The 60,948-nt window shown below is 46.7% G+C and overlaps 2 protein-coding genes and 1 long non-coding RNA gene across 6 annotated transcripts; 2 read left to right on the plus strand and 1 right to left on the minus strand.

Moving 5' to 3' along the window:
- Positions 1 to 7,428: 7,428 nt before the first annotated feature.
- On the plus strand, positions 7,429 to 37,385 carry LOC145541408 (uncharacterized). 2 transcript variants are annotated; one of them, XR_014078985.1, is made up of 2 exons: positions 7,429 to 7,558; positions 36,294 to 37,385. It is a non-coding gene; the product is annotated as an uncharacterized LOC145541408 (long non-coding RNA). The 2 variants fall into 2 exon arrangements; XR_014078984.1 differs by lacking the exon at positions 36,294 to 37,385 and adding an exon at positions 9,044 to 9,914.
- A 3,700-nt stretch (positions 37,386 to 41,085) lies between these two features.
- On the plus strand, positions 41,086 to 44,633 carry DLX2 (distal-less homeobox 2). Of its 2 annotated transcripts, XM_081577789.1 has the most exons (4): positions 41,140 to 41,892; positions 42,402 to 42,586; positions 43,120 to 43,274; positions 43,329 to 44,633. In XM_081577789.1, exons 1-4 carry the CDS (start codon positions 41,499 to 41,501, stop codon positions 43,528 to 43,530), a joined length of 936 nt encoding a protein of 311 aa, XP_081433915.1. In that variant the 5' UTR covers positions 41,140 to 41,498; the 3' UTR covers positions 43,531 to 44,633. The 2 variants fall into 2 exon arrangements, with proteins under 2 accessions (XP_081433914.1, XP_081433915.1); XM_081577788.1 differs by having other exon boundaries at positions 41,086 to 41,892; positions 43,120 to 44,633.
- Positions 44,634 to 55,662: 11,029 nt separating this feature from the next.
- On the minus strand, positions 55,663 to 58,954 carry DLX1 (distal-less homeobox 1). Of its 2 annotated transcripts, XM_081584870.1 has the most exons (3): positions 58,298 to 58,954; positions 57,442 to 57,641; positions 55,663 to 56,300 (listed from the first exon to the last, which is right to left on the minus strand). In XM_081584870.1, the coding sequence occupies exons 1-3, from the start codon at positions 58,608 to 58,610 to the stop codon at positions 56,046 to 56,048; spliced, it is 768 nt and encodes a 255-aa protein (XP_081440996.1). In that variant the 5' UTR covers positions 58,611 to 58,954; the 3' UTR covers positions 55,663 to 56,045. The 2 variants fall into 2 exon arrangements, with proteins under 2 accessions (XP_081440996.1, XP_081440998.1); XM_081584872.1 differs by lacking the exon at positions 57,442 to 57,641 and having other exon boundaries at positions 56,224 to 56,300; positions 58,298 to 58,610.
- Positions 58,955 to 60,948: the final 1,994 nt, after the last annotated feature.

Raw genomic sequence — 60,948 nt, forward strand, 5'->3', positions numbered from 1 at the left:
AGTGGTGAGAAACAGACTGACCAACCATGGGGAATTACATCTGATATAAGCATTTCCAAACCAGATGTAAATTAATTATCTATGATCAACCATAACCCAGGAATGTGTGCTGACATCTGCAAATAGATAAAGGACACAAAGGAGCCCACTCAGGAGGCTGGAGAAGACAAGTACCCAGTAATCCTGTGAAATTAGTATGATCCCCTTCCATGTAGCCACAAGTCATTACTCTCTTGCAAATTTCTCAGACATACCAATCCACTCAACAATGGGCCTCCTTCCTGGTTAACTGCTGGGAGGGCAGTAGGTAGGGAAGCAATAGGATCAGATTCTGGCTATAACTCAACTCTGGAGGAAGCTTGTTCCCTCTGAAAAATAGCTGATGGCATCTCAGCTACTGCTGCATCTATCATCCATAGGCAAGGCCTGGCCCAACTCTGAGCCACAGGCCCTCTAGCTACACCAGGCTCCCCACAGACAGGAGAGGCCAAGGAGTACTGCTTTGTAAAGCACCTTAAAACCTGATGATGAAGGGATGAGTTACACATCCATACTACAGAAAACTGCAATTGTTGAAATGAAGCTTTGTCTATGCCAACAAAGGAAGATGTCCAAGATAGGGCACTAGGTGGAGAATGCAAGCTGCAGTGCATCTATACAGAATTATTCCATTTGTTTCTATAAAACATTAAAAACTACATATATTCTTGCAAGTACATGGTAAGTTTCTGGAATGATACAAAAGAAATTATTCTATTTCTGGAAGTATGCAAGGTAGAGGGAACTTCTCTTTTATTTTATATCCTTTTTGCTGCTTGACCCGCGAACTTCCAGATGTTCAAGCTGGATTTAGAAAAGGCAGAGGAACCAGAGATCAAATTGCCAACATCTGTGGGATCATCGAAAAAGCAACAGAGTTCCAGAAAAACATCTACTTCTGCTTTATTGACTACACCAAAGCCTTTGACTGTGTGGATCACAACAAACTGTGGAAAATTCTGAAAGAGATGGGAATAGCAGGCCACATTACCTGCCTCCTGAGAAATCTGTATGCATGTCAAGAAGCAACAGTTAGAACTGGACATGGAACAACAGACTGGTTCCAAATCAGGAAAGGAGTACGTCAAGGCTGTATAATATCACCCTGCTTATTTAACGTCTATGCAGAACACATCATGCGAAATGCTGGGCTGGATGAAGCACAAGTTGGAAGCAAGATTGCCAGGAGAAATATCAGTAACCTCAGGTAGGCAGATGACACCACCCTTATGGCGGAAAGTGAAGAAGAACTAAAGAGCCTCTTGATGAAAGTGAAAGAGGAGAGTGAAAAAGTTGGCTTAAAACTCAACATTCAGAAAACTAAGATCATGGCATCCGGTCCCACTACTTCATGGCAAACAAACAGGGAAACAATGGAAACAGTGAGAAACTTTATTTTCTTGGGCTCCAAAATCACTGCAGATGGTAACTGCAGCCATGAAATTAAAAGACGCTTGCTCCTTGGAAGAAAAGCTATGACAAACATAGACAGCATTATCGAAAAGCAGAGACATTACTTTGCCAACCAAGTTCCATCTACTCAAAGCTATGGTTTTTCTAGTAGTCATGTATGGATGTGAAAGTTGGGACTATAAAGAAAACTGAGCACTGAAGAACTGATGCTTTTGAACTGTGGTGTTGGAGAAGACTCTTGAGAGTCCCTTGGACTGCAAGCAGATCCAACCAGTCCATCCCAAAGGAAATCAGTCCTGAATATTCATTGGAAGGACTGATGCTGAAGCTGAAACTCCAATACTTTGGCCACCTAATGCAAAGAACTGACTCATTGGAAAAGACCCTGATGCTGGGCAAGATTAAAGGCAAGAGGAGAAGGGGATGACAGAGGATGAGATGGTTGGGTGGCATCACCGACTCAATGGACGTGAATTTGAGCAAGCTCCGAGAGTTGGTGATGGACAGGGAAGCCTGGCATGCTGCAGTCCATGGAGTCACAAAGAGTTGGACATGACCGAGTGACTGAACTGAACTAAACTGAATAATTTAGGAAATAGTTTGAAAATGTTTTCTAAATGATATGATAAAAGAGGCCAAGAAAAACTATTATAAATATGATGTCTCTAGGATAACTGAAGTTTGAAAAAATCATCTTCTTACTTTTATTTGTCTAGCCTGATATACATTTCTGTATTAATACCACAGCTTTGCTAGGCTTACTATGGTGCTGCTTCCCTTCAATGGAGCTTAAGCTTTATAGTGAAATCAAATGAAATGTGAGTGTATGTACAAATCGTATTTTCAGAGAGAGATATAAACATGTCTAAACACTGAGCAAATCAATACCTAACACACTCCCACTTCATGCAAAGGCTTCTGTAGTATTGGTTTGGCCTGCTGAGCACCTCTTTGCATTTGGAACTGAACTATCCTCACCTGACTCCATGGGATCCTGGTAGAGTTGTCTATCATGGTGCCACAATCCCCATCCCACCTCAAAGAGATAGGCTCACGGCTCTGGCTGGCCCATCACAGTACCCCATTCTCCTAACTACAATTACTTGTCCAGCGATAGGCAAGTGTCCTAACCTGGAACAGTTAGAATCTTCTCTAAGATTTGACATGTGGGCACTAGAAGAGAAATGTTGTCTCTCTTACTGTAGGATCTTAAGCTTAAGATCACAAAGGCTTGAATAAAGTCAGGCAGAGATAAACAGAGTTGAAAAAAGGAGAGTGAAGGACAGAGCTGATGGCATCATCTTAAGTTCCAGATTCAGTCACATTTCAAATCACAATTACTTCCCTTGGCCTTCCCATTCATAAGGATCAATAAATTCCTCCTTGTGGCTTAAGGTGGATTCTGTTGGTTTTCTCCCTTGCAACTTAAAGGGTCCTAACTAATTAATATCTCCATTTCCTCACTGGAGTTTTAACAAACCACTCCAAGATTGTGACTATCAGCCAAACTCAAGATTCAAAATCATAGTCTATATTCTAATATTTGAATGTCATTGTTAGGGAGGATATCCTATTTGTTCTTCAGGAAAAGGAGGTACAAGGAACTTGCTATATGGAATTTCCCCAAGGGCATATAATTTATCAGAAGCCAAGTCCAGAGCAAAAATAATTTCCCTAACCTTTCCTTAAAAAAAACAAAAAAACTTTATTCAAAAGCAAAGGAGAGAACTGTCTGCACAATCTACAAAGGGTAGGGAAAGAGAGATTCAGTCTTGATGATGTCTTAGTTCAGGAACAGTAAGGACTAAAACTAACCAACCTCAGTTCTCCAAGACTTTCAGAATGCTCATCTAAAGCATTATTTTACAGTATAAATGAAAGCCCTACTGATGAGGGTTTACAGTAAGTTCTGCTTTCTCAATGAGAAGCAAAATAAAAGCCTGATGAGTAACTGAAGCAAAACTGCAGCATTAAATTGGTTAAACTCTCTAAACCAATGGAAAATGATTGACAAGAAAGGAAATTCACAAAGGAACTTTTTCAGTGCAAATGGTAGAGCAGAAGGAGAAGGTGAGAAGACTGTACATGGAGCTGAGATTTCGAGGGAAGTCAGGCATATGGCTCAGCCAGGATTCTACAGAAATATGCTGTATTCAGAAATTCTGTAATCAAAGCCAGTAAAAGCCAGTTTACACACACAAAAAACTGCACTGAAGAAAGAAAGTACAATTCAGATAATAAACAATAGAAACTCCAATGTGAATCCTGCACCACCTCACGCAGCTAAGGAATACGGGACTCACATAACATCTCTGAACCCCAACTTCCTCACCTGTAAATGAAGGGACTGGACCAGATGGTCTCTGACATGTTTTCTAGATGCGCAAGTAATAACACTTATAGTTTCTCACTCTGAGCTTCAGAGATGCTATACAGTTTAAAAAGGAAATTTCAATTTTTACTGTCAGGCAAGCACTGAAATATGAAAACCATAAGGAAAGAGTAGACTTGCTTCTCTCTTTATGTGCAAAAAGTATGGATACTTCCCAAAAAGATATTAAAGGAAAGCACAGGATCTGTAGGTGTCCTGGCACATTATAGCCAGAGATTAACTCAGTTCAGTTCAGTTCAGTCGCTCAGTCACATCCGACTCTTTGCAACCCCATGAACCGCAGCACGCCAGGCCTCCCTGTCCATCACCAACTGCCAGAGTCCACCCAAACCCATGTCCATTGAGTCGGTGATGCCATCCAACCATCTTATCCTCTGTCGTCCCCTTCTCCTCCTGCCCTCAATCTTTCCCAGGGCATCGGGGTCTTTTCAAATGAGTCAGCTCTTTGCATCAGATGGCCAAGTATCACATGCAAAAAGGTAGTTAGGGATAGGAAGGCTCCATCCCAAAACTAAATCCATATTCTCCGTTCTTTGCAGTACATTTTACACTTATAGAATTGGCTAAGTGAAAAGAAAAGAGAGATGCATATTATCACAACTTGCTCAAAAGAGTGAAAAATTAGAAACTACCTAATATCCTTCCCCAGTAGTCCAGTTGGTCAAGAATCCACCTGCAATGCAGGAGACCCTAGTTCGATTCCTGGGTTGGGAAAAATCCCCTGTAGAAGGGATAGGCTACCCACTCTAGTATTCTTGGGCTTCCCTGAGGGATCAGACAGTATAGAATCCACCTGTAATGAGGCAGACCTGGGTTCGATCCCTGGGGTAGGAAGATCCCCTGGAACAGGGCATAGCAACCCACTTCAGTATTCTTGCCTGGAGAATTCCATGACAGAGGAGACTGGCGGGCTACAATCCATGGGGTTGCAAAGAGTCAGACACAACTAAGCAACTAAGCACAACACAGCAGAGGACTGGTTAAACACATTATCTTTAAGTTACAGTCACTCAGATCTTTTTTAAAAAATAACATTTTCTACCTGTTTTCAAAGATTAGGTTCATTGTAGGGAATATGGAAATGTACAATGATATCAGGAAGAAACTAAAGTCATTGATAATTCTACTACTTAGAGATAAACAATGATAAGTGTGTGTATACACACACATATATATAATTCATACCCTTTATATTTTGTAACCTATTTTAAAAAATATAGCAGTATTCTATGGGAATTTTCTCAGGGTATTAAGTATTCTTCTAAACATGATTTTAAATTATTGAATTACTTTTTATTGTGAAAGTAAGATAATGTGTTTAGGGCTTCCCTGGCAGCTGGTAGCTCAGACAGTAAAGAATCCACCTGCAATGCAGAAGACCCAGGTTCAATTCCTGATTCAGACTTATTTGACTTCAAATTATATATTTACCTTATGAAAAAAATAACATTCTTTCCCTTCTGTTCTAGTACCCAGGAAGCTGTTCATGTATCTGGATCTCTTTGGAGAGGCTGCAAGACTAAAACTGTAGACTGAGAATATGTACATGCAATATTTGGGTCAGGAAGGTCTTTTTAAACAAAACAGAAAACCCAGAAGCTAAGTAAGAGACTAATAAATTTGACTCTGTAAGTATGAAAATTTATGAAACATAAATACTGTAAATGAAGTCAAAAGGATGAATAGATATGAGCCAAAAGGCTAATTTATTTAGTATATAAAAAGAATTTTCAATCCATAAGAAAAAGTCCAACAATTCAACAGAAAGCAGGCAAAGGAAAAAAAGATGTGCTCACAGAATTCAAATTGCTTTATTCATGTGAAAAAGAATAGACCTCACTCAAAATTTAAAGAACACAAATTAAAACAACGACATGCTACTTTTTAGTCTTTGACACTGGCAAATAGTATTTTAAAGGTCAATAAACCTATTGCTAACAAAGCGAAGGATGGGGAGTAGCCACTGAGAACTTTATGACTTGGTGTTACCTTTAATTGCAAAGAAAGAAAGTGAAAGTCACTCATTTCGACCCTAGGGACCGTAGCACGCCAGGCTCTTCTGTCCATGGAATTCTCCAGGCAAGATCAATGGAGTGGGTTGTCATTCCCTTCTCCAAGGGATCTTCCTAACCCAGGGATTGAACCCAGGTCTCTCGCCTTGCAGGCAGATTCTTTACCATCTGAGCCACCAGAGAAGGCCGGAAAGATATAGAAAATTCAAAATGAAAATATTCTTCATCAAGACAGCTCCTCTTCTAGGAATTTATCCTGTAGACACAGTTACACACATGGTTCAAGCATATACACACAGATGTGCACTGAATTGTTTGTAACAGCAAAAGACTGAAAACAACCTCGATATCCTTCAGTCAAAGACTGATTGAATAATTACAACTTGCTGCATACCAGAACACCGGGCAGCCATTCTAAAACAATGTCCCGGATCCACCTATGCTGAAGTGAGGCCATCGCCAAGATGTGTTTTAAAGGGAGAAGAGAAGCCCTGCACAGGTATTGTGTACAGAAGATGCTTAACGGGAGATATCCGTATACTTTTGTTCTGGAATAAATCAAAAGAAAGTACTAAAAACGGCTGCCTCTGAGAAGGGGGCTTGGGGCCATATAAAGGGGGGAAGTTTTCCGTGCTGCTTGCATTTTCTACCATATGTATTTATTATTTTTCCATTTTAAAAACTAGCTAATTGGGGATTCCCCGGCGGTCCAGTGGTTAAGATGCCATACTATCACTGCCAAAGGCCGGGGTTCAATCCCTGATGGGGGATTTAAGATTCCACAAGCTGCATGGCATGGCCAAAGGTAGGGGTGGGGGTGGGGGTGGGGGTGGGGGTGGGGGTGGGGGTGGGGGTGGGGGTGGGGGTGGGGGTGGGGGTGGGGGTGGGGAACGAAAAGAATACGTATCAAAGAGAGGAAGGGAGAAACAGATACTAAAAAAAAAAAAATTATTAGCTAATCGCTTTCAATAAACATTAAATTAATATTTCAGCAATGTGGGAGATTCCATGGTGTTTTGAGCTCTTGCGTCAGGAGAACGGAGACTTCATATCCCAGTCCAGCAATGAGCACTCATGGAAAGTCAAACACAGACAATTTTTTAAATAAAATTAAAAATTAAAGCGACACAACGAAAGAACAGGAGTAGCTCTTTCCACCAGCGAACAGCAGTGCGAACCAGTGCAGCGGAGCCCGAGGACCACCCGCTGCCCTAACCGCGATCGAAGCCTCTCCCCTATCCCCCAGCCCTCTTTCCTTGGGGACCACTCTTTCGTGCCATCCTAGGGGGCGACAACAAATCGAGGCGCCGACTCCGGGAAGACGGTGGACAGCGGGGACGGCCGGAACTCACAGCCTACCAGAGGGTGGCGCAGGGCAGCTCCGCGGGAGGGCGAGGTGCAGCCCCTGGGATATACTGTCAAATACAAACTTTGCCGGAATTTGGAAACCTCTGCGTCCGCCGCCGCCCCCGGAGGCCCGCGGCCGGGCAGCAGCTGCACCGCGACCCGGAGTCTCCCCCGGCGCGCGAGGCTGAAGCCGGCCGCTCCCGAGCGCCCCTGCCCGGCCCGGGTGCGCATCCGTAGGGCCACAGTGCGACCCAGCGGGCCGCCGGGGAAACTGCGCCCGACGGTCGCCCAGGCAACCGGTGGGGCAAGGACCCGGAGAGTCACCGCCTCCCGCCAGTAACAGTCTCAAGAAAAGGTGATGTGGAAGAATAGTCTCTTTCCTACTTTGTAAACGGAGGGAGGCGATGTGTTTGCCAAGACACTTGCTAAATTCACAGGTCGTTCTTACTGCATTCAGCCTCTGGGTGAAAATCGACTTGCCGGAAAGTTCTGGTTTGAGATGCCTGTGGTATTTTATTCAGAATTCTAGACAACTGGTCATTTATGAAATCCAAGGAAGGAACTATTCATTTTTATCTGAAGACTGACCCTTATGGTCTAGTAAAATCTATGGATAGTAGAACTGATTATATGCTGCTGCTGCTGCTAAGTCGCTTCAGTCGTATCCGACTCTGTGCGACCCCATAGACGGCAGCCCACCAGGCTCTGCTGTCCCTGGGATTCTCCAGGCAAGAATACTGGAGTGGGTTGCCATTTCCTTCTCCAGTGCATGAAAGGGAAAAGTGAAAGTGAAGTCGCTCAGTCGTGTCTGACTCTTAGCGCAGGCTCGACCAAAATGCCACCTCCTTCTTGAAATCCGCCCCTGGGTAAGTAGAAGTGTCCCCTTGTTCACTGTCATGGCCTGTGTGAGGGTCTCTCCTCTGAGAATCACATCTGCACATCATCCTGATTACTGGAGCTACAAGCTCCCTGAGGCTGAGACCATGTCTTCCTCACTGTTAGGAGTAGGGGGAAAGACAAGCCATGCAGACGTTCGGAACAGGAAAGAAAGCAGAAGAAAGAAGCTATGTCACAACAGCAATTTTGTGTCACTTGAATAGTTTATCAAACACCACATTGCTATCCTTGGTTCAGTAGGCCAGCATTCCTCAAAGGTTGCCCCTTGCATATTAGTTTCAGGCCATATTAATGTCATAAAATTTGAGTATCAGGTAATCCTGAATATAGAGCAATCTCACATTTTGCAAGGGAAAAATCTCTCAAAAAAACAAGGTTAAGGTTTTGGGGGCCTTTTGGCCAACTTGAAAATATAAGTATTTCAGCAACAGGTAAGAGAGTTAAATCTCTGTATAGGATTGACTTCATCCCTTTAGTTACATTTTAAAGTTTAATTAACATGTGAAATAGCAGGTTGATATTCCAATATTGCTTTTTTCCTCTTGCTTTTTATGACTCAATTTTATTTAAACTCTCACCTGAGTTTTTCAATATCTCAGTCATCCCAAGAGGCCCTTCTTAAAGCATCTAACACAGTTGGTTTTGTTTGCATGCAGTATTCTTTAAATTCGTGTGTAGTGCTGTTACTGGACATTTTAATCCTAAACCATAATTATATAAATTCAGGTTTTTTTTTCAAATTTGTGTTATAGATTTAGATTTATCTCTTTGACATAATCCCTAACTATATTGCTTTTTAATCATTGCTTTTTACATGCATACCAAATGCTTGCATAGGGAGGTCATACCCTGTATCAGTAAGGGTCTAGCCTCAGAGAACAGAATCTGTTCTGACTAGTTTAAGCAAGAGGAGATTTGTAACAGAGTATCATATAATTTCCAGAATCACTGGAGTGGGGAGTTTGGCAAGAAACAGACTCTAGGCTGAGCTTCCAAAAATAATTCCAAAGCCACACCAGAGGACCAGCCAGAGAACAAGAAGCCACAAGCCAAATCTGGCTCCGCTGCTGCGGCACTCACCGATTTTGTGCCATTCTGCTACGGTCAGAATGCTGCTGGCGGAGGTGAGAGCCTGCTGTTGCATATCACCTCTGCTGACCATCCACAAACCAAAGTGAATGCCTTGTTCCGAAGTCAAGTTTCATGCACGTGAATCTCCTTTTTGGAACCTAAAGTACATCAAAAATGCTCACTGCAGTATCTAAGAAAACTTCTAAGAAGTTTCCAGTTTCTTCAATATAAGAAGACAGATCAGAATAAAATTAGAAAAGATGATGAGCAAGCTAGTCCATAGCATCTGCTTCATACTCTCAAGAATAATTACCAATTTTGTCTTATATTTATTTGCTCCCTTCTTTTTTTAAAAAACTAATTCCATCAGACAACCTTTACCAGCAACTAAAACTAACACTGATTAAAGTTGTCTTAGGATCAAGTTTTCCTCACACAGTATTTTAGTTCTTCAAAAGTGAATGATTGAGAAACTGGCTTGAAATATGAGATCTTGAAAGCCCTTGAATATAAGGAAACTCCATCTTATGTATCTTAAATATCCATCTCCATCTTATATATCCATGAAGGATAATTTGGGAGAAGAAAACCTCACTTCATATTTGGGCATAGACAGTAGTTGTTCCATGAAAAGTTTTTTTTTTTAAAAAAAGAGTTTTATGGGCAAATGGACTACAGGCATACCTCAGAGACATTGTGGGTTTGGTTCCAGACCACCTCAATAAAGCAAATACTGCAATAAATCAAGTCATGTGACTTTTTGGCTTCCCATTGCATATAAAAGTTTTATTTACACTGTGTGCATACTAAGTCACTTCAGTCATGTCCGACTCCTTGTGACCCTATGGACTGTAGCCCACCAGGCTCCTCTGTCCATGGAATTTTCCAGGCAAGAATACTGGAGTGGATCTCCTACTCCAGGAGATCGTCCTGACCCAGGGATTGAACCCGCTTCTCTTAAGTCTCCTGCATCGGCAGGCAGGCAGATTCTTTACCACTAGCGCCACCTGGGAAACCCTGCAATCTATTAAGTGTGCAACAGCATTATGTCTTTAAAAATGTACACACCTTAATTTTTTAAAACTTTATTGCTAAAAAATGTTAACCATCATTTGACAACCCAGGGTTGCCACAAACTTTCAACTTGTTATTTTTTTTAAAGGCAATATCTGCAAAGCACAATAAAATGAAATGTGCCTATGGTTTCTGAGGACTGCCATAACAAATTGCCCCAACTGGGCAGCTTAAAACGACAGAAATATATTCGCACGGAGTTCTGAAGGTCAGGAGTCTGAAATCAAGCTGTCAGCAGGGCTGCTCTTCCTCTGGAGGTTCTAAGGGCAAATCCTTCTGGCCTCCAGTTTCTGGTGGCCGTCAGCATTCTCAGTTCTCCTGGTTCACAGCCACATCCCTCCAAACTCTGCCTCAGTTTTCACATTGTCTCTCTTCTGTACCTGTCTTCTCTTCTGTATGTCTCAAATTCCCCTCTGTTTTTCTTTTATATGGACATATCATTGGATTTAGGACCCACTCCTATAATTCAGAGTGATCTGTTCTTGAGATCCTTAATTTAGTTACAATTGTAAAGGCTCTTTTTCCAAATGAAGTAACATTCACCCTTTCCAGGGATTAATGTGGATGTATCTTTTAAGGGGGCATCATTTGACCCACTATAGTAGATAAATTTAGGAAAGGCTGAACTAAACAAATTAAGCCAATTTTTTTGCTGCAGGATTTTGCAAAGCCTTTAACTCTTTTATGTGCACTGTGAACCTTCTAGAGAGAGACCCACCACACAATGATTCTCAAATGTATTTGAGCATGGAATCCTATTCGCAGAAGTGATGTTCCACAGAACACACTCTAGTGTAGGCTTATAATTTACCTGCTGGGCAAGTTCTTAGAAAGAGTATCAATAAGTATCAGAGAAGCCAAAAATAAGTGACTAAACAGAGGAAGGCTCTCAAGGATTTGGCAAGAGTAACGATTCTAAACTATGACCACACATCACTACTAAAGATCTTCCCAGATTTACAGCCATAAAATGAAATCAAGATTTATCCCCAGTTATTAGACTGCTCCCCACCAGATTCTATTTTGGTCCAGGATGAAGTGCACACTCTCAATCCTTTGCAACCAAATCCTCCATCAATCTTCTTGCCCTATATTAATCCTTGCTCTAGCCAAACTTATCTACACACTGAATTTCCTACTGCCACATTTTTGCCAGGAAACATACCTTCCCTAGTGCCTCACCTGGACACTTCTTTGAGCAAACTCCAAGAGATAATGAAGGACAGAGGAGCCTAGTGTGCCGCAGTCCATGGGGTCACCAAGAGTTGCACGCAACCCTAGCGACTGAACAACAATGCCTCACCTATTATTAGCCTACATTCATTTCTAGTGATGCCTCCTAGAAAAAGCCTCCCTCATCACCCCAGAAAGCAGGGCTCCCTCTCTCTGTCCTGTATCTGGCACAGGACATTTGTCAAGTACCTGGTTTTAGAGTTCTTTGCGTGAAAGCATCATCTCTCACTGGCCAGCACTGGTGAACAAGGATCATAATTCATATCTCTTCCTATCCTCTAAGTGTCCCGGAACTGTGCTTTTCATAGTATAGATGCTCAAAAGAAACATGTTGATTGACTAAAATAATCAAATTCATTTTCTTAGGAACTATGTATGTAGATGTAAAAGTACTGTCCAAATTCCCCAGGCCCACCCCATCTCCAAGAAGAGAGTAGACTGGGGAGCAGAAGCTTGCCCAGGAAAAAGGCTCTTTAGTGTTGAGAGAGTTACCCAATCATCAGCAATGGATGACAGAACCACATGCTGCTGGCATTGAGTACCTAAGTTAGACAGAGTCCTGGGTTCTCTAAATGATTTAAAGCAAAACAACGTATCCAAAAGAATTGAAAGCAGGACTTTCCTGGTGGTCCAGTGGTTAAGAGTCCACCTTGCAGTGCACAAGACACTGGTCGAAGAAATAAGATCCCACATGCCGCCAAACAGCTAAGCCTGTGCACCGCAACTACTGAAGCCTGCATGCCCTGGAGCCCAAGTGCCACAACTAAGACCCAAAACAGCCTAATAGAGATTAACCAGGACCTGTCAAAAGGTTACAGGAGGTTACAGGAGGCAGCATGAAAGAGTTCTTGCTACCCAAACTTGGGACAACCTGAGCAGCAAGTGGAAAAATAGAGTAATGATAATAAGGGGCTATAACACAATGAAATGTTTGTGAAAAATAATAATAACCACCCATGCTCCATAGTGATACTCAAAATAGAGAAGGAGAAACAGATTTTCCTTATAGAAAGAATGATAGGATTAGAAAATGACTAGTTTGCAACCTGTGATGTAACTATCAACTCAGGCAACGGATGCAAAAAATGCAGGGAGACAGTATGCTCACATGGACTCAAAGTACGACTGCACGAAGACTTACTAACTATAAAGGGGGGAAATGCAGACATATGGGGGAACATTTCACTAACTGGTGGATCCCTAACTGAATGACTATACTTAGCAGCATGTTATATGCCTCCCAGTGAGATACAAAAAGAGACACACAATCACACGTATGTAACACTTTTGCCAAAAATGTTTCCCTAAAAGTGATCAAGAGAAAACAATCAGACCAATGCCAACCATGAGACATTCTACAAGGCAACTGGCTTCGTCTCTTCAAAAAACCAGTGTCATCAAAAAGGGAGTGGGCAGTTATTCTGTATGAAATGAGACTGAAGACATAACAATTAAACATAATTCATGAATCTTGATTATTAATAGATCCCAGATTGAAAAAATTAGTCATAGAAAGACATTTGAGGGAATTCTCTGGCGGTCTAGTCCAGATTCAGTCCCTGGTCAGGGAGCTAAGATCCTGCCAGCCTTGCAGCGCAGCCAAAAATGTTTTTAAATGATTAAAAAATTATAAAGTCATTTAGGGAGAAACTGAATACAAATTATGCATCAGAATTATTGCTAATTTTCTCAGGTATGATTGTGGTATTTTGTTTATGTAAGGGAAACAGCATTATTCTCAAGAAATGCATGCTAAAGTGATACAATATTTCCAACTTTCAAATATTAACAACTGGTAAATCTAGGTGAATAATGTACAGATGTTAATTTGATTATCTTTTCACCTTTCCTATAGATTTGAGATTTTTCAACTAAAATGTTGAGGGCAGAGACTTGAACATGGCCTCAATGTGTGTGTGTGTGTGTGTGTGTGTGTGTGTGTTTAATTCCTTCATGATCCTGAACGGTAAAGCATTCCCCATGTCTTTGTAAATTATCTTTTGTTTCAAAGGCCTTCTACTCCAACCCTCTTGACGCACTTGAAGCTGAACACACACCTGTTTCAAGCAAAGCACGGTTCCCTCTGCCCAGAAGAGTGCCAATGCTCCCTCTGCACAGCTGTCATCACTGGGAGCATTTTTCTGCTTCAGAACCTCACGTGTTTGTCATTTTCTCATGGATGTGTGCAGCTTTAGGAATCTGTCATTGTCTCTCTGTGACTTAAAGATGAATCATTCTCCCAGTCTCTACAAGAAAAGATACAATAAGACTTCCCTATTGCCCCGAAGCAAGAAGGGGCCATGACCACAGTCCTCTGTTCAGATCACTAGTGGATTCCAACAAGTGGTTTCCAGAGTTTATAATGGGTTCCGAGGTATACTGGGAACACCACTGGGCTAAAAATTGGGAATCTCCCTGAGAAAGTCATTTCACCTCTCAGGGCTTCCATTTCTTCATTAGTTTAAGGGGGGTGATTGGAATGAATATTTTTAAAGTTCTCTTCAAGCTCTCACAGCTTATCATTCACGTCTCTGCTTCCTGGAATAGACATATCAATCACCTTGGCCCAGAAGGCAAAGCTAGGGCTAAGTCTCCTCCTTGCTCTTGGCTGCTGTCATGGTGAAGGAGCACCCTCAGTTCTTCTGCAAACAGAAACGTTTTCACTGCAACATGATTTACAATAACCAGGACATGGAAGCAACCTAAATGTCATCAACAGAGGAATGGATAAAGACAATGTGGTATACATATACAATAGAATATTACTCAGCCATAAAAAAGAACGAAATAATGCCATTTGTAGCAATATGGACAGACCTAGAGATTGTCGTATTGAGTAAGTAAGACAAAGACAAATATCATATAATATCACTTATATGTGGAAACTAAAAAAAAGCTACAAATGAAGTTATCTACAAACCAGAAATAGAATTATAGACATAGAAAACAAACTTATGGTTACTAGGGGGTAAAGGGAGAGAGGTCATAAATTGGGAGACTGGGATTGACATATACACACTACTATAAATAAAATAGATAACTAATAAAGACCTACTTACAGTTCAGGGAACTCTACTCAATATTCTGGAATGACCTATATGGGAAAAGAGTAAAAAAGAGTGGATATATGTATATATATAATTGATCCACTCTGTTGTACACCTGAAGCTAACACAACAATGTAAATAAACTATACACCAATAAAGGAAAAAAAAAACTAACTTACCTCCACACCTGGCCTATATTTACTTTCCTTCTGGAAACAAATGTGTGAGATGGCAACTTGTGAAGCCTCAGAAAGAAATTAATTCCATATGGACTTAGCATGCTATATAAAGAGAGCATCAAAGGAGGACACTCTGTGTGGAATATGGTAATCTGCTTCCTTTATTCTCTAAAGCTGGATATTGTCTGTTAGCGATAGGCCCCCTTGGAAACTTCTGACAGAGCCAAAGGATAGAAGATGATGGAAGATCTGGGCAGACACTGCAAAGGAAATCAGTAAACTTTCATCCAGGGTGTGACCAGGGCAGATGAAGAAGATGAAAAGTGTAAGAGATTGGAGAAGAAATGAAGAAGAAAATACGTTTAAAAAAAAAAGATACTGGAGACTGATTCTTTTTCCACATTCAGTTCACTACCCTATACTTCAATGGTGTTTTCTACCCTGTTCATTTTTACAATAAATAATGATGAGAAAATATTTAAACAGCACCCTTCCCTGGTTAACCATCCAAGTCAAGCGGCAGTCCACAAAACTGTGATAGTTTCCAGATTGGAGAAGCCACCACATTATTATGATTAGCTAGTAGAGTTCAGATATGGCTACCGTGAAACCCAGAGATGGACCGCCCTACGTCTCAAGGATGCAGGCCAAATCAGCCTCTCCTATCTTTCATGTGACATATGCAAGAATCCTTTTTTTTTTTTTTTGGTGCCACTCTGTGAGGCTTGCAGGATCTTAGTTCCCCAACAAGGGATTGAACCTGTAAGTCCCAACCACTGGACCACCAAGGAATTCCTGAAAGAATACATTTAAACAAAACAAAAGAGAAAAGATTTCCTTTTAAAAGAAAGAATCCGGTACTCAGGGAGCTCTGAATACCACAACTGAGAGCTGAGTGATTTATGGTGCCCTGTGTGTATATATCCTTAGTTAAATAAGATTTATCATCTGTCGATTATTTAACAAATTTGCTATAGTCAGTGTATTTGTAGTAAAAAAAAAAAAAAGTTTGGGGTACTTCAGAGATCTAACAGAGGAGTGTCAGGGAGATCTCTCACAGAAGTCAGAGAAAGGCCATGTCTCTTGATCTTTACTCCAAGATGAATTTATGTAAATAATTTGTTTATTCTTTTATCAATATCTCTTTCCTTCAAACATAAATTCCATAAAGATATCTGTGTTTTTCACCACTGAATCCCCAACCCATAGCATATATTGAAAAGCATTAAGGAAGATAGAAATGTACCACTTGTAATAAGAGGGAAAATGTGATATGGTTCTCTATTCACATTTTTACTCTCAGGAGATTTTTGTTTGTTTGTTTCTTTTATATAGATCCCAGAACACATTTCTCAGTAAGCTTATTCCTGGGTATTGTGTGAGTTTTGTTTTTAAAAACTCAATCTCTCTCTTTCTCTCATTATATTTTAAAGCCCATCCATGCTGGCATGTGAAAAAACTTTTGATTTGAGTAAATCTATTGTGCTTGCAGCCAGCACACTAAATTTTCTTATTAAACCCATTAGTTGGGGGTTCCTTTTGTTTGATTCTCTAAGTAGACCAGGTATAAAATCATATCATTTGCAAATAATGAAATTTTGTCTTTTCCTTTCCAACAATCTACGTCTTGTTTCTGTTTCATCTTTAATTGCACTAGTGACAAACTGGGAAAGACATCAAATGATAATGGTAATGATGGCTGTTCCTGTAATCTATTCATGGTTCTAATGAGAAGGCCTCTGGTGTTTCCTCATTCTGATTTTCACATCTGGAGCCTAGCAACCTCTCATGTGCTCACTTCCTTTCATTTTATTCTTATTACAGACCACTTAAAATAATCCTAATGTAATAATATAAGTCTTAATAACACCAGGGTAGTTAGCTCTCAAAGAAGTTTCCTTTCTGTTCCTAAACCACAATGTGAAAGCATCCCTTTGCCTCTGTTGAATACACACACACACACACCCCAGATGTAGCACACCCAAGCTACGCCCCTCCTGGGATTGAGAGGCTGTGGAGGGTGGTGGGACAACTCTCAGGCCTCAAGGGCTCCAGCACATCCACAGCACTTGTGGCTAAGAAAGTTCCTGCAGCTCTAAGAACATCAAAAGCTGGCACCCTTGTCATAAACACATGTATTCCCATGGTGAGTCCTGACAGCAGCATACGAATAAGCAGATAGTAACTGTGTGTATGTCCTAATAACCACAAAACATGAACAACATATTGAAACGATATAAAAAGAATTACTCTGCTCCTGCCCCAGACAATGACTCTGGTGGACTCTGGCTCTTTCCTTGGTCTACCCACCCACCCATGCTTGAGCCAATTCTTTTGTTCCATCCCCTCTACCTAACTGAAAGCAGGCTGAAACTGTAAACTACCATGGAGCTCATGGAGAGACTCTGCCCTTCTCTGGCCTCAGACCTTCACCTCCTGCACACCTCCCCTCCTTTTCAGAACCAAGCTCGGCCACTAGCTGCCTCCAGGTGATGAAGACCATGGTCACGAATACAGGGCAACACACCATCAGGTGCAATGGTACCAGGACCCAAATGTATAGACCTGATGCACCACCTTGGCAAGGAGGTCTTCTCCAGGGAACCCCATCCTCCCCAGCCCGCTGTCCAAGCTTTACTGCTGTCAGAGCAGCCAAGGGGAAGCTTGGTGTCATCTCCACTCTCCTAGGCATTCAAGACTATTCCCAAGACTTCTCTTGGGTTTTCCCAACCATGGCAGCAGGAGCATCATGATGGGGAGGAGACCCGGGAGGCAGATGACAACAGCAGTTACATTTCCCCATCAGCCAGCCTTTGGCACTGGCTACCGTCACCAACACTCTCAAGTTATGTTCAAAGAACTCAGAATCTTCCTTCTCCCATTTTATCCTCTTGCAGAGCTACAGGGACCCTGGTCTAGTAGAAGAGACAAGAATATATATGTGTGTCCATGCTGCTGTTCATGGATTGGGGCGGCGGTGGGGACTGCCTTTGTCCCCACCCCCAGCTTCTTCCCTCCACCTCTCACCCCCTCGAGAAGTGAAGTGAAGTGAAAGTCGCTCAGTCATGTCTGACGCTTTGTGATCCCATGGACTATAAAGTCTTAGAATTCTCCAGGCCAGGATACTGGAGTGGGGAGCCTTTCCCTTCTCCAGGGGATCTTCCCAACCCAGGGATCGAACCCAGGTCTCCCGCATTGCAGGGGGATTCTTTACCAACTTAGCTGTGAGGGAAACCCCTCTGCCCCCCGCATCGAGAAGTCTGCAGCAAATGTGCTGACCTGAGCTATATCCATGAACCAACCCTAATCCCAACTTTTCTAATGCTTGTCCCCAATGCTATATTTCATTCATTCATTCATTCATGTTTAGCTTCATTCCAGTCACCAGCCCTGACCAGCGCCCACCCCTAAGGCCCAGTGTAGCAATCCAAGCCCTGGTATTATACTGATAATTCATCATTGCTAATGCTTACAAGCTAACGCTTGTAAACAAGTACATGTATACACACACACACACACACACACACACGTGTATATAACCTTTACAGCAAACCACTGAAGTAGGTACTATTATTACTCCCATTTTACAGATGACAAAACTGAGACTCCACGGGATTAGATGATTTGCCCAAGGTCGCACAGCTTGTAAATAGCAGAGCTGAGATTTGCACCCAAGGTCTTTAGTCCTAACCTCTGATCTCACACCAACACTGGAAATTTTACCCCAATCCAGCCACAGCCCCACCGTCAGACTCTCCAACTCTGATGGCAGTCTGTGCTCCTTGATAATGCAGCTGAGCCCACACCTAACGTCAGGAGGAAGAGTCTGCCCACCTACCCCATCAGGTGCTCACCTGACACAACCCTACCCCTCCCACAGACAACAGAACCCAAGTCAGTGAGAGGTCAGTGCTGAGCCAGGCCAAGGGGGTCCTAGGAAGCTCATGGAAGTCCTAGGGAGCTTCCCAGCTGCTGACTAAAATGAGCTCCAGACACTCAGGATGCAGCCACGGCACCACAGGCCTACCTTATCAAAACCATTTCTGTGAGATCCAAGCAGTGGGCAGCGGAAGAAGGCAGCTGTGGGAAGAACAGAAGGCCTGAGGGTGAGAGAATCCACAGAAAAGAGGCCTGGACAGAGACCTTCACCTCCCTTGCAAGAAACAGCCATGGAAACTGCCTACTGCCATTCTAGCAGAACCCTGGGTGTTGACTTCTCTGAGCTGTGTGCCAGCAACTCCAGGCTGCTATTATGCAGCTTTCCGGACCAAGCTGCACTCTCCCACTTGATGTAACTTTCCCAACAAACACGCCTAGGTTTACTCTCAAATTGATTCAGCATCTCTCAGCTCCATCTGTCCCAAGTCCCCCATCCCCATGCTTCTAGCACTTCTTAAGGCATCCATCACTGTGGATTATTATTTACAGTCAGATGTACAATTTGTTCAGAATTTACAGGCAAACTCATTTAGTTCTTACATTCATGAGTCACTTAGTGTTTTGAGATAGGCATCATGCCCGTTTTACCAATGGGGAAACTAAACCCTAAACTCAATTGCCCCAGGGCAGGCAATTGACATAACACTTTACGAGGGTCAGTATAAGACAAATAATTACATATTGCTTTTACTGAGATTAAGATAGTATCTTTTACTGAGAACGAGATAACTTTGTTTTAGGAAATGCTGGGCAGGAAAAACAAAAATGACCCACTGGTTTCTCTGGCCTTTGAGTCACCAGTTTAACATTCTGAGTTAACTAACTCAAATCAGCCTGCCTATGGGGACCCTTGCTCTTAACGCCTAGGCTATCCCAGCTCTGTTATTCCCTTTGTTCCTACTCATTCCACCAGTGCTAAACAGAGTTGTGTAAGAAAGGAAGAAAAGAACCAGTACTGAAGAATTCCCAGTACAACACAGAGGGAAGTTCCCACCAACCTGCACCACAATACCAATAACTCAGATACAAGACAGAACCCATAATATTAAATTTATGCACGGTGTAGGGAAAGAACTCTACTGAACTCTTTAAATCCCAACATAGAACATTTCCAAAGAGAAGCAAAATTTGTTCCAAAACTAAGAGGGAAAAAAAAGATGCCATAAGAGTCATCTTGCGTCTATTTCATTATCTCGTTAAGACAATACTTTCCAGTCACAGTGAGTGAACAGGTCGAGGGGGTGGGGGGAATATAACAGCAAAGAGCATATGAAACACAATCTAGATAACTTGGTTCTAAGCTGGGGGGATCATGGTGTCTTTAGTGGCCGTCAAAGGTCTTGGCACATCTTGGAAGCTCCTTCAAAAATGTGTGTGTGTGTGTGTGTGTGTTTGGAAAGAAGCTTCATAGCTATCATCAAGAGGCCCACTTATTGGGGAAAAAACCACTAAGAACTACTAACTTGGGCTTCCCAGGTAGCGCTAGTGATAAAGAACCCACCCGCAGGAGACCTAAGAGATGCAGGTTCAATCCCTGGGTGGGAAGATCCCCGGTAGGGAGGCATGGCAACCCACTCCAGTATTCTTGCCTGGAGAATCCCAGGGACAGAGGAGCCTGGTGAGCTACAGTCCATAGAGACACAAAGAGTCGGACATGACTGAGGTGACTTAGTACGCACACACACTACTAACTTATAGTAAAAATTATATTTTCTATAATCCAGCAGTATTTTCTAAAACCCAATTGCCCCTCCCTCCTGAAGCAGTGACCTCTCCCTCAGTGGCATCTTAGAGGAGCTGGGGGCACCAGGAATTCAGTGACACCAGGTTTGGCAGCCACCTTATCAGCCTTTCCTATCATTCCTGTGCCCTGCCTTAGTCTCCCCTGCAATGAAGCCCATAGCACCCTAATTAAGCCAAACTGGGAACGTTCAAAAGTGCTAAACAGGATATAGCATGGAGAGTAAACACCCAGTCCCCAGGAGAACACAGCTCAAGTCGCCTGCAGAATGGCTCAGGGAAGCCTGGATGACTGCAATCAGTCAAGGAAGCAGATGAGGTTTTGGAAGGTTAGGGAGGAAGAGCATATTACATGGGCTGGGCTTGCAGGTGTAACAAGCACAGATCAGAGGCAGGAACAGATTAAAGCAACAGAGAGGCTAGGAAGGAACAGATGGTCTGGTCCAGGGCCAGGGAGGAAATGAAAGGCAAGATGAAGGCCATATCATTAAGCATCACTGAGAGATGAAGCTTGAACTTTTGCATGGAAGATGTCAGAGACTGGGCAGATTTCAATGGGGAAATAGACTACGTGACTATGTTCTACAGAGGAAAAGATAGAGAAGTGGGGTCTAAATGAATAGAAGACAGAAGAAAGATACCACTGCAGAGAAGAGAAATAGGCCAGTACATGGAGTGTCAGGTATTAATTTTGAGGGCACATGGTAGATGAATGGACAAGTCAGCAAGAGGCATATAGGGCCAGATGCAGGTGTGGATAAGTGGGGAGCCTCAGGTCAAAGGAAATGGAGGGGTCCTCCCCTTCCTTTCCTTACCACAGACTTCTGCAGGTGACAGGCCTCCCACCACATGCCTGTAGCCTGCCTGCATGGAGGTCTGCCCTCAGCTCTAGAAACTGGCTATTAATGTAGAATTATTGTAAGTGCTTGTGATGGTCTCAACGTCCATCTCTGCCTATACCTCATCAGAGCAACCTTTTTCCCAATTGAGTAACAAGGATTAAAGAAAAATATAAATTACAGCACAAGAAAGTCAGAAAATAACCAATAGTCTCCAAGTCATTCCAGAACAAGTCTTATACCCTGAACCTGGTATGCATTCTTTTCCTTGATTTGTTGTTATTGTAGGAAATGGTGAAATTCTCAACATCCTAACGACTATTAGAAAATGACTGGTTAAATAAATTAGAATTTATTTATAGTCTGGAATACCATGTACTACTTTAAAGAATAAACTGCATCCAGATCCAGATGTACTCACATGAAAAACAGCCAAGATTCCTTTTTGGATTGAAAAAAAAAAAAAGTTGGAGATCATATGTATAATATGATCCCACCCAATAAAGAAAATTATACAAATAAATATATATTGTATGAATGGGCTTGATATTCATTCATTCAGGAAATATTTATTGAGCGTCTTCTGTGTACCAGGCACTACACAAAAATCTCTGCCTATATAGAACTTACATTCCAGTGGGGAAGATGGATAAAAAATTAGAAAAAAAGCAAAAGGTATTTGTACAAAGGGCTAAGGAATTAAAAAAATCAGGGAAGGGGGATAGAAGTGTCTCGTCTAGACCACTAGGAAGCAGATTTGAGTAAAACATGGAGGGAAGTGAGGGAGATTGTCAGGCCGCTGTCCCGAGGAGGAGCCTGGGAATTAACCAGAAGCAGAAGCTCTGAGGCAGGAGCATGCCTGGAGGGTTCCAGCCTCTGGGGAAGGAGGGACTGAGCAAGCAGGAGCACAGTCAGGGGCAACAGGGCCTTGTAGACATTGTGAGGACACTGCTTTCACCCTTAGTGAGATGGGGTGTGTATGTTAGTCACTAAGTCATGTTCGACTCTTTGCAACCCCATGGACTGTAGCTCACAAGTCTCCTCTGTCCATGGATTTCTCCAGGCAAGAATACCAGAGTGGGTTGCCATTTTCTTCTCCAGAGGATCTTCCCAACCCAGGGATTAAACCTGGGTCTCCTGCATTGCAGGTGGATTCTTCACCACTGAAAAGCATATTAGGAAAAAGAAATTAATATCGGTTAAGTGAGAAATGGGATTAGTAAGAGGTGTGGAAAAAATCTTTTTAATCTTCACACTATACATTTTTATACAGGTTTTAAATTTTTTTGAGTTTCTATGCCTCTTGTTATTAATTTTTAAACCAGTTCAAACTCAACATTTCTACTTTTAATGGTAAAAATCATCATTCTAATAAATATATAAATTCAATTAATTTGCTACTTTTGTAATGGTCTGTGTTTTCTTTTTTTTGTTGTTCATTTATTTTATTTGGTTGCACTGAGTCTTGGTTACAGCATGTGGGCTCTAGTTTCCTGACCAGGGATCGAACCCAGGCCCCCTCCATTGGAAGCACAGAGTCTTAGCCACTGGACCACCTGGAAAATTCCTGGTCTGTGTTTTCTTAAATTACATATTTGTCTACCTGGCATCCATTCATCATAGAGCCGATTATGTTAATATCCTCTTATTTTCTGTATTCTTGATACTCTGGGGTCCTTGTAGACCCAGAGATAGACTGTCCCTTCCAGGCTTGACTAATTCCTAAAGGTAATAAAAACTTGCCAAGGAACACACCTTTCATATGCAAACCAATCAATCTCCCATCTATACCCACAATGATCTCTTTATCTAACTCTCACACAACCTATTTCCCCCACCCTAAATCAAATTGAGGGCCAGTTACCAAGCAAGAGGGACAGCCCCTGTGTCCCAAGGCCCATTGCATTTATTCAAGCTGCTGCTGCTGCTAAGTCGCTTCAGTTGCGTCCGATTCTGTGCAACCCCATAGACGGCAGCTCACCAGGCTCCCCCATCTAAACCATTCACTCTGTCCTACCTTGCCTTTCACCAAGAAAGGCTCTTAATGATTCCTCCCCTCCTCTCTCCTGCCCATCCTTTCCCCCGGGGCCTTATCTGATGCAATGTAAAATCTTCATTCAACAGCACTGACATCTCCATGCCAAATCGCAAACCCCTGTAAATTAAATCCTGGGAATAATTTTAGAACAGGTAGCTAGGTTTCTTTAAAAATTCCGAGGATTTCCAAGAGAGGAAGAGGGACCATTGTGTTTTGTTTTTCATTTTAATTGCTGAATTAACTTTATCCAGCTCACTCAAACTTCAGCTTATGACCTTGAAAAGCAGAAAAGATCACTGAAAACCATGAAGTGACAAAACTACAAATGGGACTTAGCTGAGCAGACTGTACCCTAGTTAAAAACAAAAACATAAAATCACCTCTTCCTCCTGCCACTCTCAATAATTGCTATAGGAAAGGAGGCCTTGGAAATAGACAGCTGAACGGTGCAGGTGGTGTTGAATTTGAGGAGGTTTGTAGGTGAGGCCAGGATAGGGGGCTTCAGTTAGACCTGAAGAGGGGTGGATCACGGAAGAGCATCTGTTTCAGCCCTCAGACTTCCCTAGAACAAGCATTGAGGTGTCTAAAGGTGTCAGAGTAGAGTTTTTATATAAAAGAAAGATTTGACACAGAAGCCATTAGAGACCTAAGAGAATCTCAAAGTCAAACCAAATGTAAGTCAGAGAAGGTGCCTGAATGGGTGTTTAGAAGTCTAAGTCAGAGAAGTTGTGTGCATGAGTGTTTAGAAGTGTTTGTTGACTCTGATCAGCCTTTGAAAGGACAACCATAAAATGCAAATTATAGGTTTGCACTAGGGCAGGGGTCTGTAAATTCTTGGAAATGGTCAGATAGTAAACATTTGCAAGCCCTACTGTATTTGTCCCATCACCCCAACTCTGCCATTAAGCACAAAAGCAGCCACAGACTATATAAATGAATGAGTGTGACTGGGTCCAAAAAACTTCACTGATGGGCACTGAAATCTGGATTTTACACAATTTTCTCATGTCAAAAAATAGCATTCATCTTTTGATTTTTTTCCAACCATTTGAAAGTGTAAAAACCATTCTTAATTTCCAGGCTATAGTTGACTGACACTGTCCTTAGGGAATGAAGTTTAGAAGGCTAAAAAGATCTTAGGAGGAAAAAAAAAATGCTGGGCTTTGGTTCTTTTTCTGAGGATATTTGTTGGTGTGGGAAATCTTGCAAAACTCCTTAGCAAGGAACTCCTACTTCCATTGTGAATCTGTCTTGGTGTATTCAATCCTTGCTCGCCCTCTGACTCACTGGACAGGGTCCTAATCCCCTCTTCTCTGGTTGCTGTGGGCTCCTCTGTGTGTGGGGCCAATGTTAAGTTCCTGAGCTAAAGGAAATATCAGGATGGACTTATTTATGAGCCATAAGAGCATTTCTTGGATTTGGGACCTAGAAAAGGCATCAAAATAACCTGATCCAGCTCACATTTTATAGCTAAAAAACAGAGGCTTGGAGAAGGCAAATGGCTTGCCCAAGATCACCCAGCTCTCTGGAAACAGGCCTGGGACTAGAATTCACGCTTCCTAATTTATGAAAAAATTGTGAAGCTCTCTCAGGAAAAAATTATGAAGCTTGTTAAGGAATTGAAGCTGGGGGGGGTGCGGGGGATAAGTAATGTGTGGAGAGATTATAAGCACTTTTTTAAAGACATACAATATCATTAAAATGCCATCACCACATCTACAGAATATTTTTGTATTTCCAGTTCCAAACTTGGGGCAAGGAGGAAGAAATCGTGGAGCTCCAGGAGAGAGAAGTTGAGAAATACTTTTGCAAGGGCTGCTCAAATACACACCTTTACTAAGCATTCTCTACACATTACTACTACTAATAATAACATCTTCCATACATCAGTATTATAGAGCAGTTCTCAGAGTGTGGTCCAGAAACCTATGGGGGTCCCTAGACACTTTCAGAGGCTCCATGAGGTCAAAATTGTTTTCACAATGAAATGAAAACTTTATTTGCCTGTTTCACTGTCAACTCTCAAAAATGTACCGCAGGGACTTCCCTAGCAGTCCAGTGGTTAAGACCATGCTTCCAAATGCAGGGGCCCCGGTTTACCCCCTGGTCAGGGAACTAAGATCCTGTATGCCAAGTGACCTGGCCACATAGACACACAAAAAAATGTACAGCAAAATTTTCAGAGGCAACTCAGTGTGTAAAATTGTAACAGATGGAATACCAAACTAGATATAAAAATCTAACTGGTTTCTATCAAGCAAAACGTTAAAGAGATTTACAAAGAAAACAATATCATACTTGCTAAATTTTTTTGTTTTAGAAAACATTGTCACTTTTCTCACAAGTGTATTATGTGTTAAAATCTAATGGATTCACTATTATTTTTAAAATGAATCAACAAACAAGTATTTTAATTGCTCAGTTTTAATTTCTAATACAATAGATATCAATAAACAAACAAGTAACTTTTATTTGATTATAGCTCCTCAATAGTAAAGTAGTTCTCACCACAAAATTTGAGAACTCACTGACTTACAATTTTTTAGCTATTTTTCTCTCTCACACACACACACATACAAAAATTAATTTGAAAGTGTTAGTGAATTTTTGGCTTCCCAGGTGGCGCAGTGGTAAAGAATCCACCTGCTAGTACAGGAGATGCAAGAGAGTCAGGTTGGATCCCTGGGTCAGGAAGATCCCCTGGAGTAGGAAATGGCAACCTGCTCCAATATTCTTGCCTGGGAAATCTCATGGATGGGGAGCATGTCGGGCTTCAGTCCGTGGGGTCGCAAAGAGTTGGACTCGACTGAGTGCACATTCACTACTGCTGAATTTTCAGTAGCCTTTTATCATTATGCACTTTCTTAAAAGATACTAAAATTATAACTACTATTATATGGTTTAAAATGGTGCTTATCACCACAGAAATAAAATTCACATCACCACAGGAATAAAATTATAAATATCTAAGACAGAAAAACTCTACTGGGCAAATGATGCAGTTTAATCAATAAATCAATGGCAAGAAAAGAAAGAGGGTGAGGAAACAGGTAATAAGAAGATCTGGAAACCAAATGCAATGTGCCTACCTCATAAGGGAAGGGAAGGGAAGTCACTCAGTCATGTCCGACTCTTTGCGACCCCGTGGACTGTAGCCTACCAGGCTCCTCTGTCCATGGGATTCTCCAGGCAAGAATACTGGAGTGGTTTGCCATTTCCTTCTCCAGGGGATCTTCCCGACCCAGGGATAGAACCCAGGTCTCCCACATTGGAGGCAGACGCTTTAACCTCTGAGCCACCAGGGAAGTCCCTAATGCTAACAAACCAATCATATAACAAAGCACTCATGAGACAATGGAGGAAACTCGGATCCTCAGAAGATATTCAATGATATTAAAGAATAGTTAGTTTTATTTGTGTAATAGTGTATTGTGGTTGTGTTTTTTTAAACAATCCTTAGCTTTTAGGGATACATGCTGAATATTTATGGATAAAATAATTTGATATGTTGGATTTCCTTCCAAACAATCCAGTGGGAAGGGAAGCGAGAGATTTATAAACAAGATTGGCCATAAATTGGTAATTATCAAATCTTGGAGGTGGATACATGAGATACCATTCCTTATACATTTGTGTATGTTTAGAAAAGTCTACAATAAAAAAAAATTAATAGGTAGTCATGTTAAAAAAAAAAAAAGTGAGAAACTACTTCCCTAACTCATTCTTGATTTCAGTCAGTTCAGTTCAGTCGCTCAGTCGTGTCCAACTCTTTGCAACCCCCTGGACTGCAGCACGCCAGGCTTTCCTGTCCATCACCAACTCTCAGAGCTTGCTCAAACTCATGTCCATTGAGTCGGTGATGCCATCCAACCATCTCATCCTCTGTTCTTGATTTAGCCATTTGCAAATCAACAAGCCATATAATTGGGGGCAGGGAACTTCAACCTGGCCCTGCCTTGTAACCAGAACATCAGATGGTTAAGAAAACTCAGAGCAAGGAGCATATTGCAGGAGGGACTGCAACTCTACAGAAAGTCGCTGTAAAAAAAAAAAAGCTGCCTTCAAAGGGACTCTTGCTTTGGATGGAACACAGGGAACACAGGACCTGTGAAAAGAACACTTAGATCTTGTCCTACCTACTCCAAGATCCCCACCTGGGTATCTGCCAGTGTCCTAATCTGCAAGTATACTAGTCTCCCCTGAAGAGTCACCATGTTAGCAGGGGTATCCAGAAATGCCTGGAACAGGAACTATCATGCAAGTGGACCACTTTCCTCAAGCCTGAGTTCACTTACACTGACCTCTTAGAGCAGACATTTTTAATGACAAAATTTAACAGATGCATGCTAAAGAATAACTTATTTTATCTTTTATTTTTCTATATTGACAGTATTATTTTAAAAGCATATCGCACAAATGCTTATCACAACAACTTTGAAAAACAATTTAGAATTATTTACTGAAGTATAAGATATACATATCCTATGATCCCTCTATTCCATTCCATGGTACATATCCAACAGAAATGCACATATATTTGCACCAGGAGACAAATACATGAAATTCTTAACAGCAATGAAGTCAATCCAATGCCATTAGTAATAGAATGGATAAATTATTATATATTAAACAGACTGGAATATTGTACAGCAGTGAACATGAGCAAACAACAGCTACACCTACAACATGGATGAATCTTATAAAGTTGAGCAAAAAAGACATATACAAAAGAAAACTTTCCATAGTATAAATAAAAAATAGCAATTTAATCTCTTGGTAAAGACTAAGTACAGAATAGAAAAAAAGCCAAACTGGGGCACTTAATCCAGCACAGAGTCTAGTCTCTGGAAGATGAAACTGGGGGGACAAGAAGTTGGGTGGGTCACTTAAACCCAAAAAGACCAAGACTTTTCTTGGATGGATACTGGGAAAACAAAGCCTCACAAGCCTCACAGAGAGGCTAATTAGCTGTGGCTTTATGTTACCTAGCCAGGTTCACATCTGATATGGGCAGGCTAGGTAGCCAAGTCAGTGTCTCTTTTTTTATTTTATTTATTTATTTGGCCATGCCACACAGCATGTAGGATCTCAGCTCCTGACTAGGGATCAAACCCATGCCGCCTGCATTGGAAATGCACTCTTAACCACTGGACTGCCAGGGAAGTCCAAGTCAGTGTTTCTTAGTATTAGTCCATCTAAATATAGAGTTCAAAAACAGGCAAAATTTTAAAAAGCAAGGAAGTGGTTACCATAAAAGTCAGGCTAATGGTTACCTGGAGAGACGAGGAAGGTTGAGAGAGAGGTGATCCGGATGCGAAACATAGGAAGTAGTTCAGGCAGCAACAGCAATGTTCTAATTTTTTTAATCTGGGTGGCGTTTTGTGTTTTTTCCTAATTGTATTTACTTTATAATTTTCTATCGTACTTTGTGTTTTATGCACCTTTATGTGTGTTATCTTTCACAATTAATAAAGGTTTAGAATAAATAAATCAACCTCACTTTATATAACTATAAAAGTCCCTCTGGAATCACTAGATTTTAACAAGTGTATTAATACACATTGATTTTTGGATGAAGGTATGCAAAGTGGAAGGCAACTATTTCTGACTTGATAAATTCCCATATGTTAAGTTCTCATGCCTGTTGATTTAAATATAGATAAGCTGTAGAATAAAAGCTGTAAACACAAAAGTATGTTTAACATGGCTTCCCAGGTGGCTCAGAGGTAAAGAATCAGCCTGCCAATGCAGGAGAGAAGAGTTCAATCCCTAGGTTGGGAGGATCCCCTGGAGGAGGAAATGGCAACTGACTCCAGTATTCTTGCCAGGAAAATCCCATGGACAGAGGAGCCCCACAAGCTACAATCCATGGGGTCACAAAGAGTAGGACACAACCAAGTGACTAAGCGTGCACACACACACGTTGAACACACTATTCCAAAACATGACATTTGACTTCCAAACAATCCCAAGAACATTCTAAGAACAACTTGGAAAAGTATTATAACTAATACAACAATTTAATTTGAACCTTCTCCATTTTACTAACCCTTATACCAACTGAGCTAAGATTTCCAGGCCATGAAAAGTAATTTGAAAAAACTGACACATTTTCAGAACACAGGAAAACCCCTGCTCTGGAGATCAGCTCTACAAGTTGGTTCAAGCAAATTTCAATATGCAAATACATGCTTTTAAATTAAGCTTCATTAAAATGCACTTACTAGTTTAAGTGGAGGCTGATTTTGTAACCACATTTGGAATTTAGATTCTTACTACTTTAAAACAAATGCTATGTAAACATGAAAATTAGATAAATGATTCTTTGCCCTCATTCTACAACACTTTTCACTTGAAATGTTTGATGTACTTTAAGATACAAATCCTCAACATATCCCAGGAAATGGAGTCCCTAGACTTTGGAAATAAACTTAAACCAAGTCACAAGCAGACTGCCCTGAGGTCATGGAGACCATTGGTGCAGGGTTTGCTTGAAGCTACTGAGTTTGGGGGCAGGTTATGACACAGCAATAGGTAACTGATAGAGATACCTCAAACTTATTATGTTTAAAACTAAACTCAGAGCTGATCATTATGCAATGTGATAGAAGTGCTAATGATCACTACAATGGCAATCACATTGCAATATTAATATTTAATGTATCAGATAAACATGTTGTATACCTTAAATTTATACAGTGTTTTATGTCAAATATATTTCAATTTTCAAAAATGAGCATGACTATAGTCCAATAAAACTGTATCTAAAAAAACAACTAAACTCATAGTGTTCTCCTCAATTTAAGCTTCTTCCAATATTCTGTCTTGATAAACAGTAACACCATCCATCCAGTTATTCATGCCAAAGACCTGGGAGTCAGCCTTGATGCTTCCCTCATCTTTGACCTCACCAAATTCCATTAATTCTACTTCCTAAATATTTCTGGAATTCACTCATTTCTAACATTTTCTCTCTGTCCACTTAGTTTAGCAGCTAAACTACAGGGGAAAAAAATACTTGATTGGTCTCCTCACATCCATTCTTGTCCCTTCTATATCCATTCTCCAGACAATAAAGTGTTCTTTAAAAAAGAAAGAGAAAACAAGAAAAACTCTGCAACAGAGCCTATTAAGAGGATGATAAGACAAGCTACAGGGTGGGAGAAAATACCAGCCAACAACATATCCAACAAAGACTGGAATACATAAAGTTTCAAAACTCAGTAATAAATACGCAAATAATCCGTTGGGCAAAAGACATGAAGAAACATTTCACTGAAAAAAAAGATATGCATTTGGCAAATAAGCACATGAAAAGATGCCCAACATCATTATCTGTTAGAGGAATGGGAATTAAAGCCACATGAGATACCATCACACAGCTATCAGAATTGCTAAAATAGAAAACAGTGGCACCACCAAATGGTCATGAGTATGTGGAGAAACTAGATTCATACAGTGCTGGTGAGAATATGAAATGGTATAGCCACTCTGTTCAACAATTCGGCAGTGTATTAATTTGTAGAGCCACCATAACCAAGAACCAGAGATTGGTTATGCATTCCAGTCTTTGTTGGATATGTTACTTGCAGATATTTTCTCCAACCCTGTAGCTTCTCTTATCATCCTCTTAATAGGCTCTGTTGCAGAGTTTTTCTTGTCTTCTCTTCTTTTTTAAAGAACACTCTAAACAACAGGCATTTGTTTTCTTATAATTCCAGAGGCTAGGAATCACATATCAAAGTGTCAGTAGCGTCAGCTGCTTCTTTTTTCATTCCAGGTTTATTGAGATATATTTCACATATAACATTGTGTAAGTGTAAGATATACAGTTTCATTTGATACACTTGCATATTGCAAAATGATTATCATTCTGCTTTTGCTAACATCTCCAACACAGGGTTGATTTCTTCTGAGGCCTCTCCCCTTGGCTTACAGAGGGCTGTCTTCTCCCTGTGTCTTCACATGCTCTTCGCCCTGTGTGTGTGTCTGTGTCCTAACCTCTTCTTTTTACAAAGACACAGTCATATTGGATTAGTACTCCTGATCGTATATATCAGAGAAACAAAGACCTTGTTAACACAAAAACATATACACACATATTCATAGCAGCTTCATTCATAATAACCAAATCTGAAAACAATCAGGTGTCTTACAGGGGGTGAAAGGTTAAACTAGTAGTACACCAGTTTACTAAACAAGTTTTTAAAATTATAAAATATTGATACATACAATCTGGATGAATCTCCAGAGAATTATGCTGATGAAAAAAGACAAACCCAAAGGTTTCATATGATTCCATTTATATAACATTATTGAAATGACAAAAATTATAGGAATGGAGAACAGATTAGTCATTGTGAGGGGTCAAGAAGCAGGTGGGAGTGGTTGTGATTTATACTATAACTTTGTAAGACATTGCCATTGGAAGAAAAGTGGGTAAAGAGTACAAAAGATGTCTATTATTTCTTACAACTGCATGGGAATCTATAATTAAATCAAAATAAGATTAATTTTTTAAATCCTTTGAACCTTTAGCTTTCCCATTGCTCCTAGGTCAAAAATCTATTAGGTCTTATATGATCGAGCTCCTTCCTACCTTGCCAGCTTCATCTTCCACACTCTTCTCAGGCTCCGTGGTCCAATCCAACTGACCTTCTTCCATGTCTGCAAATATCCCTTTCAGACTCTGAAATTTGCACATGTTATTCTTTCTTCCTATAATATTCTTCTCAACTTTTTACCTCGCTAACTCTAATTTACCCTTCAAGTCTCTGATGTGTCACTTTTTTCATTCAGTCACTCACTAGGTGATGGGATCCTGCATATAAGATACAGATGGTCCAAACCAACAGAGTTTACAGCATTTGGCCATCTGGGTCCAGGGTACTTTTGGTGTTTATTTTCCCCTATCATCCCAAGACTTAAGTAAAATCTTGTTTAAACATCTCAGGATTCCCCCAGCTATGCTTTAAATTAGGATAAGAAGACCAGATGGTCAGAGTATCAAAAGTGTAATGGAAAAAAAGAGTGTTATCGAATCCTCCATATAGTGAGACATGCCCAAGGAGAAACTATTAGGGTACAAGAGTCAGGGCTTGGGTCTTCCCTGGTGGTCCAGTAGTTAGGACTCTGCAGGGTTAGGACTCTGGGTTTCACCCCTGGTCAGAGAACTAAGATCCTACATGCCCCGCAACTGGCGCTGCAAAGTTCAGCTGCCACTTCCTTTACAAGATGTGAAGAGTCTGGGGGCTTACTGATGTTATGGGTAAATGATTACATTTTGTTTTGTTTAAAAAAAAAAAAGCAAACAGCACTTTCCTCATAGTAAAACATACAATTTGTTGGTTCTATTACTAATTGGGCTGATGCAGATGAAGACACTATGTTAAATGATCTCTGGGTGTCATAAAAGTCTTAGGTGTGGCAGCAATCCATGTGACTCCTTAGTGGTCAAACTTTTCTGGAAGAAATAAATTTTGCTCAGTTCTGGATGGAATCAAAGCATATTATCCATCTAAAACTTGACTATGTAGTTTGACATAGGCAAGGAGAATACTGCTGAGAACCAGACAATAAGCAAAAGTACTATCTTGAAATGGTCTAAAACGACATCTCAAAGTCCTTTCACTTAGGTTTGTATATACTCTCCTTAAAGGAAAGCCTTTAGGGCCCTTTTAGTGGGAGGTTTCCTGCCATGCTTCTTTTTTTTTAATTAATTTATATATTTTTAATTGGAGGATAATTACTTTACAATATGCGGTGGGTTTTGCCATACATCAACATGAATGTGTTTCCTATTTTAAGTTATTTCACTATCAGCACCTCTTGCCTTTGTACTGCCTTTATTTTGGCCCATCCCATTAGCTTAGACCCCCTTCACAGATCACCGCCTTGCGGTGAAGGGACTTGCATAACTCAATGAAGCTATGAGCCATGTCGCTATGTAGCCATGTTGTGTTGTTGTATATGACCCAAGACAGATGGGTCACAGCAAAGGGTTCTGACAAAATGTGATCCACTGGAGGAGGAAATGGTAAACCACCCCAGTATACTTGCTGTGAGGCCTCAGGAACTGTATAAAAGGACAAAAAGATATGACACTGAAAGATGAGTCCCCCAGGTCTGAAGGTGTCCAATATGCTACTGGGGAAGAGCAGAGGAGAACTACTAATAGCCTCAGAAGAATGAAGCGGCTGGGCCAAAGTGGAAACGAAGGTCAGTTGTAGATGTGTCTGGTGATGAAAGTAAAATGTGATGCTGCAAAGAACAGTATTGCATAAGAACCTGGAATATTAGGTCCATGAATCAAAGTAAATTGGATGTGGTCAAGCATGAGATGGCAAGAATAAACATCGACATCTTAGGAATCAGTGAACTAAATGGACCAGAATGGGTGAATTTAATTCAGATGACCATTATATCTACTACTGTGGGCAAGAATCCCATAGATGAAATGGAATAGCCCTCATAATCAACAAAAGAGTCCAAAAGGCAGTACTTTGCACACCCTCAAAAATGACAGAATGATCTCAGTTCATTTCCAAGGCAAGCCATTCATCACAGTAATCCAAGTCTATATCCCTACTATCTATGCCAAAGAAGCTGAAGTTGATCAGTTCTACAAAAACCTAGGAGACCTCCTAGAACTAACACCAAAAAAAAAAAAAAAAAGTTCTATTTATCATTGGGTATTGGAATGCAAAAGTAGGATGTCAAGAGATACCTGGAGTAATAGGCAAATTTGGCCTTGGAGACAAAATGAAGAAGGGCAAAGGCTAACTGAATTCTGCCAAGAGAATGCAATACTGTGGATCCAAAATAGACTGCAATAGGAAGTGGGCTTATTGCCTCATGACAACTCCTAAGAGTAATGAGCATGTGCCAAAAGCAAGACTGACAATGACATAAAGAGGAGGGCAACACATAGCAGGGTGACAAAACTCCTGCAACCTGTCACCTTTAAAAAGAAACACATATGATTTAGACTTAGACTTGCCATAACCTCAACAATGATCATCTTAAGATTTAAGTTCCTGATGAGAACAATGAGCTGTGCTGACCTATTTCTATTCATGGACTGAATGCACCAAGGAATCAAATGGTTTGAGTTCTACACTTGGCTCCTAATTCAATCTCTAGCTTTCACAGATAAAATATATTCTGGGTGGTTTTTTTTTTTTCTTTTTGTAACTTGCTGACAGTCATCATATTCTGACTCCAAGGTCATATTAGTTACAGTAGTTTAGGCTGCTATAAATATATTTTTTAAATCCCCAAAATCAGTAGCTTAAAATATGAGAAGCTTATTTCTTGGTCAGGTAAGCATTCAAGGCAAGTATTAAAGATTCCTTAGGAGAGATTCCTCTGAGTGATTACCCTAGGGCCATGTCATCTGCATGGTTGACTCTGGGTCCAACCAGCGGAAGAGAGGCAGGGCGGAGTCTCAACTCTGTCTTCAATGTCGCATCCTAGGAGTGGCACGAGTGACTCTCCCTCTGTTTAATCGATTGCCTAGAATTGAATTACATCTTTAATCTAACTGTAAGGGTCACGTGGAAATGGTGGTCTAGCTGTGCTCCCAAAAAAAAATCAGATTTGGGGAGACAGCACTTGGTCTATTCCACAATTTTCCATCACTATCCCAAATGATGAGGTTTTATCCTGATTAAACACTAAATTGAGGCACGGTGTAGTTAAGTAATTTTCCCAAGGTCACACAACTAGCAAATGGCCAAGTTAGAAATTGAGCCCAGGGGACTTCCCTAGTGGTCCAGTGGCTGAGATTCTGAGGTCCCAATGCAGGGGACCTGAATCCAATACCTGGTCAAGGAACTAGATCCCATATGCCACAGCTAAGACCCAGAGCAGCCAAATAAATAAAAAAATTTTTAAAAAGAAAGAAAGATAGGTCAAGGATATGGTCTTTAAAAAAAAAAGAAAGAAAGAAACGGAGCCCAGAGTCTATACGTTAAACCACTCCAATATATTTCAATACTGTTTGATTCTCTTACAAATTACTTTGCAATTTTTTAAATAACAATGTTTCCTCTTATTTCAAAAGGATGCAAGGAGCTAGGCATAGCTATAGAGGGTTTATTGTCAACAAACTGCAGGGCTCCTCTTCGTCCCCCTCTTCAGTTTCAAAGAGGTGTAGAAGCAGCCTGGGTATGCCACTCACGGAAAGTACTTAAGGCTCTGCAGAGTGGGGCTCTGTCCAGGGGACTGAATAAGGGTAGTGCAATGCCACATGGGTTAGGAACAGCCTTCAGAGCCTTTCCTAAATTCGGTGCTGCAGGCAGCCCTGCGCTCCCCACATCCTAGCTCCTGACCTCTTTTTAAGACACATGGGCCATGCACTGCGGATCGGGAGGCGGATGCCTACATCCTCAGACTGCTCTGGTCCACTGGAGTCAGCAGGCCTCCTCTGCTCTCAGCCCTCTGCCTGGAGAAGGCGTCCTTATGCACTGGAGAAGAAAACGGGGTAACACCCTTGCCTTGGCCTCTTAGAACCTGCAGTGCCTAGACCAGAGAATGCCCAGTTCTTCAGATGCATGGGCAGCAGACAAGAAAATGTGTTATTCCCAGGCAATAATCCTAGGAGGAAGGTATTGGTTTTTTTGTTTGTTTGCTTGTTTTTGTTTTTTATTTAAGCATAGCTGACTTACAATATTATGTCAGTTTCAGGTTTACAACAAATGATTCAGCATTTTTATAGATTATACTCCCTGTATACTTGGAGAAGGAAATGGCAACCCACTCCAATATTCTTGCCTGGAGAATCTTAGGGACAGCGGAGCCTGGTGGACTGCCGTCTATAGGGTCGCACAGAGTCGGACATGACTGAAGCGACTTAGCAGCAGCAGCCCTATATACTTATTATAAACTATTGGCTATATTCCCTGTGCTATACATTACATCCCTGTAACTTATTTTATACCTTTTAATCCTCTTCACCTGTTTTTGCCCCTCCCCCTCGGAAGGTATTATTATTATTATTATTATTATTATTATTATTACTTGCATTCTACAGATGCAAACAGTGAAGCACAGAAAAAAGAAGTCCTTGCTCCAAGGTCACACAGTAACAGCAGCGGTTCAGCCCAACACAGTCTGGCTCCAGAGCCAAGGAGTCTGCAAGCACATCCTCTTTGCATCCGCTGAAAGTGCAAAGTGAAGGTCCCAGTGTTCTGAGCTGGGGATCGTAGTTGGGGGTGGGGTGGGGATGAGGGGGTAACTTACTCCATCAGCGCGCATGGCCCGCCTGCCGGGCTTGAGATCTGAAGCTTGTAGCCGCGGAAGGAGGACGCGTGCCTCTCGCCCACTGACACCTTGCCCGCCTTGCCGAGTGTCCGGCCCTGGCAGCGCCTCCGAGCCCGGGGAACCCTTCGCCCCACTGTGAGCGCCCTGGTCGGGTCAGGAAACCCCGCTTTCTCTCTCTTTGCTTTAACCGCCGAATAGACAATAAAGCGACAGGGGCTTGGATCTGGCTCAGGAAGACCTAGAAGGTAGTCCGGGAAATTGGTCTGAAAGTTCTAGAAAGAAGCACGCTTAACTGAGCACCCAGCGCCAGGACGCAGGTTGCGGCTGTGAAGAAGCGTCCGCTCGCCAGGCCCTTCGGGTTTACCCACTAGAGCAGGGGGCTCCGGTGCGCAAACTCGGCGGGGACAGAACACGGGGCGAGGAGCTGGGGTTCGCAGGCGAGGTGGAAGGGGGCACCCGCCTTCCCCTCGCGCCCCCTATAGGGACCCTCGAGTGTGTTCCAGGGGTCCCCCTAGTCCGCTGGGGCCCCTCCGGGCAGGGCCGGCGCAGGCTAGTCTCCCGGAGAAGCTCCGTCCAGTCCACCCCTGGCGCCGCTGCCCCGGAGCCCCTGCCCGGGACCTCCAGGCCTGAAACTCGGCCTCGGGTGACAGCGGCCTTGCCTTTGTGGCCCGGACCTGCAGTTCGACTCCCGACGCCGCTACGTTTCCTGAAGCGCCAAAAAAAAAAAAAGTCAGTCTCTAAGCCTTGGTTTCCGCGATGTGGATAATTGTGTCCCGACCACATAAGATGGTTCCCAGGGCTCAGTCCTTGGCAGAAATCCTGGCGATCCCGAAACGCTCAAGAAATAAATGCTGGCCATCACTATTAGTCATGGCAATACGTACTTTTTCCACGAGACTGTAAGGTACTGGGGGACAGGCACTCCCAACAGCTGGCAAGGTACCCGGCATGGTAAGCGGTCAGCGGGACTGGCTGGCTGAGACACTCGAGCTCGTGGGGAAGGCGGGGGGTGGGGGGCGGAGAGGTGAGGCGAGGGGCCACCAAAGGTGCGGAAACGCCCGGGTCTGTGAGTGCAGACTGGAGAGGTGAGGTGAGGGTGCGGCTGGGGGCTGCCAGGGCAGCACAGGGCAGACGACCCGAAGGCCATCTACTCTTTGCACGGACCCTGGGCCCCACGCGAAGTCCCCGAAGAATTTTCCAGAAGGTTTTTTTCCTTCCAGTCAGAGTGTGTCTACTATGTCCTCTCCTCGAGTCTATGCAAGGGAGACGAAAAATGTGTGGGATTCAAGAACACTGATCCCTGCTAGCCTGCAGACCAGAGGGGCTGGGAGGGGCTGGCCACACCACGAGTCCCTCAAGGCCTCTTTAGGGGCTGGGGACGGGGATGGGGGTGGGGTGGAACCAGGTTGAGGACACTAGTGAAGCGAAAAGACTGAGCGAGAGTTGTGCCCCAGATGATGCAACGTCCAGTGGGGAAAGGATAAGAGCACGGCCAGGCTGGTCCTGGAAAGATGGAGATGAGAGGTTCCCATAAACCAAACCCTCTCCCGAGGTCTGTGACTTCTAGAAAGAATTCCCAAGAGACCTGAAATTGCAGGACCCTAGAGGTAACACTTTGGGAACAAAAACACGAAAGAATGCCTCTCGGACCAATGGCCCGGAAATCCGTGTCCCTGGGACCCTCGACGGCAGAGTGGGGACAGAAGGCAGTCTAGCAGCAGCGCGTGTGACCCCGAGCGAGGTAGGTGAATGAGAAAGAGACTGTCCTGGCTGCGCACGAACAGCCCTCGGGCGCCCACCCTCTGCCGGCAGGGGGCATCCTCTCCCCCAGGGCACCCCTCGGCGTTGGCTTTCTGTGTAATGGAGGACGCCCAGTGTTCCCGCAGACACGATGCGGACGCCCTGGCCTCCTGACCCAGGCCAGGAACTGAAAGCTAGGCGCAACAGACCTATTCAAAAAGCCGCTCGCTGTCTTCCGGAGATCGGCAGCTGTTCAACGGAGGCTTACAGTAAATACCCTGCGGTTTACACTATGGCAACAGAGAAAGGAGGTGTACTTAACTCAAAGGAAGTCGTTTCTACGCTGGAGCCTCAGTGTTCCTGTGTACAATGGGAACGATGATTACGTCCTTGTTTGCAAGGGTTGTCACAAGGCTCCCAAGTAAGGAGACGGTGAGACTCCGTGACCAGATAAAGTACCGTGGGGACACCCTGATGGGCCTGGAATCCAAAGCAGGAAGGTCTCAGCGATGATGTGGAACATACAAGACCAGAGCAGAGACACTGATCCCCCTCCTTCCCCCATCCTTCTATAGAAAACGGGAAGGAGGATGCCTTGAGGTGGAGGAGGAATTTTGGCCGCAAGAAGACATGTCTAATTACCCCAAACTCGGTCTGAGCCCAGCCAAACTCCTCTCCAATCATTATGGAGAGAGGCATGCCCCTACTCTGAACTGCTGAAGAGAGTGTCAGTTCTCTCCAGTACCGCCTCCCTGACTTTAGACCAAAGGGAGGAAATCATTTGGATATTGTGATGCAGGGATCAGATAATTTAGGTAAACCCAGATTTGTGCCTGGATTATCAGAATTAACATCTCAGGTCTTTACTTGATTCTCCAAATGCAGTTTTAAATTCTGCGTCACTCTCCCTCTCTCTCTTTGCTCATTGCCTCTGGTCTTTTCTCCCCCACACACAAGTCCCTTGTTTTCCAGTTAAAGGGGAACTGGGGTCATATTTCCTTCCAGGAAGATGCCATTTTCCAGATCTCAGCTGACCTAAACTTCATGCTATTACTGCAGGTTCTCACGGTTAATAAAATTCAACACACTTACCACCATGAAAAAGTCTGGTGGGAAACAAAGGAACAGAGAGAGTCAAGACTATGGAGGAATCTTTTATGTTTCATTTTCAATAGGAAAACAAGTTTCTACCTTAGGTCAAAACAACTACCATTGTGATGACAGAAAGATTCCTCATGTGGTGTGAAGACACCAAAAAGCAATCTTCATTACTTATCAAGAAGTTAAGTTTGTGACTGGAGCCCCAAAGCAGCAAGCTGTGCCCCAGTGGTGAGCCCCACCTCCCAAGGCTTTCTAAACCTGCTCACTCTTCTCCATCTAGGGGCTTTTTGTAACCAAAAGGACGGCTGGGAATTAAATCCAGGCAGATCTGAAGGCGGATTACCTTCCTCACTATTCCGTGGAGAGTGAGCTCTGTGGATGCTGGAGTTTTAATTACACACTTGCTTTTTCTGAGGAAGAAAACCAAAGATATTTTTCAAAGTATCAACTTGTTTTCCATTAGGCAGTTGTTGTAACAAGTTCTTTCAGCGACCTGTTATGTCTTTAGGACGGGGTGCTTCAGATGGCACGCACTAGCACAATTTTGTGGCTTTTAATTACTATTTTGTTCTTTTGGGGGGTTTCAGAGGCTGGCGCCTCGGCGTCATTAGACTGTCTACGGGCTCCACCGCAATCACGAACACCTCCACCAGGTGGCGCCACAAGGCAGGAACTGCGGAGTCAAGTACAGGCGAATGTCCCTCAACACCGGGCCATGGCTTCCAACCAGGAGGAAACACATACAGAAGTCGCTACCAGATTTAAAAGAAAAATAAATTGCAGCGATAGGGTCAAATAGGATCCTGAGATGAAAATAACTTTAAAAAGTCGTAAGTACATGAGATAAAACTTTTCTATTTGCTTCTGTAAGTTTACCAAGATTTGTAATATCAAGACAACTCTCTCACCAAAGTATTATCCCATTTCTTTTTTCGTAAAAATATGGAATTTGGAGTTAGAATGAACTTGAAAAGCCATGTGATCAGTCTGGTCTAGCTTTCCAACCTAGAGAGGAAATCACCGGGATCATGTTTTGGTTGTCAATTAGCCATCAAATACACGTAATTACTCAGAGTCTCGCTGTGTCAGAAAAGTATAAAGGGAAAATGGTTTCAAATATATCATTAGCAATAATATCTTTGAATTTATATAGCTTTTCTCTCAAGGAACAAAGAAAATAGTTTAAATATTAACAAATTAATTGTCTTAATATCCCTCTGGGTTGGTTAGGAAGCAGGTATTATGGTTAATTTAAATCAGTTGGCTACGTCAAGTGTCTAGGGGCTGACAACCGTAAATGTCAGACCCTTCGAGGTAAAGCGGAGCTGGAACTGGCCGAGGTCTCGGGATCGCTTTATTTCGATTAATATTTAATGCTGACCTCAGACATGAAAGTAGGAATCACTGGCATTGATCGATACTTGTACACAGAATGGGATGGAAGACCCCATTTCTTCCTCCTCAGAGGCGAAATGTCGTCTCCGTCTTCACGCCTTCTGTTCTCCTACCATCCAACGGCCACCTAGACTCCCCACCGTCCCCCGCCCTCCAGCCTCTCAGCTCACGTTAGGCAGCAGCCTGTCTGCACCCGCGACCACAGCAGCCGTAGCGCCCGCCCTGTGACACCGCCCCCCAACCCCCCACCCCGGTCCGGCGTTCCAGGGCGCCAGAAGCCTTGCGGCCGGGAGCCTCGGATTGGCCGTTGCTAGGTGACGTCGCCTGAGCTCACGTGATGAGTGTTAAATGCCCACCCTGCAGGAGCCCGCCCCACAGACAATCGTAAAGCCGCTCGGGGCTGCTCACCTGCTCCCACCTCCTCCCGGAGCCCAGGCCAGGCCCAGCCACCCCTGCCCCCTCCTCTCCCCGCCCCTCGCCCGAGACCGCGCTGGGCAAGGAGCCGAGCAGCCCGAGAGGCGGAGAGAGGATGCGGCCGGCGGCAGCTGTCCCGAGCAGTGCACGGTGATCGCCTCCCCCGGAGGAGGAGTTGCCTAGACCGTTGCTACATTTCTTGTTTTCCTCCCCCCTCCCCCTCTGTAATTACATTGGCTGCTGGAGGGGACAGGGAGAGACGGAGGAGGCGCCTCGCTACCCCCCTCGCGCCCGCCACCCCTGCTCTTTCCCGTCCCGGGCCAGGATGACTGGAGTCTTTGACAGTCTGGTGGCTGATATGCACTCGACCCAGATCACGGCCTCCAGCACGTACCACCAGCACCAGCAGCCCCCGAGCGGCGGCGGCGCTGGCCCCGGCGGCAGCAACGGCGGCAGCCTCCACAAGCCTCAGGAGTCGCCCACTCTCCCGGTGTCCACAGCTACCGACAGCAGCTACTACACCAACCAGCAACACCCGGCGGGCGGCGGCGGCGGCGGCGGCTCGCCCTACGCGCACATGGGCTCCTACCAGTACCACGCCAGCGGCCTCAACAACGTCCCGTATTCAGCCAAGAGCGGCTACGATCTGGGCTACACCGCCGCCTACACCTCTTACGCGCCCTACGGGACCAGTTCGTCCCCGGCCAACAACGAACCTGGTATGCTTAAAGTTGGCATCACGGGTGCCAAATCGGTCTAGTTACGGGGTGGGGGGGAGGGGGTGGTGGATAAAAATGTTTGGGGCGAGATCCATTTGGAGCCCTGGCCTTTCACATTGCTTGCTCCCTGCTCGCCTCGCGCCCTTTACCCTCCTAAATCTTCAATCGGCCGAGGGTCACCGGATACGTCCCTCGGGTGGTGGGACCTCAGGTGGTGGCACCAGGCGGCCTCATCAGCCGAGGTGCACGCCTCACGGTAGCCTTATTTCCCTACCGCCTGCTGCTCCTCTCTCCAAGGTTTGCGCCGGTCTTCCTCTTCCCGGGAGGGGCCAGCTCCCGGGTTCGTTGGCGGCGTGGGTCGGCGCGTTGCAAAGTTGCGCCAGAGCGCAGAGCAGCGTCTCCAATAACCCGCCTCCCGGCTTAGGCCAAGTTCCACTTTACCCTCCCTGCGGGCGGGTACTCTTGAGCTCCCACGGTTGCATGTTTCTCACGATTCCATTTCATTGCAGAGAAGGAAGACCTCGAACCTGAAATCCGGATAGTAAACGGGAAGCCAAAGAAAGTCCGGAAACCTCGAACCATCTACTCCAGTTTCCAGCTGGCGGCTCTTCAGCGGCGTTTCCAAAAGACTCAATATCTGGCACTTCCCGAGCGAGCTGAGTTGGCGGCGTCCCTAGGCCTCACCCAGACTCAGGTGAGGGTTCCCGGCCTGGGAGAGATGAGGAGGGAACTGCCCTGGGATGGCTGGGAAGCAGGCAGGTTGAGGACTATGGTTTTTGGTGGTTTTTTAAAGTAATTTTAAGGATTTCGAGGCCGCGCCTTGGACGGCCTAACCTTTTACGCCCGAAGCTGAAATCCCCCAGGTGATGTGATGGAAGGGAAGTGCCATTGTGGGCAGAAGTCCCGTGCCAAGTTGTCCTGCACACTGCTGATTAAGCGGGTACAACAATTGGCTCTCCTGACCCCCTCCGCTGTCACTATCACTCTCCGTGCACACACATCGGCTGTTTCGGTTTGTTGTTATTGTTGTTTTGAGAATACCGCTCCTAGGAACCGACAGAGCCTCCGAGGCCGCAGCACGTGATCCGGTTACCTGCCCAGGCTGACAACTCACCCTACCCCCACCCCCACCCCGCTCCCCTTAGCGGCGGTCTTCCTAAGTTTCCTCCCTTCCCCTATCCCAGGCCGAGTTTCCTCCACTAATGCTCAGGTCCCTTTTCCACAAAGGTCAAAATCTGGTTCCAGAACCGTCGATCCAAGTTCAAGAAGATGTGGAAAAGCGGTGAGATCCCTTCGGAGCAGCACCCGGGGGCCAGCGCCTCGCCACCTTGTGCTTCGCCGCCGGCCTCGGCGCCGGCCTCCTGGGACTTCGGCGCGCCGCAGCGGATCGGGGGCGGCGGCGGCGGCCCGGGCAGCGGCGGCAGCGGGGCGGGCAGCTCCGGCTCCAGCCCGAGCAGCGCGGCCTCGGCGTTCCTGGGCAACTACCCGTGGTACCATCAGGCCTCCGGCTCCGCTTCGCACCTGCAGGCCGCCGCGCCGCTGCTGCACCCGACGCAAACCCCGCAGCCGCACCACCACCATCATCACCACCACGGTGGCGGCGGGGGCGCCCCGGTGAGCGCCGGGACTATCTTCTAACCCCCGGAGACCGCGCCAGAGACTGAGTGCAGAGACCAGTTATCCTCAGTGCTCGTCCCCAGAGCCAGAGGGTCCTTCCGTCCGGCCCGAGGATGCCACCCGCCCCTCGCGGATGTGGCGGCCCGAGATGGCCTGCCCCCAGGCCCTGCTACCCTCGGGGACTGGAAGGCGTGTTCTCGCGCCCCGGGCTCCTCTCCGAGAAACCCGGCATCCGCGGGAGAAACCTTGCCACGGCGGCCTTGCCGACCTGAGCCCCGCCTCAGACTAGCTTCCCCTCCCCTCCCCGCCCGACGAGGCAGCCCGGCGCCGTTTTCGCCGCGGGCCGCGAGCTGAGTCCCGGAGAGGGACGCCTCCCCCGCCCAAGAGGCTGCCCTGGCCCTCTGAGGCTCCTTTCTCCTCGCCCGCCCCCAGGCTCAGCTCCTGTCCTCTGGGGTTATTGACCTCCCGGGTCCTGCCTGCCTGCCCAACACCCCCCCACGCCCCCTTGACCCCGACGGCCCGCCGCTTTTTTTTCTGCCAGGCTGTTGCCAGCACTTGGAGCCCGCGTCCCTCCCCCGACTTAGCTCTCCTCCCAGGAACGCTCCCCTCCCTCCCTTAGCTCTCTCCTCATCCTTCACCAGTGGAGTTTTTTTATTTTTATTTTTTTAAAAGTTTAGGTGCCTTTGCGGATGACCTCATTTTGATGTTGGGGAAAAACGATTTTTTAATATGTGGACACTGCAAAAAAAATGTGTTTAAATTATCTTTTTTAAAACCTATTCAGGATTATTAGCCTGGACTTGGACATAGCGTTTGTAAATAAACGTGTCTGCAGATTTTCCCACTGATTTATTTGTATAAACATACTCATCTTTTCAGACATTTTTTGTAAACCCCCACTTGTGAAAACTGCGGTTAAGCAGTGACCTCAGCACCCCTCCGTTTTCTTTTTCCCTTGAAAGATTTTCTCAGTTTAAGCTACTGATTTGGATTTATCTTATCCTAAAGTCTTTGTTCTTGAAATGAAAGGTATTTTGGGGTTATTTATTATGAAAACAACATGCTCTTAATGTTGATTTTACAATATGAAGAGATTATTTAAATAAATTATTGTTTTCATTGGATGTGTGCACTTTTTCCTTGGTGTCACAACCTGGAAGCTCGAGCTGCTGCCCAGGGGGGAACTGGGTCGGTCAAGAGTGACAGTGGCATTTACATCTATCCGAGGCTGCGAGTTGCGGTGAGGTGCGGCGAGGCGAGGACAGGCGCACTCAGCGCAGGGCCGCCGCGAGGGTTCCCGCTCTGCCCGCATGCGAGTCCCGGCTCGAGGTTCGCCCGTTCTCGGCGCGGTGAGTCACTCAGCGCCGGGTGGCTCCAGCCTCCACCCGCCCGGCCCCTCCGGCGCCGGCGCCAGCGCCACAGCCCCGCGTCTGGGCGGTCTCAGCCGCCCCCGCGCCCGCGGTGCTGGCCGGGCAGTACACTCAGGCCGCCGCCGCGGGGAACCTGCGGAAGCCGGGTCAGACCCCTACTTCGGACCCTCCCCTCCGTTTGCCCTGCAGCTCTTCTGGGGCTGACCGAGTGGAGAATTCAGTGAGTCACCCAGGCTCTCAGGAGACTGGGAATGCGGGGCCACCACGGGCACACAGGGCTGCGCTAGCACACACGCAGCACACGCAATCACACACTGTGACTCTCACAAGCACATCCATACTATCACATACGAATCACACTGGCACAAATTCATGCACGTTCCCACGGAGACCGATGCAAATTGCTGTGGAATCGGCATTATCCACAGATGCTCCACCTCAGCATCTCGGAGGTGAAAGGTCCAAACGTGATTCAGCTCTGCTTTCCACCTTGGGTCCCAAACAGCTAGTGTCCAGCTTTGGAACTGACCCTAATTTCTGGCATTCCCTTCAAAGGCCAGGGGTAGGTGTGTAATGCAGACCTAAAAGTCTGCAGAACTAAAAGTTTGTTTTGTTTTTCCTTGAAAGCACTACACTTGGAAACTTCTTGACTTCAATCGCTGGGTGACTTTAGGCTACCCGCTTAAACTTTCTGTGCTGCAGTTTGCAGGTCTATAAGATGGAATAGATAATAATAGCTATGTCAGAGTTGTGAGCATTTAACCAGGCAATGATGTAACACAGTGTGTGGCACATGGTCAATGCTCAATAAAATTTTGCTTAGCAGTATAGTAGTATATGGGCTTCCCAGGTGGCATCAGTGGTAAAGAATCCACCTGCCAATGCAGGAGAGGTAAGAGGTGAGTTCAATCCCTGGGTCGGGAAGATCCCCTGGAGGAGGGCATGGCAACCCACTCCAGTATTCTTGCCTGTAGAATCCCATGGAGAGAGGAGCCTGGCAGGCTATAGTCCATAGGGTTGCATAGAGTCGGACACGACTGAAACGACTTAGCACAGCACAGCATAGTTTTACCCCAATGCCTCCAAATACTGAGGTTTTACTTTTGCCTGCAATTATGAGGTCCAGAGTTTTACCCACAGTCCTTTCCAACTTCACCTTGTGTGGGAGAACAGCATTCTAGGGCTGCTAGAGCTCTGGCCCCTTCCTATATGAGAACCTGAACTTTAGCCATCCCTTCTGAAGTGGTCAGTGTCTACTGGGGAGGAGGCTGGGGGCAAGTCAGACAGCCCTTGCCAGATTCAGGCCTCCTCTCTGCTAGGCCATCTTTGTTGTGTGTCCTCAACTAATCTCTGCCAAAAAACAGACGTGGAACAAGGGTGACCTTCTAGGCATCCCTGAGAAGAATCTTGACTTTTCTGACCAGATTGATTTGAGGCCTGCATCGAATCTGATTTACAACAGAGCATGGTCCACGGACCTGGGGCTCTGGGGAAGGCGGGGAGGCTACTCAGTCAAGTGTCCGTTTGCATTCCTGCATTGTTTTTCCGGGCTGGGAAGGCCTGCGATGAAGCTCATTGACCCCACGATTCTGACTTCCCTAAGCAGTCGGCGCCTAGCAGACCCCATTCCTGCTACCCTTCCTCCCCCCGCCCCCCACCGCCACATTCTGTGGTTTTCTTTGAGTGCCAGTAGCTGGTGCCAGCCTTCTTTCTGCGGTTGACTATGCCCTCCCCTCCTTTGCGCGCACTCCCCTCCCCCTCCTGAAACCAGCGAGGAGAGACGGGGCAGTAAATTGGCTGGTGTCGAGGATCTGCAGCAGACAAGATGATTAAGAGGCCTACGCCGGAGCGCCCGGGGCAGGGAATGTCAGCCCAAGTTGGAATCACGCAACAGGCCTTGGCATGAGCGAGCCTGGGAGCCGGGAGGGCGGGCGGCCCCAGCTTCGGGGTGGGCCGCGGCTCCGCAGACTCGCCGGAGTCACCGAACCTGGCACCCGGCGGCGGCGGGGTCGGGCCGGGCCACGGCGTGCCTTTCCCCGGGAAGCCCTTGAAGCAGAGAGCAGAAGGGTGCAGGGGCCAGAGGAAGGGGGCGTTTCCGCAGACCAGGAGAAGGGCAAAGAGAAGGGAAAGCAAAGGATGAACCGGGGTCCCAGAAGTAAGGGGGCAGGGAGGAGGAGGGGTGAGCGGAGGGAGAAACGAAGCCGGGTTGGGGGGAGGCGGGAGCCAGCTCCAGCCCCGCCGGGGGCGACGCGCTGGCGAGGCCTTCTCCCACTCTCGCGGCCAGCCGGGAGACGCGGAGCCCTGTGATCAGCCCGCCGCCGCAGACAGGCTCCCCCCCGCGTCGGACTGCGCTCTCCAAAGCGCGAATGAAAAATGGAAATGGGAAGCGGCGATCCCGGCTCCCTACACTGGGAAAGCAGCCCCGCTCGAAACACACATAAATCTTCATTGTAAGCCCTTTCCATTTGCTCTCGTGAAATATCAGGCCAGAGACAGGATATGACAAGCGCTGGAAAGCAGGGGGAGGAAAGTCGAAGAGTGAGGGGTGCCCGACGCCCTCCGCTACACACACACACTCGGCAGGGTCGCTCGGAACTCCGGCAGAGCACGGACACTGAGTTCCAACTCCCACTGTAGGCACTCCGGGCGCTCCTGAGTCCCCTGCTCCTCGCAACCCCCCACCACCTCCGCCAACCGCCCCCCCCCCAAACCGGGCCCTGCACGCGCCCTGCGCGGGCCACCCCGCCCTGGGTGCTTCTAGGGTGTAGATACACACCCCACCCGCTGCCCCAAATTCCCGCCGCTCCCAGGCTGGTGTTGGGGGGGAGGGAGGGAGAGAAAGGGAACGGATCCCAGGCCTAATCAGCGCGGCTGCAATGTGGGATCGTTTAGGAGGCTTCCCCTCCGCCTTCTTTCAGGATTACTTGTGAAAATTGTGAATATCCGTCCTGTGTAAGGATTTCCGAGACTTGTGGGGCGAGTTTGGGGGGGAAGTATCAGGTTTGGCGGGGGCGGAGAGAGTGCTGGAAGATCGGAGTTTTGTTTACAAACAGTTCTTTGGTAGAAGGGGGGCAGGCGGAAAAGAGGGGGTAAAGAGAGGAGTTAGGAAGTGGTCCGATGGTTTCCCCACTGTTAAAAGGTCCCGGGAAGGAGAATGATGTCCAGGAGCAGAAAGCCCCCTCACGGAGACGTCCTCATTGACGTCCTTCTGTGAAACCCAGAAGCAACTCAGCTCTCCCCAAAACACCCCCTTCCCACGCACTCAATGAAAAGTTTCAAAGGCCAGGTCTTTTCCCATTAGGGGACAGCGACCACCAGTGCCTTGAACCTGTTTGGGGTCAGAGACCTCTTCAAGCATGAAACCACAGATTCTCTCTTCCTCCTTAAATAGTGGTCCCTTTTCATTTGACTTTGGCGTCCCCGTAAGCCGGTGGGTAGGATGCGATCCTGCAGTCTTTTTTTTCTTAAATAAACTCCTCATTGCAGTCCCTAACCAGGGGTCGAACCCGGCACCCTGCATTGGAAGCCGGGAGCCTTAGCCACTGGACCACCAAGGAAGCCCGATGCTGCGGTCTTGATTACTCGGGCCCCTGGCCGGGTCTGACCAGGATCGCCCGAGACTGTGGCTCTCACAGGGTCGATACCCAAAACCGTCCCAGGAAAGCCTCCTTCCCCTTCTGGTATCTGCCTCCCCCGCCCCCACACAAGCCTAACCAGCTGGCCAGCCTCCCATTCGCCCCCCGCAAACTCAACTGCGCGGGCGGATGCAGAGGCCCCACAACCCTCCCAGGCCCCCCTGCCGGGAGTTCCCCTGGAGGGGACGGGTTTGGCAGTGATTGCCACATTACAAGATGTTACATTCCACCCCGGGGCCTGGGCCCGGGCGGGGCGGGGAAGAAGCTGTGTTTCTCGAAAAGAAAGGAGCAGGCAGGCCGGTCTCAGAGGAGCAGCCACTCTGCCTGCACGTGAGAACGCAGGCAGAATCTCTCAATAGACCTTTCTTTCCCCGGCCGCCTCAGCTCCTTTCCGTCCTCCGGGTCGGGCCAGACCGCCAACACTGCAGCATCTTAGCCATGGGAGGCCTGCGCAGCGCTCCCTGGAGTCTCCGCAGGCCTTTTTATTGGAGGGGGTGGAGTTGGGGGGGAATCCTCAGGAGTCCCGGTGCCACCGTCTGCGTCCCGGGTCGGGTTCCGCCAGCGTTGAGAGCTGGAGAGCGGAAACAGGGGGTTGAAGGCTGGGCGCGGAGCCCGAGAAGGTGGAGAAAGGCTCCCCGTGGCGGGCTAGGGCTGCGGGCCAAAGGGTTAAAACTCCCGGGAAGAAGAAAAGGCGAGGGAGAGGGCGGGATTGAAGTCGGAGCGCGCCAGCGTGATCGCAGCGGGCCGACTGGGGCCCGCACGGAACAAACATGGCGGGCTTTGCCTACTCGTGCTCCTACACTCCTTTTCTCGTCCAGGAGGCTCAGATACCCTAGACATGAAACCGTCGCTCACAGAACAATGGCGACTTCTGGCCCTGGAACCCGACGGAGTCCGGGCTGCTCCTTGCGGCGTCCGGGTTCCCGGGTGGCCTCTCTCCGGCCGGGAGCCGCCGCAACCCCCGCCCCCGCCCCGCCCCGTCTCCCGGCGGCACTGCCCTTGGCTTCTTAAAGTCGCAGGCTGTCTCAGTGCCCGAGAGGAGCGCCACCCGAACGAGAATGGGTGTTGGGGTGGGGGTTGGGGGGTCTATCTCTCCGCGGTGGAGATCAAAGGAACGCCGAGGAGGTCGCTGGGCGGGCCCCAAGGATCCTCAGATCCTTCCCTTGCCCCGTCCCAGAGCTTCCAAAACAGGCTCGTGCCCGCCGGCACCGGGCGGCACTCTGTCCTTGTGTGATGATCGCCTCACATCAGTTCCTCAGCCAGCTACCCCCGCACCCCACCTCCCGCCCCCTGGACTCGGCCTGCAAAGTTCCAGGGCCCTACCTGGCTGCGCTCTGGAGGGGGTTTGCAAGAATTTGGGAAAGGGACGTAAGGAAGGAAGAGAGAACTGGAAAGAAAAAGAAAAAAAAAATGTTAGGAGGAGGTGGGCATCCGGCTCAGGCACTTTCTTGCCCAGTTACCGCATGTAGGGTCGGGGGGCCCGGCCTCTCGGGCATCTCAGCTAGGGCCAGCAGGCACGCGGGAAAAGGGATTCTCCTCCCGACACGTTCAGGAGGAAACAGTGAAAATTTGCCTTGGGTGGCCAATTTTCTCATTTGCCCCTATTAAAAGAAAAAGCCCAAGAAATTCAATTAAAGCCACCCTGGCCAAGGCGCTATTTGAGGCATGAATGTTTCCTCTAAAGCTACAGCAATCATGTGGCATTAGACACTTCCGGAATCCTATAGCCAACCTGAAAAATCCCAGACCCCCTTTTTCCCTAATTTTTGCTCTGATCTGTAATTTTATCCACATTTGCACTAGTTTGAGCATTCTGGCTCTCCCATCTGAAAGCCTGCAATTACTATATAATTCTTCGCAATTTCAGATGTCCTAATATGGACTGTAATTTTTGCGCAAGACAATTTCCTGCTATTTCAAGCATCAACATTGTCAAAGTTGTATGTACATAATAAATGGGAATATCAATGCATAGTTTTTAGCATAACATCTTGACTCCTCGATAATTATATCCGTTCGGAGCCTACGCAGAATTAGCCTGAATTGCATGGTAACTGCTGCTGCTTTAAAATTTTTAAAAATTACTCATAATTTTCCCAAAGATTACCAAGATCTCGAGTGCACAATGTCATCAGCGTAATGAAGAGTAAACATTTATGCTAATAATCTGCAATTTTTTTCATCAGCTATAAAGACAGAGGCTATATAGCCGAAATTTTCAGTCCTATTCTGCAAGCGCAGCGCTGCAAAAAGCCTCCGGCGCTCGCAGGCTCCTGGTCCTGGGGACCTCTTTCCAATCTTTACCTCAGGATAGGAGGATGGGGCTGGGGGTTTCTTTTTGGTTTTCTGGTTTTGGTTTGCTCTGCTTTGGTCGGTTTTGTATTTCCTATTTTTGTTTTTTGTTGTTGTTTTTTTTTTCTTTTTTGCCTTTTCTTTCCTGTCATTCTCCCAGCCAAAAGCCGTCTTCGACCCTTTTGATTTGATGTAGCAAAGATTGTGTCCAGATTGTCTGAAATTGACACTGAAGAAGGTAAGGGTGGAAACCGGTTTCATTTTTCAGAGGGTTGGAAGGCTGAGCTGCACCCGCCGCAGCGGCTCCCACTCCGGGAGTAGGAGGGTGGGGGAGTGATTATGTATGCACCAGCTAATTCTTCCATCAAAACTTCTTGTCAGCTATGTCAGGATTATTTTTTTTCCTTTTTATAAAAACACTTGATGTTTCAGGAAGTGTTAATCCCTGAAGGTTGGGGAATGAGGGCGGGGGTAAGGAAAGAAGTGGGTGGGGGTGACAGTTTCTTGAGCCTGGGTAAAGTACCCTTTAGAACCGTTTGCCAGCCAACACGGAATTGGGGTTTGTTGTGGAGCTGGGACGGAAGGAGGGTTTCTTTGAGGGAGAGCCCCATACTCTCTGCATTTGATAGGGATTTCTATGGCCATGAGGGATGAGGAGCAGAAAAGTTCGCTTTAGCCTCTGATTTAGGGATGTTTAACCCAGGCAGTGAGATGACAAAAGCTGGAGAATTTTGAAATCTTTTCTTTTTTAAAGATACAGAATGCAAGTCATGGGTAGCAAGATAAAAATGTATAACTAGGGGCCCACTTTTTCTTGGGATCGCGTATCTCGGGTTTTACATCCAGCTCCTAGACCTACCTTTCCTTAGGTGACAGAAATTGATGATTTCTTCAAGAGGAGAGATTTGGTTATTTTCTACATCAAATGACTCTTAGGAATAAACTCATACTTCTGTGCATGCAGGTGGGGGAAACTCTAAAACTTTTTTGTGGCTCTTAAAACTAGTGCAGAATAGGGAAAGCTGGAGCGCCATCTGACCCAGCCTTCTGCAGAGCTCTAAAAGAAACAAAGAAAGAAAAATAAAACATAATAAGCAATGAAGGAAAGTTGTGAATTATAAACATATTTCCAATTTTGTATTTAAAAATATTGCCTAGATTTAGGAGACTGCTTCTTCCACAATTAGACCACAACTTGCGGGACCACAAAGTCCTAGGCTTATGAAACCCAAGACCAGTGAGGAGGGGGCTGGGGATTGCTGCTTCTGCCCCTCCACCCCTACCCTTACCCCTTTTAGAGTGAGCATGTGAGAGAAGATATTAAAGAGGTATCTGTTGTTTGGCAATTTTGCTAAGTCTGTCTTCATTACTTCGATGCTGTGCATTTGCTAATTTGGAGGCCCGGCCATTGACAAGCTTGTTCCATACACCTGCAAGCAATTTGCCGGCTCGGTACCGGAGAATTGCAGAGATGGCAGCTCGCACCTATTTGATTTTTTTTTTTTTTCCTTTTCTCAATGCACAGCAAATTTGGCTTTCAGTGCGTTATCTCTTTTGTTAATGCAAAAAGATTCCCTGGGCGAAAAAATTGCTCATAATTACCAGAGAGATGGGGAAACTGCATTAGAATAAATAAACCTGAAATTACTGTAATTATGTTGTGTTTGATGGGCCCGGCTTGTAATCAAGAAGAGAATACAGTGAAATGATGCTGACCCTCTTGGGTTTGCAGCTGTACGCGCACTTTGGGGTCTTTTTTTGCAGAAAAGAGTCATTTTGATAATCATTAAGCTGTGTGTAACCTATTTCAGAAGTGTTTTAAAATGAGGTTCACATTTTTTGAACAAGGGGAAAAAAATCCCAAAATTGCATTTTGCCATTACAGACTCATACATAAGGAAAGGTTGTGTTTTCTAAGTGACAATTGTTAAGACATAATATTCAAAATCAGTATTTAATCAGTATAATGAGGTATTGTTTAAATATAACCACCTTTAGATTATTCATAGTTTAATTAATGTACTCATTATGAAAATCTTTGAATCAGATATTTGATGAACTACTTGTCAGTAACAAGGCAGCATTAATTAGGCCTATATTGAGATTAACATTTTTTAAAAGTACAACCGCTTATAATTATAATAGAGCCTAACTAAAGACCGCCTTCGTTGAGCTAAAACTAATAATTTCTCTATTTGAACTGTTAGCAAGAGATTATTAAATTAGTATAAGCTAATATCTCAAAGTATTAAAATCCGCTTGACCAAACAGATTTTGTCTGTGGCTTCAGGCGTTTGGCCCTGTCTGTCGTCTGAGGTACCAGAGTTGGATGCATGGAGGAAATCTGCCAAAACCTCCCCTCTAGCAAAGTCACATCTTGCAAGGGAAACCAAATCTAGGAAGGTCCCTGCCTCCCCGTGCGATCCCACCCAGGGAAACCAGTTCTCTCTCCTTAGCTTCTGCCATCGACTGCCCAGCCAGCATCCAGGTCTCCGAGGTCCCATCGCCCCCACTAGTGCTCCAGGTTCTGGGGGCCTGTAGAAGAGGAAAAGCTCCAATCTCAGGCCCTGAAGGAGCCTCGAGGTAATGGGCTCCATCCTCTACTACCTTTCTGCTCCCTCCATCACTACCACCCCCCCCAACTTCCCAGCCCTCTCCTAAAGGGTGTCAGAAAAGCCTGGCGCATCTGATCTTTCACCAGCACCAATTGAAAAATGGGTGCTTGTCACAACACAGATCACTGCCTTCCTCTCTCTGCTCCCCACAGCGCGCTGCAAAGGGCCCCCCAAAGGCGGAGGGCCAGCCCCCATGGGAAGCAATGTCGAAAGGCAAGTTTGAGGGAAGCGGGAATCGTTCAAAGCAGCCCGTCGGGGCCCGCAGCTTTCCCCGAGCTCTTTCAGCTCACTCTGGGGTCTGGGGCTGAGGTTGGTCTGAGGCCCAGGAGGATGATGCCAGACTGATATTAGCGGCTCAGAGCCCACCTTCTTCTGGAGTGAACTGATCAAAATGGTCCACTGGAGGTACCCCTTAACCATCTGGCCTTGGGACTTCTGAGATGGTGGTGGGATAAGGGTTTGATTTGACAGGCTCTCAGGTTCCAACGAGTCAGCTGAGCCCACCTGCCCCTCCCTCAGCACCTCAGCATCTCCTAGTCACAGAGAAAAGCCCGGGGTCATTAGGCAGGCAGGGGCCTCTAGTTATGGATGGGCCTGGGTGGGTGGGAGTGGCTCTGGAGGGGCCCAGTGGCGCCTTGGGACTGTCCCCCGGAGCTCGCTGATTGATTGGGGGGTAGCATGACAGACGTGTCCTTCCGGCCCCTTTCCGGGCGTCTGGCCTCCTCTTCTCTGCGTGGAGATCCAGTGCCCTGCGGGCCAGAAAAAGCCGGGAGGTCAGATCCCGGCAGAGGCAAGGGGCAAAGTCGGGTGTCTCCACTTTCAGGCTTCCAGGCCTCACAAGGTGACTGGGCACAGGGCACATACACGTCTCACAGGGTGGCTGCTTGTGAGCTGTGCTTCCATCTCACCTCAGATGGCCTTCACAGTCCTTTAGTTCCTGAGCCCTGGCTCTGCCAGGCCACACCTCTTCGTGATTCCCCTTCCCAGGGACCATTGCCACTATCCTCTCACTCAGGCAGGGATGGGCAGGAATTCAGCTTGAGGAATGGCCCTAGCAGGGGCTTCACAGGCCTCCGCTGTTATCCTGCTATGTCTGGAGCCAGGACTGGCTGCCCCTGCCTTCTCTGTGCCCAGAGGTGGGAGCCTGCTGGTACAGCCCCAGCACCCCCTCACACAGCACACCAGACAGCCAACTCTTTCTTGAAACCATAATTTTACTGTCTCAAAGAAACTTTATAACTTATTTACAAAGTTCTTTCCCCCCCCAGATACAAAGCAATAAGTTAACGTTCTCAATATAAAACTAAACTTTGACATAGAGAACACAAAACACGGTTGATTTCAATTGATCACATTTTCCAAATTTCACAAGTAAAATGTCAAGATTCTCATTTCACAAAGCATTGGGTTTTACAGCCACACACAACAGAACGGAAAAAAGCTAAGTATGTGCAACATGTTTACAGAACAATAATAATAATAATATGTACAGCAAATAGATCCTGCACCGGAGACTGCATTCAAGGTGGTGCTCTGTGGTCAAGCCTCTGGGGATTGTTGTAAAGCTGCTTTCCTCTTACTTTACCCCTGGCATTAGGGCATTGGCGCACCCTGCCTGTTTTTTTTCTCTCCCTGCCCATCAGTTCGCCCTCTCTCTCTTCCAAGGAAAGAATTAGGATCTTTCTTCTTAACCAGGCAAAGTGATCAAACGTCCTTCCTGAAATGAGGAAATTTTGTTGGCTTCATTTCTTTCTCTATTTTCTTCTTTTTTTAAAATAATACGGGACATGTAAAAACTGCAAATCATTCGGCTCCAACCTCTCCATACCAGCGAAGTACAAAAGTTACTGTATAAGTTAAAAATCACCAGGTCCCCCTCATTCGTTTTTCCGAGTGCATTTAAAGGAATGGGTACGTTTGGACCCTGCTCTTCTCGCGGCCCGCAAAATCGCGAATGGGCCGAACCTTCCTTCAGCCTCAGGAGAAGTCCATTTCTCAATAAATAAACCCCCCCTCCCTCGTTTCCCTCAATCCCCGAACCAGCCACGCCGATGGTTAGGCAGGCCCAGGAAAAGGTCCGAAAAGACAAAACGATCCAGTATTCGGAACTGGGTGGCCCGGTGGACCAAGCCTCCTCCGACCTGGTGACTTTTTTCAGAGGCCGAAGAACTAGGACAGCGGACGGACGAGAACCTCGACTTCGTCAGCGCACAGAGACAGAGCGAAAGGAGACAAGAGACGGACAGGACAGAAAAGAGCTTTTGCTTTTTCTACATGGTTTTGTTTTCCTGATAGTCCCATACAGCTGAGGGTCGGCGGTCGGGTCCGGCGGGCTCTGGCTGCCTCGCGCACTGGCTCGGACCGCTGTACCTGCGCTTCCAGGCCGCTTCCTGCTGTCACTGCGCGGCCGAGGTCGGGCGTGGGCACCGGGGAAGTCGCCGGGCCAGAGCGGGCGAGACTCCAAGAAGGCGGCGGGCGTCCTGCCTTCATTGTTCCTTCATCTTCCTCTCTGGGCCCTTCTTCTCCAGACCCAGGGCACGCGGACAGGGTGGATGGACCGGGAGGCGGGAGGGGCCCGGGCCGTGGGAGACGGGAAGGAGGCGGGCGGGTGCCGGCACGCAACCTCACATAAGTTGGGGTTGCTGCAGAGCTTCTTGGTGCGCCGAGGGGTACCACGACGTGTAACTGGGGATGTAGGAGCCCGCGCTGCCGCCGGAGCCCTTCCCGGAAGAGGAGTTGGGGTTCCAGCCGGGCGGCACCGGCGGGGAACCGGCAGACAGCGCCCGGCCGTTGGCCAGCGCGCTACCCTCCAGAGCCGCCCCGCCCTGCTTCATCAGCTTCTTGAACTTGGAGCGCTTGTTCTGGAACCAGATCTTGACCTGCAAGAGCGGACAACAACGTGACTTGGTCTAGGTCCCCTGTGCCTACCTTGGTCCTGGGGAGATAAGGGAGCCGTGGGACAGCGTGAGAGGATACGAGGATATCACTCCCCCACACTCACACACCGGCCCCCTGCTCTGCACAACCCGGAGGCTCCCTGCTGGAGAAGCATACAAGTCGTCCTTCCCGCCTAAGAACCAAAGGCTGGGAGGCCTCACTGCCCGCCCTGAGGCCGGCTGGAGCGGCTCTCTGAGAGCCAGGGGGCGTGGTGGTGAGCGGCGCCGGGATCCAGGCCTTCAGCCCGAGGCCGGCACTCGTCTGGGTAAGACACAGAGCCCACAAAACACCGAGCCTTCAATTCCAGTGTGAACATCAATAAAAGAGTGGAGAAAAGAAGTGCAGAAAATTTATTTGCAGTGCGACCCGCCTTCTCTTTGCTCCATCATCTCTGCCCTTGAGTGAGCTGCGGGCTGACTGAGGAGGCCACCGGGTTTTGTTAAACTTTTCGTTTGGACTCAAATCAACCTTTCCTTGTTAGCATCTCCCAACTCTGCTCCTAATCTCGTCCTGGACGCTGGAAACCCGCGGCAGTCGTGATCAGAACGTCCAAAGGATCCCCAGGATCTTGGAGAAAACAGGGAAGGAAGGGTCCGTTTCTCCTCCAGGCTCTGGGACTTGGGAGGTGAGAGGGCGAAGGAAAGGACCTCCCCCCACCCGCAACCAAACTTGGTGAGGAGGAGGAGGAGGGAGACAGAGGCTTGGGCCCAGGCCCCGAGTGATTAGTCATACATTTTAAAGGCAAAGAAGGGATTAACCCCCGAGTCTATTGTTCCAGTTATTCGGGCACGTGTGACCTCAGAGTTCCCAAACAAAACGCCTAGGGAAATCCTTCTTGTGCCCCTAATCAGATTGTCCAGGGACCGAGGGCCACGCGGCTGGCAGCGCAGAGTACAGAGTGCAGCGACAGAGCCAGGGCAGAGAAAACTACAGAGGAAGGAGAGATGTGAGAGCGAGGGATAGGACACACAAACACACACGCATACCGACCCCCGAAGCCCAGAGAGCAAGAAATGAAGCTCCAGGGGGCAGGTGGGCCGCGGGAAGCCTGCACGGCGCCACGGTGGGGCAGCGGCGAGGTACCTGCGTCTGCGTGAGTCCCAAAGAGGCCGCGAGCTCCGCCCTCTCGGGCAGAGCTAGGTACTGAGTTTGCTGGAACCTCCGGTTCAAAGCCTGCAACTGCAAACTGGAATAAATCGTCCTGGGTTTGCGAATCTTTTTCCCCTTGCCATTGAAGCGCACTTCACCGCCTTCCACCACCGTGCTCTTCTCCGAGTCAGCCCCTGGAGGGACAGCAGAAGTGGGGGCCGTTGTTAAGGCGAGGGACTGCCTTGAGTGTGGGGAGCCGAGAGCAAGTAACCACAGAGGGGTGGCAGAGGAAGGAGCAGGAGGGAGATCGCTCAAGAAACTCCGAAAGCCGGGGAAGGGTCCGGCCAAGTCCAAAGGGCCCGACCCCGGGCGCTGCAGGCGGACTGGGGCAGTTTGCAGGCGCGCAGCTCCTCCCTTTGCAGGGAAAGTTTGCTATTTTTGCAGGCGGTAGTTGAGGTTTAATTACCCTTAATTGCATACATTGTTTATAGCGCTACGCGATAAATAATTACCGAGACTAATACGTGCACATGTGGGTTTCTGTTTTCCAGCAGGGCATTGTGTGCTTGGCGCACAGAGCCGCCCAGAGGCCCCGCCAATGCCAGGGGACGCTCTTGGATTTATCCTTTGCTGGATAGTTGCAAATTGGGTGGATATATATATTTTTAATTTCTTTTCTATGACAGGGATGCAGAGATTGATACCCGAAACCTTTCACTGCTCCGGCGCCCTCCCCACCCCCATCCCACCTCTCTCTCCTCCTCTCCTCTCCCTCCTTTCTCTCTCTCTCTCTCCCCCTCCCTTTCTCCCTCCCTCTGTACCTCTTCCTCTCCCTGGCAGGCGCACGTACCTGGGTCCTCCAGGCGGCTCTGGGTGAGGCTGGCGCTGCCCGGGTAGGACTGCACCGAACTGATGTAGGGGCTGGACGCGTGGCTGCTGACCGAGTTGACGTAGGGGTAGCCCAGCGGTCGGGAGAAGGACGAGGCCGAGCTGTAAGCGCCGTCGGGCTGCGAATGGCCCGCCGAGTGTAAACAGTGCATGGAGTAGTGCCCGTGGGACATGGGAGAAGGAGACATTTGCTGGTTGGGCGGCCCAAACTCCATAAACACCGCCTTGCCCGACACGGGGCTGTTGAGACTTTCTGGCATGGTGGTCATGGTCATCTCTTCTCGCGGGGTCTGGGTGTGGGTCTCTGTCTCCTCTGCTTCCCTTTTGGGGGTCTCTGTGTTTCTCAGGACAAGAAGGAACCCAATTTAAGCGAAACAGGGGTTTTCACTTTCCATTCATAAGAAAATGGAGTTTGTCTCTTTGAAAAGTCTAAGCATGATGCTGCCGAGCTCCCCAAACTCGCTTCAAAGCTTTGACTCAGCCAAGGTCATAAATATTCATGAGCTGGCGGAGCTGATTGGTCCGCTGTCTTGCATAATCACCGGGGATTGGTCCGAGGCGCTCCGGCTCCGCTGGACTAGAGCGGGCGAGGCTGCCGGGCCTCCGGAGAGACGCATCCACACTTCCAGGCCGGGGCTCCTCTGCAACACAACGCGCAGCGTGAGGCGCACAATGGGCTGCGGCGCCCGCGCCGGGCCCTCAGCGGCCCGTGGCTCTTCAGCCTCGCGTCTCTCCGGCGCGCTTGCTTCCCAGAAACCAACTAGCGGGTTGGCACCGCCGCCCACCACCTCCTACAGTCCCCACCCTCCGCCCGCCCCCAACACCGGGGCCTAGGGCACCTCTTCTTCTAACCATCGCTACTCGTCCGGTGCAGCACTAGGGCGGCTCTGGAGCCCGGCCACGGCTTCCCGTACGCTGAGTCGCGCAATCCGGGCGCTGGAGGAGGGCAACAGAGTGCTATCCTCCGGAGAGTCTTGTGCCTAACGCAGCGCTCTCCTGGCCGCGCCTGCCTGGCCTGGGTCCCCTCTGCCACATCCCTGGGGGCGGGTTTGGAGCCCTCCCGGCGAACTCACTCACTCGGCCGCCGCGCCGCCGCCGCTCTCTGGGGCCCGCTCGCATTGCTCCAGGCCAAGCTGGCCACTCCAGCTCGAGGCTGCACCGGTGTGATTAAAACAGTGCGAGCAGAGAGCCAGGAACCCGCGCTTCTCCTCCCAGGAAAGGCTACCGCACCGCCCCCCTCCCCCCAACACCCACCCCCTCTTTCCCTCCCCACCTTCCTCCGCCTCCCCCTCCCCTCTCCATTCCCTCTGCGCGGAGCGCCCCGGCTCACTCCCCCCAAGGGCGCGGCACAGAGTGAAGCCTAGGAGCTGGCGGGCTCCGTTCGGCTTGAGCAGCGGGTGCCAGGTGGTCATTTTCCGGCCTCCTGGGGTCTGGCGATAGTACCCGAGGTGCAGGAGTCCTGAGGGACACCAAACCCCGCGGCAAAACCAAGCCAGTCGTAGGCTCGCGCGTCTCTCTGTGGACACGTCTCATGGTCGCCCAGGATTCTCATCTCCAGGGTCAAAGCGGGCGCCACCGAGCCCAGGGCAGGGCTAGTGGGGGCAAAAGCTGCCAAGGCTCCTTCTATCTTCTGGAGCGCTAGGTACAGAAAAGCCCACAAAAGCTCCCCCCCACCCCCCGCAGCCACCACCACACAGCCACCACCCCCCGTGAGGCGTGGCGCGCACCACGCTGGCTGCGAAGGGGCTGTTGGTTTCCTATCCCTCCAGCCCCACGGTGAATCCCAAATTACTTTGTTAGGTAATTAGAAAGTGTTGATAATTATTTCTTTCATAATTTAGCGGTGTGACGGGAACGGGGAAATGATCTTGTGAAAGTTCACACGTGCAGATGTATTAGTTACTGATTCATTTGATTAAATGGTAGTCTCAAGTGCTCGGATCCGCAGCTGAAGGCGCCCCATTAGCATAACACTGATGTTTAATTTTCATACGCATAATTAGCCATATATTTAACACTAATAGCAACATGCAGCCTTTCAGCGTTAAACAGCCCGGGATTTGATCTGGCCTGAGCTGAACCTTCGTCGATGCACCTTCCCCTGTCTAGAGTGCGCAATGATCACAGGACAAACCTCTGTAATCAAGCACATTTTGGCAGAGGGAACACCAATAAAAATGAACATTCAAAACAAATTACATCGGTGCTGTCGTTACAGATATTAGCGGAAGGGGCTTCTCTTTTTTAACTTCTGTAGCAGCAGCTGCTGCCCGCGGAATTCCTCTCCTTTGGTTTAAGGGTGCGATGTTGGGGGTAGAGATATTTCAGGCAGCGTGGTTGGAGCAAAAAGAAAAACAAAAGCCGGGCAAAACAAAACAACCAATCCTCCAAACCAATAACGGGTTTGCCAGAGTTTAAAAAGATTTTTCTTTTATTTTTTCTTTTTCTTTCTTACTTTCTCCACCCCCACCCCCTTTTTCCCCCCTTAATCATCGAAGCACACGGCGAGGCTTTGTAGCAACAACCAGCTAATGACTCCACCACCAGACAACTCCCGGAGCCGTTACACTCCTCTTGATTTCCGTGTTGCATTTGTGATTTTAATTGCTCTTT

The sequence above is a fragment of the Giraffa tippelskirchi genome, chromosome 3, assembly GCF_054371585.1.
Source record: "Giraffa tippelskirchi isolate mGirTip1 chromosome 3, T2T-mGirTip1v1.2.pri, whole genome shotgun sequence".
Lineage (NCBI taxonomy): Eukaryota > Metazoa > Chordata > Mammalia > Artiodactyla > Giraffidae > Giraffa > Giraffa tippelskirchi.

What these genes read in the sequence shown, in the direction of transcription:
- DLX2 (XM_081577788.1), top strand. Translation starts at nt 41,499, where the DNA reads ATGACTGGAGTCTTTGACAGTCTGGTGGCTGATATGCACTCGACCCAG. An exon ending in CCCGGCCAACAACGAACCTG is followed by an intron (nt 41,893 to 42,401) that starts GTATGCTTAAAG and finishes ATTTCATTGCAG; the next exon opens with AGAAGGAAGACCTCGAACCT. An exon ending in TAGGCCTCACCCAGACTCAG is followed by an intron (nt 42,587 to 43,119) that starts GTGAGGGTTCCC and finishes TTTTCCACAAAG; the next exon opens with GTCAAAATCTGGTTCCAGAA.
- DLX1 (XM_081584870.1), bottom strand. Translation starts at nt 58,610, where the DNA reads ATGACCATGACCACCATGCCAGAAAGTCTCAACAGCCCCGTGTCGGGC. An exon ending in GAGCCGCCTGGAGGACCCAG is followed by an intron (nt 57,642 to 58,297) that starts GTACGTGCGCCT and finishes CTGTCCCTCCAG; the next exon opens with GGGCTGACTCGGAGAAGAGC. An exon ending in TGGGACTCACGCAGACGCAG is followed by an intron (nt 56,301 to 57,441) that starts GTACCTCGCCGC and finishes CCGCTCTTGCAG; the next exon opens with GTCAAGATCTGGTTCCAGAA.